The 57,722-nt window shown below is 43.2% G+C and overlaps 1 protein-coding gene across 1 annotated transcript; it reads left to right on the plus strand.

The window, feature by feature from the left end:
- The first annotated feature begins 6,448 nt into the window (after positions 1–6,448).
- LOC134612201 (uncharacterized) lies at positions 6,449–53,042 on the plus strand. Its single transcript, XM_063456552.1, has 5 exons — positions 6,449–6,772; positions 40,393–40,572; positions 42,358–42,457; positions 50,910–51,040; positions 52,803–53,042. Exons 1-5 carry the CDS (start codon positions 6,449–6,451, stop codon positions 53,040–53,042), a joined length of 975 nt encoding a protein of 324 aa, XP_063312622.1.
- The last annotated feature ends 4,680 nt before the right edge of the window (positions 53,043–57,722 follow it).

Here is a 57,722-nt window from a genome sequence, read left to right on the forward strand (position 1 = left end):
GCGAGGGAGCTGTGAGCTCTCTGCTCCCTCTCGCCGCGCGCTGCTTGCTGATGCTGGGAGCCGGAATATGACGTCATATTCCGGCTCCCAGCTACAGCAGACAGCCCACGCGGCGAGAGGGAGCAGAGAGCTCACAGCTCCCTCGCCGCGGCTGATATTGAGAGAGCCGCCCGACCCACTGGACCCCAGGGACAAGTCCACGCCAGCACTCCAGGTAGGGAGGCTGGGTGGACATTTTTTTAATTAAAAAAACAATAATTTGTGTGTGTGTGTCTGTGACTGTGTTTGTGTGTGTGTGTGTGTGTGTGTGTGTGTGTCTGTGTCTGTCTGTGTGTCTTTGACTGTGTATGTGTGTGTGTCTGTGTGTGTGTATGTAAATGTGTGTGTGAATGTGTGTGTGTGTGTCTGTGAATGTGTGTGTGTATGTGAATGTGTGTGTGTGTGTGTGTGAGTGTATGTGTGTATGTGTATCTGTGAATGTGTGTGTGTCAGTGTATGTGAATATGTGTGTCTGTGAATGTGTGTGTCTATGAATGTATGAGTGTGTGTGTGTCTGTGAGTGTATGTGTGTGTGTTTGAGTATGCGTGTCAGTGTGTGTGTATATATATATATATATATATATATATATATATATATACACACACACACACACACATATACATACACACACTGGAGTGTATATTATTTTTTTGGGGGGGTGGGAATCTTGGTTCCCACACTTTATTCCCCAGGACTTTATTCTCCCCTGTCGGCTCACGCAGAACCGGCGCTGAGTGTCGGCTCTGCTCTAAGCCTCCATGGGCCGGCGGGGAGATCAAAGATCTACCTCACCGGCCCACAGCAGCATGAAGGGAGGCAGGAGAGGACCCGGGGAGCTCTAGACAGCAGCTCCGCCAGGTTCCTCTGGCGAGATCTGAGCGTTGCCGCGGCAACGCTCAGATCTCACGAGAGTTAACTCTAGCCCCGCAGGCTAGAGTTCACTCTCCACTGGACCACCAGGGATGGCACATGGCAGCAAGGATCCCCCCTCCCTACATAAGGTAAGAAGGGAGGGGGGATATTTACTAATCTGCCCCCACCTCCACAATCTGTCCAAACATACAGCACACACACACACATACAGCACCCACACACAAAAAGCACCTACAGACATACAGCACTCTCACACAAACAGCACACACACAGCACCCTCACACACACAGCACCCAAACAGCACACATACAGCACCCGCACACACACAGTACACTAACCGCACCCTCACAAACACACACAGCACCTTTACAAACACACAACACCCTCACACACAGCACACTAACAACACCCTCGCAAACACACACACACAAACAGCACCCTCAGAAATACATGACACCCACACACATCACACAAACAGCACCCTCACACACACAGCACCATCACACACACATCACACAAACATCACCCTCACCCACAAACAGCACCCTCACACACACTCACAAACACCCTCACCCACATAGCACACTACCAGCACCCTCACACATACACACACACAGCAGCACCCTTACACACACCACCCTCACACAGCACACTAACAGCACACACACACACACACACACACAGCAGTGTATGTATATATGTGTGTGTGTGTGTATATATATATATATATATATATATATACACATATACATGCGGCGTGTGTTTGTGCTTTAGGGTGCACACCCTAATGCAATAGGCTGCGCACGCCTATGGTAGTGTGTGTGTTAGTGCAGTGAATGCAGAGTGTGTGTCAAAGTGCAGTGAATGCAGAGTGTGTGTCAATGGGTAGTGAATGCAGAGTGTGTGTGTGAGTGTGTAGCGAATGCAGAGTGTGTGTAGCAAATGCAGAGTGTGTGTAGCGAATGCAGAGTGTGTGTAGCGAATGCAGAGTGTGTGTAGCGAATGCAGAGTGTGTGTAGCGAATGCAGAGTGTGTGTAGCGAATGCAGAGTGTGTGTAGCGAATGCAGAGTGTGTGTAGCGAATGCAGAGTGTGTGTAGCGAATGCAGAGTGTGTGTAGCGAATGCAGAGTGTGTGTAGCGAATGCAGAGTGTGTGTAGCGAATGCAGAGTGTGTGTAGCGAATGCAGAGTGTGTGTAGCGAATGCAGAGTGTGTGTAGCGAATGCAGAGTGTGTGTAGCGAATGCAGAGTGTGTGTAGCGAATGCAGAGTGTGTGTAGCGAATGCAGAGTGTGTGTAGCGAATGCAGAGTGTGTGTAGCGAATGCAGAGTGTGTGTAGCGAATGCAGAGTGTGTGTAGCGAATGCAGAGTGTGTGTAGCGAATGCAGAGTGTGTGTAGCGAATGCAGAGTGTGTGTAGCGAATGCAGAGTGTGTGTAGCGAATGCAGAGTGTGTGTAGCGAATGCAGAGTGTGTGTAGCGAATGCAGAGTGTGTGTAGCGAATGCAGAGTGTGTGTAGCGAATGCAGAGTGTGTGTAGCGAATGCAGAGTGTGTGTAGCGAATGCAGAGTGTGTGTAGCGAATGCAGAGTGTGTGTAGCGAATGCAGAGTGTGTGTAGCGAATGCAGAGTGTGTGTAGCGAATGCAGAGTGTGTGTAGCGAATGCAGAGTGTGTGTAGCGAATGCAGAGTGTGTGTAGCACTAGTGTATGCAGAGTGTGTGTAGCACTAGTGTATGCAGAGTGTGTGTAGCACTAGTGTATGCAGAGTGTGTGTAGCACTAGTGTATGCAGAGTGTGTGTAGCACTAGTGTATGCAGAGTGTGTGTAGCACTAGTGTATGCAGAGTGTGTGTAGCACTAGTGTATGCAGAGTGTGTGTAGCACTAGTGTATGCAGAGTGTGTGTAGCACTAGTGTATGCAGAGTGTGTGTAGCACTAGTGTATGCAGAGTGTGTGTAGCACTAGTGTATGCAGAGTGTGTGTAGCACTAGTGTATGCAGAGTGTGTGTAGCACTAGTGTATGCAGAGTGTGTGTAGCACTAGTGTATGCAGAGTGTGTGTAGCACTAGTGTATGCAGAGTGTGTGTAGCACTAGTGTATGCAGAGTGTGTGTAGCACTAGTGTATGCAGAGTGTGTGTAGCACTAGTGTATGCAGAGTGTGTGTAGTACTAGTGTATGCAGAGTGTGTGTAGTACTAGTGTATGCAGAGTGTGTGTAGTACTAGTGTATGCAGAGTGTGTGTAGTACTAGTGTATGCAGAGTGTGTGTAGTACTAGTGTATGCAGAGTGTGTGTAGTACTAGTGTATGCAGAGTGTGTGTTGTACTAGTGTATGCAGAGTGTGTGTTGTACTAGTGTATGCAGAGTGTGTGTTGTACTAGTGTATGCAGAGTGTGTGTTGTACTAGTGTATGCAGAGTGTGTGTTTTACTAGTGTATGCAGAGTGTGTGGGTCAGTGTAGTGTATGCAGTGTGTGTGTGTGTGTGTAAATGTGCAATCTGCGGAGGGGGAGGGGTGGGGAAAGGGGCATTTTCAAATTAATTTTATAATTGTACATTAAATTAATTAAATGTTTTTCCCCCCTCCCTGCTTCTTACCTGTGTCCAGGGAGGGGGGAGATTCCATCCCTGGTGGTCCGGTGGCATGAAGGGGCCCCCGGCTCCCTGTTACCGCAGAGGGGGCGTTGCCATGGCAACCGGGTATTGCGAGAGTTATTAGAAGAGAGGAGAAGCTGTGTGCTGCCTGGGCCCCCTCTGCGGTAACAGGGAGCCGGGGGCCCACGGCTGCACACATAGATCGCGATATTTGCTATCTATGTGTGCAGAGAGGGACCGCCGGGCCCATGACAACCATCATGGTTGTCACCCCCTGATGGTGGCCCTGCCACTGCATATTGGGTACATTCCACAAGGCTTGCTGTTTTCAGGGGTCATCTAGCCATTACTATTTCCCTTATTTATTTATTTTTGTTTTTTTTTAAATTTGTATTTTATTGGAGTTTTCACAATGGAAAATGCAAAATACATCTGGAACAAATTATAAAAAAAATGATAACGTTCACATAATACAAGAAGTGATAAAGTTCACATATTAAATCTGGAACAATAAACTGTGAGTGGGCGATATGTGGGATATTGGCAGTCCAAAGGTGCCCTTGTAGTTTGGTCGTATTGAGCCTTATGTGTGGAGATAGGGGGATCCTTCAGTCGTTGTTTATGTGGCCCCACTAATACCCATTGGTTAACGTGACTGTCGTAGGCTCATAAGAGGGTTAAGCCATTGTTTCCCTGTCTCCACCTGTATGCATAATTGGAAATGTCGTGCAGCTATTATGTGTCATGCTCTCTAGCAGAATTCTGCGTCGGATGCCGCTGATGGGTGCTATCCGCCGTTAACTAGGCACCAGAGGGTTCGTTGAAGGACAATGCTGGGCCACTGTTGTGTGTCTCGTCGTTTGGCTACTGGGAATTACTAAGAGCCGCTATGTGTGTGGTCTCTCTACAGGTGGCGTGGTTTGACTAGGAGTCTAGTCAGTGGGTTTAAAGGGCGAACTCTGGTGGGACCCTGTGTGTCTGTTCCCGGCTTTTGTATTGTCGCTGGGATATTCTTGCTCGGAGTCAACTTCTGGAGGAAAGTCTCTTTATTCTCCGGAGAGGAGAGGGTGAGTACATCGTTGCCGTGTGTTACCAGGAGGGAGCCATCTATCCCCCACCGATATCTGATTCGTGCCTCTCTTAGCTGTTGGGCCACTGGCGTTAGCTGTCTCTTGACTGCGAGGACGGCAAATGGGAGGTCTCCGTATATGGCAATATCACATCCTTCGAAGCGTATGGTGCCCATCTCCCTCGATTTGGCCATGATCCCTGACCGGATTGTGATGTCTTTTGTCGTGGCTATTACGTCTCTTGGGGCGTCAGCTGGGGCAGCCGCTGATTTGCGGACCCGGAACGCTGACGTTAGTGTCTCTGGATTTGAGTGGCCCCCTATACCCAGTGAGGTTATGAAGCGTCTGAGGAAGGGTAGTACTGCGTCCCCATCAATGTGTTCCGGAATTCCTCGGAGGCGGATGTTCTTCCGTCTGTGTCTGGACTCCATCACTAGCTGCGATTTGGTAAGTTTGCTTACTTGTTCAGTTAATGCTTGCAGCTTATTGTGGGCGTCTTGCACACTCTGGTCTCTGGCAGATTCTCTTGTCTCGATCTCCGTGACTCGTTGTTTGAGGGTCCCTATTTCCGTGCGTGTGTCTAGGAGGTCAGCCTTCCACACACGTCGCATATCCAGCAGGAGATTTTTAATATCTCTTTTCGTCGCTGGAGGGGAATCCTCATCTGACTCTGACTCATTAGAGGGGGTCCCTTCCGACTGTGAGGCCGGGGTTTCCTCTTCCTCTTGGTAAGTCTCCAAGGCCTCATCTTCGCTAGGCGGTTCGGGCGCCATTTTGGCTCGGGTCTGTGGTGTAGGCCTCTCAAAGGATAATCTGATTTCCTGCATTTTTGGAGCCTCTGGACGGTAAGATTTTTTGTGCTTTCGCCCCATGGAGCCTTCTGTACGAGGGCGGTTGTCGCTTAGCGTGTTTTGGGATTTGGAATCCGTGTTTATATCGTCTTTTCTGATTTCTGGGACAGAGCTCTGTGTAAACACGTCTTCTCTGCTGCTCGGTCGGCCACGCCCCCACTATTTCCCTTGTTAATGTTTCTCAGATCTTTTCCCTTACCCAAGAACTGACTGTTCACTTGCTGCTTAATTTATCCCACCCTGTGGCAGGTGCCATTGTAACAATATAATCAGTTATTCACTTAACCTGTCAGTGGTTTTAATGCAATCTCTATGTTAGGGTGCGCTCTGCCATCCTATGAAAAGAGGGCTTTAACTCCCTTAGCACAGCATAGCCCAAATACTTAACCTACTCTCGTATTATAATCACATGACTCAGATTGGCTGGACTGGCTGCTGGACTGTCTCGGCTGTCAGGCAGGTTCCCCAATATACAATAATTAAAATAACACAGTTAGGTCCGGAAATATTTGGACACTGGTATAAGTTTTGTTATGTCAGCTGTTTACCAAAATCAGTTACAGTTAACTAATGAATATGGGGTTAAATGGCAGTCTATCAGTTTTATTTTGAAGTTATTCACATCCAAATAGTAGGAAGGGTTTAGGTTCATTTAATATGACCAACAGTAATTAGACAATTGACTCAGAAGCTGTTTCATGGACAAATGTGGGCTATTCCTTTTGTTATTTCATCATCAATTAAGCAGGTAAAATATCTTGAGTTGATTCCAGGTGAGGTATTTGCATTTGGAAGCCGTTGATGTGAACCCACAACAATCCCCCTACATCAATGTAACTCGAAGCAAGTCATTCTTAGGATGCAAAAAAATATCCATCAGAGAGATAGTAGAAACATTAGGAGTGACCAAATCAACAGTGTGGTGCATTCTGAGAAATAAAGAAAACTGATGAGCTCTGCAACTCAAAAAGGACTGGATGTCCATGAGAAACAGTGGTGGATGATAGTAGAATACTTTCAATGGTAAAGGAAAACCCCTTCACAACATCCAGCCAGGAGAAGAACACTCTACAGGTGGAAGTATTTTCATTATCCAAGTCTACCATCAAGAGAAGACTTCACAAGAGGAAATACAGAGGCTTCAGCAAACCATTCATAAACCTCAAGAATAGAAAGGCCAGATTAAACTTTGCCCCAAAACATCTAAAAATGCCAGCTCAGTACTGGAACCGCATTCTTTGGACAGTTAAAACTAAGATCAACCTGTACCAGAATATGGGGGGCAGTGGGGTAGTACGGAGAAGGCTTGGAGCAGTTCATGACCTGAAGCATACCACCTCACCTGTAAAACACAGTGCAGGCAATGTGATGGCATGGGCATGCATGGCTTCCAATGGCACTTGGTCACTAGTGTTTATTGCTGATGTGCCAGAATACAGAAACAGCCAGATAAATTCTGAAGGGTATTGGGACATAATATCTGCTAAGATTCAGACAAATTCAGTGAAGTTGATTAGCCAGCGCTTCACTTTACTGATGGACAATGAACCACAACATACTGGGAAAGCAATCCAGGAGTTTTTAAGGCAAAGAAGTGGAATATTCCTCAATGGCTGAGACAATCACCTGAACTCAACCTGATCGAGCATGCATTTCACTTGCTGAAGACAAAACTTAAGGCAGAAAGACCCACGAACAAACAACTGAAGACAGCTGCAGTAAAGGCCTGGCAAAGCATCATCAGGGCCGGCGCTACCATAAGGTGGCCCAGGCGGCCACCTTAGGGCACACCGGCCCTGGGGGCGCAAAATCAGGCTGACCGGAAGGAGGGAAGCGCACTGTGCTCCCTTCCAGCCGGTTAATAGTTGTAGTGTGGCCGAGCGCAGCCCTTATCGTTCCACCCGCAGATCCCAGCCTCCGCCCGCCCCCTCCTACCCTGCTGTCTGCTGCAGGCTGTGTGGAGGGGGCGGGGATATGACATCATATCCCTGTTCCCTGTGGATCACACAGCACGGCTGGCGCACAGTGATGAGGCTGCGCTGCAGGACAGGACTCCAAGGAGCCGGACAGCACGCACCCCAGGGACACGCTTTAACAGATGTAAGTATGTAATTTTGTATGTATGTTTGTATGTAACTGGATGTATGTTTGTATGTAACTGGATGTATGTTTGTCTCTGAATGTCTGTATATATGTCTCTGTATTCATGTATGTAACTGTATGTCTTTATGTTTCTGTATGTTTGTATGTATGTGTCTGTATGTCTTTGTATGCATGTTTCTGTATGTATGTATGTGTCTGTATGTATGTGCCTGAATGTCTTTGTATGTAAGTTTCTGTATGCCTGTCTGTATGTATGTATGTATCTGTATGACGGTATGCCTCTGTATGTATGTATGTGTCTATATGCCTTTATGTCTTGTACGTATGTTTCTGTATGTCTCTGTATGCATGTATGTAACTGGATGTATGTTTGTCTATGAATGTCTGTATATATGTCTCTGTATGCATGTATGTAACTGTATGCCTTTATGTCTCTGTATGTACGTGTGTGTGTGTGTGTCTGTGTGTCTCTGTACGCCTGTATGTCTTTGTATGAATGTTTCTGTATGTATGTATGTGTCTGTATGACGGTATGCCTCTGTATGCATGTATGTCTTTGTATGCCTCTGTATGCATGTATGTCTTTGTATGCCTGTATGTATGTGTCTGCATGCCTGTATGTCTCTGTATGTATGTTTCTTTATGCCTGTATGTATGTGCCTGAATGTCTTTGTATGTATGCTTCTGTATGCCTGTCTGTATGTATGTGTTTGTATGACGGTATGCCTCTGTATGCATGTATGTCTTTATATGCCTGCATGTCTCTGTATGCATGTATGTCTCTGCTTGTATGTGTCTGTATGTCTCTGTATGATTATTTCTGTCTCTGTATGACAGTGTACCTGTATGACTTTGACTGTGTGACTGAAAAATGATGCCTGTGTGCCTGTGGCTTGGGAGGAAAGATACACAGGTGAAGATGCTTTTTTTTTTTTTTTTAATGAGGGTTGGGGGCGCCAAAATGCATCTTCGCCTGTGTAACTAAAAATCCTAGCACCGGCCCTGAGCATCATAAAGGAGGAAACCCAGCGTTTGGTAAAGTCCATGCATTCCAGACTTCAAGCAGTCATTGCCTGCAAAGGATTCTTGACAAAGCATTCAAAATTAACATTTTATTTATGATTGTGCCAATTTGTCCAATTAAATTTGAGCCCCTGAAATAAGGGGACGGTGTATGAAAATGGTTGCAATTCCTAAACGTTTCGTAAAATATTTTTGTTCAACCCCATGAACTAGAGCTAAAAGTCTTCACTTCAACTGTATCTTGGTTATTTAATTTTAAATCCATTGTGTTGGTGTACGGAGCCACAATTATCCATTTTCATATATTTATGGACCTAACTGTAGGGGCGTGTGTGTGTGTGTATGTATGTGTGTATATATATATATTTCAGTAATGCAACGTAAAAGGGAAAACTAATATATGAGATAGACGTATTACATGCAAAGCAAGATAGTTCAAGCCGTGATTTGTCATAAGTGCGATGATTATGGCTTACAGCTCATGAAAACAATCTCAGTAAATTAGAATATTACATGCAATCAATAAAACAAGGCATGTACATAGAACAATATCGGACCTCTGAAAAGTATAAGCATCCATATGGACTCAGTACTTGGTTTGGGTCCCGTTTGCATCAATTACTGCCAATTACTGCCTCAATGCGGCGTGGCATGGAAGCTATCAACTTGTGGCACTGCTGAGGTGTTATGGAAGACCAAGATGCTTCAATAGCGGCCTTCAGCTCTTCTGCATTGGTCGGGTTTCATGTCTCATCTTTCTCTTGGCAATGCCCCATAGATTCTCTCTGGAGTTCAGGTCAGGCGAGTTTGCTGGTCAATAAAGCACAGTAATCCCACGGTCATTGAAGCAGGCAGGCTTTGGTGCTTTTGGCAGTGTGGGCAGGTGCCAAGTCCTGCTGGAAAATGAAGTCAGCATCCCCATATAGCTTGTCTGCGGAAGGAAGCATGAAGTGTTCCAAAATCTCCTGGTAGACGGCTGCGTTGAAGCTGGACTTAATGAAGCACAGTGGACCAACACCAGCAGATGACATGGCTCCCCAAATCAACACAGACTGTGGAAACTTCACACTGGACTTCAAGCATCTTGCAGTGTGTGCCTCTCTATTCTTCCTCCAGACTCTGGGTCCTTGGTTTCCAAATGAGATGCAAAAGTTGCTCTCATCAGAAAAGAGGACTTTGGACCACTGAGCAACAGACCAGGTCTGTTATTCTTTAGCCCAGGTAAGACGCTTCTTACGTTGTTTGTTGTTCAGGAGCGGCTTGACAAGAGGATCCAGGATCAGTCTGTGTGTGGTGGCTCTTGATGCACTGACTCCAGCCTCAGTCCACTCCTTGTGAAAGTCCCCAACACATTTGAATGGCCTTTTCCTGACAATCCTCTCCAGACTGCGGTCATCCCTGCTGCTTGTGCACCTTTTTCTTCCACACTTTTCCCTTCCACATAACTTTCTATTAATGTGCTTTGATACAGCACTTTGGGAACATCCAACTTCCTTCGCAATTACATTTTGAGGCTCTCCCTCCTTATGGAGTGTGTTAATGATGGTTTTCTGCACAACTGTCAGGTCAGCAGTCTTCCCCATGATTGTGATTCCTACTGAACCAGACTGAGAGACCCATTAAAGGCTCAGAAACCCTTTGCAGGTGTTATGGCTCACTTAGCTGATTAGAGTGGTACACTGTGAGCCTAGAATATTGCACCTTTTCACAATATTCTAATTTACTGAGATTGTGGATTTGGGGTTTTCATGAGCTGTAAACCATAATCATTGCACTTATGACAAATCACGACTTGAACTATCTTGCTTTGCATGTAATGCGTCTATCTCATATATTAGTTTCCCCTTTTATGTTGCATTACTGAAATAAATTAACTTTTGCACAATATTCTAATTTTTCAAGTATCACCTGTGTATATATATGTGCATGTATATATACACTACACATTTGGAATTAACGTGGCCGGTTGCAAGATGTTAGCAGGAACAGCATACACTGAGAGGCACAACCAAGTTGCTGGGATTGTGTACCGAGACATCTGCACAGAATATGGGCTGGACCTGCCTAAGTCCAGATGGGATATACCACAAAGGGTAGTTGAGAGAGAATGGCAGGGCTAAGATCCTGTGGGACTTTCAGATCCAGACGGACAAGCAAGTACTGGCCAACCAACCTGACATTGTGGTGGTAGACAAGGAATGGAAGACTGCAGTAGTGGTGGATGTGGCAGTACCCAGTAACCATAACATCAAAAAGAAAGAACATGAGAAGATTGGCAAATAGCAAGGACTGAAAGAAGAGCTAGAAAGGATGTGGAAAATGAGGCAGTAGTAGTCCAAGTTGTGATAGGAGCACTAGGGGCTGTGACTCCCAAGTTGGGATTCCAGGTGGGACATCAGAGATCGCTGTCCAGAAGAGAGCGAGATAGAGAGAGAGACACACACACGCACACACTCTCTCTCAGTATCTCTAAAATATCAGTGTGATAGTTGGAAAGAATAGTGGAATGTTGCAATGTTCATGGAAATATTTGAATTATAATTCTTATTTATATGATTTATTAGAAATAGAAAAACAGAGATCAAGAGAACAAAATTAATTAGTGAGAAAATAATCAATATTTTTTTTTGTCAATCTTTCTTTTATTGAGGCATAGTCACTATGCACCAATAAAAGAAAGTTTGAAAAAATAATTATTGATTTTGTTCTCACTTCTTAATGTTGTTCTCTTGATTTCTCTTTTTTTGTATAACAGTGGAAAACAATACCGAAAAAATAAGTCAGGGCGGGGAGGGGCCGGACCGCCATGCTAACCGGTCGCATGCAGGAGAGGCTCCCGAGAAATCGTGCCTCTTAAGCTACAGAAAGCAGAGCTATACCGATAAAAAGCGACCACAAGATATGCCTACGGCTGTGGGAGAGGTGACGGACCCTGAGACCGGGAGTTTTGGGCCCCCTGGGAGGTACACGAGGCTTCAGGGACCGCGGCCTACTCGGAGGGAGAGCGAAGTGGACGGCCGCTGCCGGGGCTCTCCTCCCGGCTGCCACAAGCTGATTGCCTGAGTAGCTGGCTGGTCCCGTTACCCCCCCCCCTCTGGACCAGGGGGGTCATCCCGGTCCCCGCCGGCACACTACTCTACTGGGCCAAACACGACCGCCAACCACATCTAAGATGGCGGCAACTTCAACTCCGACAGAACAGGGCAGCAGAGACGCACCCAAAGTCAGAGGGGGTTTTACAGTGAGATTCTGGGGGCCTGCACACTGGAGAGGGCTGGAGGAAAGAGCCATACAGCTCCACTTACCAACCACTGATCCGGCGATCTCCGATCCAGAGGGGCTCCCTCGCATCTCCCATAACAAAGAGGTGAGGGGAGAGAGCACCGGGAGACTCCAAACAGAAAACTCTCCTTACACAAACAGCGAGGAGGGAACTGCTAAACATGGCGAGCTGCTTCCTGACCACTCCTGGTGAATGGGACTGGAGGATCCCCTCTGGTTGCGCTGACCATCTCCTTGGACCTGTCTCCGACTGACCCTGCAAACCACTGAGTTATCCTGTCTAGGCATTTTGTTAACCCCTTAAGGACACATGACATGTGTGACATGTCATGATTCCCTTTTATTCCAGAAGTTTGGTCCTTAAGGGGTTAAATCCCGTATTTAAACATACATTAAGCTCCTTAGCTCTTAAGAGTTGCTATACAGCTTAATATTGATGCGATTTGTGTTTATGATTTACTAATCTCAGTTTTCTGCCGATAATACTTGTTTGACACTGTCTAGCATGAATATTGCCTAGTATAGATATATGGATGAGCTGGCGGTCACTCTAGCCAGGTCGTTGATAACCTTGTAGCATTGCTTGGACTCTCCTGTAATTATCTCACAATGGCCTCAGCGTAAGCGACGATACACTCTTGTTTACTATACTACCAAACTGAGAATTCTTCCTGACATGAATAACACGCTTGCTATTATTTTTGCTCAATGTTTTCCTCATGTCTATATTTCTTACCTCTTGAATGATTTACACAAAAAAGTGCAAGCCTCCTAACATGACCTGTTATGTATATGCAACTTACCTGATTGTATTATCTATTAATGTCATGTTGTAAACTGTTTGTATCCCTTCTATGCACTACTAAAATAAAGAATTAAAAAAAAAAAATAGTTGGCAAAAAAGTCATGGCAAAAGTACTTATGTCACTAATGCAGTAATTTGATCACTGAGGTATACTTCTGTATAAGCAGCCTCATTTTTTATAATTAACAGATTAGGCAAACATGTCTCAGCATAATACAAAACAATATTTAATTGTGCCTCATCCCCCAGCACCTCTATTCATGTGTCTAATTCCCCCAGTGTCCCCTATGTGTCTCATTCCCCCCAGCACCTCCATACATGTGTCGAATTCCCCCAGTATCCCCATGTGTTTTATTCCCCCAGCCCCTCCCATGTGCCAGCTTTCCTCCTCCATGTAGCGTAGCCAAGCCGCAGACCAGGGTAGAGGAGCTTGTTTCCATCCACCCGGTCTGACAAGAAACAACAACTCCACCTCAGTCCGCAGCTCAACCACACTACAGTCTGAGACCGGTTGGAGAGGAGCGCTGTGCAGTGCAGTTTCCTCCTGGCGGTCTGCTGGATACTGTGCTCCCTGGGCTGGTGCACCTTAAGATTGCCGTCTGAGCCGTCTTATGGTAGCAAAGGCCAAGAAAAGTGTTGCGAGACGCAATGGACAGTCTGAAGAGCTGCAATTTGGCCATGTGTGCTGTATACTATACCCTTTGTTTATATATAAAAGAAAAGAAAAATGGCCCTGTAGTTGTGGGAGGGGTTATTCTGGCCTATTAATACACAGACTGTCTGGTTCAGTACAGAATCATCTAGTTCCGGTTTATCAACACTAACTGCCTAAACTCCAAACAAGCTGGTCTTGGCTCACGCAAGTCAGCGGCGTACATACCGTGGTCGCAGGAATCGCAGCCTCGACCGGGCTCGTCACTCCTATGCTCACAAAAATAAAGAATTATAAATAAGAAAAATGTTTACACACAACCTGTGTACATTTCTATGACTAGTTCTATCATTAATCACATGGATTGTGATTTATGGAAACTCATTGCTAAGGAAATAATTCTGTATTTCACACTGTACAACTTTATACCTTACTTTGTACATGGAAAATATGAACTATTTTATGATATATTGGATGGAAAATGAATGCCATTCAGAAGAGTCTACAGGAAAAGGTTAAACTGGAAAATCAATATATTTTTTTAGCATTATGCATGTACGTGTACATTTCTTGCAGTGACACAGTAATGTATTGTATGTTTTCTCTTTTGTTATTTGTTGAAATAAATATATCCGCTTTTTGCCTTAGGTAATTGATTCACTGAACAATAATTTGTGAAGGCTAAAACATCTTTAAAAATGTTCTGCGTGACATGAGTCACTTTATTTGTTTCTAAAGGGCTGATCAAGTAGCAAATGTTTAGATTATCAAATTAAACAATCAATAATAATTTTGTGGTTGTCATTAGGAGAGGCTGGGCATTGGTTGGAGGAGGGAGGATCTTTTTTTGACTGAACTGTGTGATTAGTGAAAGGAGACAGCCTGCAAATCCATCACCATGAGGATTCTTAGCAGTGTGATAAAGCTTGGTGTGATCAACCCTACAGTATGTATATAGTATTTCATTGCAATGAGTTTTGAAGACTGAGATCCTTCGCTGAGATAGTGACAAAAAAAACTTTTTTACCTGCTGTAGTGACTTTTATGTGTGTATGTTTATGTATGTTTTATGTTGTGACCTTTACTGTAATGTAAAGGTTTACATTATATGGTTTATGGTGCATCTGTCTCTTTTACTTCTATAGAATATAGTTCGTATATTCATGGAGTGCTGAGGCTTATTAATGCACATTCATGTTGTAGTAACTGCACCTTGTGATATTTTAGTATGATTTGCTTGACTCCATTATTAAGGCAATTCATGTAAGAGGGAATCTGTTAGGGTGGGAGCAGTAGGTTATTATTAAAGGGATACTCTTAGCAACACAAACACCTTAGTTTATTATAGTAGATATTATAGAGTCTTTGTCAACCTTTTAAAAAAAACAAAAAAAACATGGCTGACTCAACACACAAAGTTCTACCTCTGTTGCTGCTTAGATACTATTAAAGTTTTACTTCCAAACAATTCATACAAATCTGGATTTCTAATAATAGAGTGCTTTTGATTTGCGTGGCTTAGCCCAATGCTTGCAGCCTATTGTTGCTTTTGAAACTGGACAGCTATGAATGAATAAGGCAAAAATGAAATTCTCCAGAATGTTTATAATCATATAATGTTTTCATTCTGAGGGTAGTCTTTCAATTGTGAATATTGTGTGTAAATAATTTGGGCAGTGTGGCAATTCTTAGGGGAAACTGTGAATCCTACGGACAATCTGTGAATGCTCAGGCCAGTGTTGGTAATGTTTGATTGAGTAGACTGTGAACATGTGGGTTGTGAAATGTTTGCTATGTACTATTACTGTTTGCTTTGTACTATTATAGCCTACACCTAAAAAGTCACATTTCTTCCAACCACTCTATTATAATCATATACAATAAAATGTTGAATTGTTGACCTATATTAGCAAAAACAATTTTCCCCCCACTTATTAATGAGATAAAGGAGGAAGAAGAAGAGAGACCCTTTGTAACTCTTGCTAAAAATATCCTTGCAGTTAGTATGTTGCACATGACTACCCTGTTTTACTGATAAAAGACATTAACAATCAAGTAACCCCTACAAATGGTAGGGGACTCTATAATTAAAAGAGTAGATAGGATAATCTGCCACTCTGACCGTCTCAACCGGAAAATTTGCTGTTTCCCAGTAGTTTGGGTCTGGCATGTTGCCTACAGAGTGGATGGATTACTAGGAGGGGCTGGGGTTGACCTGGCTGTCATGGTCCACGTTAGTACCAATGACAAACTCAAAGAAAAATGAAGGATCCTAAAGCATGAGTTCAAGGAATTGGGAAGTGAACTGAAGAAAAGGACCTCCAAGGTGGTATTTTCTGAGATATTCCCTGTGCGGTGCGCTTCATTAGAAAGGTAGCAGGAGATTAAGGAGGTCATGGTGTAGGAAGGAAGATTTTGACTTTTTAAAGCACTGGGCTGATTTTGCACTTTGGTAAAATCTTTAAGTGTGATGGAATGCACCTAAATGGGAGATGGTATGCTGTGCTGTGGGACAGGATGGCTAGAAGGTTAGGGGAAATTTTAAACTAGCTGTAGGGGAAGGGACATAGAAATCTACAAAATGGAAAAAGGACAGAAAGGAGATTGGCTTTAGCTCAGTACAAAAGGGTGGGGAGATGCGGGAGGGGCAAGATCAGAACAGAGGAGGTATGTAATAGTAATACAAAAAGTCACATAAAGTACAAGTGACTCATGATAATATTAAATGTATGCTTCATAATGCAAGCAACCTAAATAACAAAATGGGGGAACTAGAGGCAATAGTGTAAACTAAGCAATATGACATTACAGGCATAAAAGAAACATGGTGGAACGAGACACATCACTGGGCAGGTAAATTTAATTTAATTAAGGATAGAAAAACAGGAAAGGTGGTGGGTTATGTGTGTATGTCAACCATGAATTAAATCCAAATCTTAAGCAAGTGGAATGTGATGAGGAAATTGTGGAAGCTTTATGGGTAGATACCTGCTTGGGGCAAAAGAAGGGAAATCAGTTATTGGCTGGAATATGTTATAAACCATGTTGTTATTGGTGAGCAAGAACAGTCATTAGAGGAAATTGGGAAAGCTGCATATCTGGGTAACATGTTTACCCGGACATAACTTGTGATAGAGGGACTAGTAAACCAGCAAGGGGAATCAGGTTTTTGAACCTGTTAAATTAAACCTTCATGTTACGTTAAAACAAAAAAGGTTGATCTTTTGACAAACATTCTAGTGGGGAGCAAATGTACATGGTGTATACTTATATAATATAATTTTAAAAATGTAAATTTCAATACGATAAGGGCAGCTTTACAGCATATTGGCTGGCATAAACTTTTTAGTGAAAAAAACACACTTAGAATAAATGAAATATCTTCAAACAAACATTAGAAAGGTACACTTCTCAGTATGTACCATTGGGTAATACATATAAAATAAACAAATGGAAACCAATGTGTTCTAGGGGTAAGGTAAACGTAGAAATTAAAAACAAGAAAGGGGCATTTAAATGAAACAAATCAGAGGCATCCTACATGTGATAAAAGAAAGTCAATAACTAGAAAGAGAAAATTATAGACAAAGAGAGCAAAACCAACAAAAACAATGAAAGTGTAAATAAACTGAAAACAGAGAACAGAGTGTGTTAGTTAATGAAGATAACTATTTTTCCACAGTATTTATTAAGGAAGAAACTATAGCAAGAGATATGCAAATGATTGATTGCAAAAAACCTGCAGGAAACATTGTGAGTGGATGACTCAAGACAAGGTGCTGCAACAACTAAAGAAAGTTAATGTATACAAAGGGCCTGAAGGTGTTCACCTACAAGTACTTAAGGAGCTAAGTGTGGAAATAAGTGAACCTCTGTTTTTAATCTTTCAGTATTATTTAGTTTCAGGAATTGTACCAGAGGATTTAAAGAAGGCAGGTGTGGTTCCTATAATCAAAAAGGCACACTTTTTTTGCCTGGAAATTATAGATCTGTGAGCTTAATGTCTGTGGCTGGGAAATATTTGAAGGGTTATTAAGGGATAATATTGAGGAATTAATTGGGAAGAACATTATTATTAGCAAAAATCTGCATGATTTCATGAAACATAGGTCATGTCAAACTAACTGAATTGCATTCTACGAAGAAGTAAGTAGAAGTATAGATCAGGGTTTTGTAGTGGATTGAGCTACTTGGATTTTGCCAAGGCATTCAATATGGTCTCACACCGTAGGTTAGTGTTCAAACTAAAAGAAATCGGTGTAGATGAAAAATCATGCTCTTGGGTAGAACATTGACTTAAAAATAGAGTACAGAGAGTTGTCATTCGTTAATTTGCAAGTGGACAAAAGTGGTAAGTGGTGTCCATCATGGTTCTGTTCTGGGACCACTTCTATTTAACATGTTTATAAATTATCTTGAAACAGGCAAACAAAAGTCATGTTTCAGTGTTTCCAGATGACACAAAACTCTATAAAGCAGGGGTGCCCAAAAGGTAGATCAACAGATGTTGTAGAACTACAACTTCCATAATGCATTGCATGCCTTTAAAATTACAAAGCATGCTGGAAGCTGTAGTATTGAAATATTTGGGGATCTACCTTTTGGGCAGTCCTGCTGTAAAGTAACAATATGGGCAGGGTATTACTTTGCTGCAGATGGATTTAGATTTATTTGGCAACTGGGTTGTCAAATGGAAGAGTAAATTATGCACTTTGGTGTAAAGAATGGAGAAGGAACTTACACCCTAAACGGTAGTGAATTACAACACATGAGAAGGATCTTGGAATTGTTATAGACAACAAACAAGGCAACAATGTGTAATGTCATTTAGCATTTGCTGAGGCCAGTAATTTGCATGTATAAAAAGGAGCATTAATCCTCAAATGAAAATATAATGTTGCCTCTTTATAAATCTCTTGAAAGAACACACATGGAATATGCTGTGCATTTTTGGGCACCTGTTTTAAAGAAGAATATTGTGAAGAAACCACCCATTTCGTTTGTTAACTTTGATTTTTCTCGTTCGGTAGATAAAACTACTGAACACCGACCACCCCCCTGGTTCATTAACTACAAAGGAAAAACGCAGATTAAGTGCTCTCTCTGTGTGGCCGCCATTCATATGGCCGAACGCCATATGCTGGAGAAAATGGCGGCCATCTTGTCGCATAAAAGGGGCAGCGGGACTTGGTCGTCGAGTGTCTGGAACTAAAATCGGACACTCGACTTCTCAAACAATGGTCAACTTCGCAAATGACTGCTTCTTTTCACCAACCAGCCAGGAGATCACTATTCGGCAGGTTTGTTACCACAAACTAGGGGAGCAAACACTACCCATGAGCCAGGGGAACAGTTTGTGAATTTGTTCAGTTTTTAGACTTCCCGAAATGGACCGAACGCTACCTCTGAAACTGTGGATCTGTTTTAGGCATAAGATCTTGTGTGCGGTCGGTCAAATTATGACCTCCATGGAAATCCCGAACCCCCGAACCGATCTGGGTTATTTATGGATATGTTGGTTCCCCAGATCGGGGTTATAAGGAGATATGTGTGGGTTTTGAGGTACTTTTGGGGTTTTGTGGAAATGTGTGTTTTTTTTTGTGCCTGGAGATAATTGAGTTTAGTACAATCCTTGACAGAATTATCCCCAAACACAGGGGAAGGATTATCCTATTTTATGTGGGAGTGTCCTGGACCTGAGAGCCAGTGTATTTACAGTATTTACTTTGCCATAGTCCCCTCTCAGGTCCAGTGGGGAATGCCCATGGAATATGTCACTGTAAACCCCGTGCACAAGGACTTGTACAAAAACCAGCCAGTTGGCATGAATAAATTAATTCCTGTTGTACCCTTCATCTAGTCTAGGCTGATGTTTGAGTATCCATCTGATTTGCTTGGTGAATTTACTTGTATGCTGTATTTCCTCTGGAGAACGTTGAAATCAACACCTGAACTGCGAGCTATAAATCACTCAGCCTCTAGCAGTTCAGGAGAAAACGAACGAACGGGTATCTGAAATACCAGCGTTCGTTACAAATATCATGGGGCATTAGAAAAAGTGCAGAAGCGAGCTACAAAATGAATAAGGAATGGAACATTTTAGTTATGAAGAAAGGTTAACAAATATAAATCTCTTTAGTTTAGAAAAACAGCATATGATAGCATTATACAAATATATTTGGGACCAATACAAACCATTGTCTGGAAATCTATTCATAGACAGGACTATACACATGTCACACATTTAGACTTGAAGAAAGGAGATTTAGGAAAGGGTTTTATTTACAGTAAGAGCAATAAGGATGTATAACTCTCAGTCTAAAGAGGTGGTTTTATCAGAGTCTGTGTAGATGTTTAAACAACAACTGCATGAATAAGTACAAAAACATAATATTCATGGATATCATTTCTAATTTGTGGGGTAACCGCTTCTTGTTCCAAGGAGAGATCCGGCTCTCAATCTGGGGTCAAGAAGCAATTGGTTCCTAGTTTGTTGCACAAAGAGCTTCAAACTTTTTTTTTTTTTTTTGACCTTCCATTGGATCAAAAGCAAAACAGATGTGAGAAAGTCCAACCCGTAAAAAAAATATCAGCCCCCTCCATTTAATAAGAAAGTGCCAGGGTAAACACTAGACTTTTTGTAAAAATTTGTTTCTGATGGTTTGTTCGAATCAAATTAATTTTATTCCATGTCTGAACAAATTGATTTAATGAATAAGACTCCGCAGGCAAATCCCAGAGAATCAATTATTTCGGGTATGGATTAAAAGGAATTTGAGGGGGGCGGGGCCTGACCGCTGAGCCGAGAGGTCGCAGAAAAGAGGTGCTCCAGCTTCTAGGGGCGAATCTCCGGTGCCACGAACCCACACAATACCAAAATCCCCTCAAACTGTTGCGGTCACCGGCCCGCCGAGCCTCACGGTCGTGCCCGACCGCTCCGACTACACGAGCTTACCTGCTCGTCGGCGAGCCGGGAACCGCGCACATAGTTCTTCCGGGCATCGCGCCCAGATCCAAGATGGCGCCGACCGCGTGGTCGCGTCTATTGATAGCCCCGCCCCCGAGAATTATACCAACGTGTGCGTGACGTCACGACGTCAACGCACACGCACGTTTTGGGGTCAGAGGTCGCCCTCTGACCAATCATAGCCTAGAGAGGGGTATTTAAACCCCTAGCTTTCCCCATTACTTTGCCATGTCGTGGTTTCAGTTTCCTGGTGTCCTGAAAGTGCTATTCTCGTGTTTCTGATTTCCTGGTATCCTGATCCTTGGCGTTTCCCTGGTTATTCTGATCTCTGGTTTCCCTGACTTGGCTTGTTTAATCGGTATTGAGTATTTTCTGGCTTCCTTGACCTCGGCTTTCCCTTTGACCATTCTCTGTCTCTAGCGTATTAGTCCGGCCATTCTAAGGACCGGTTTACGCTCTTTCCTATTATTTTCCTTTTCTTACTTATGTATATGTTTACATAGTTTCTGCGTGCTGGACCACATTACTAGTCGTGACATTACGACATGGACATGGATCCTGCAGAACTATGCAAGCATATGATCGCATGTGAGAGTAGGGTGGAGGATATGGACCACAGGTTAGACCAATTTGCCCAGGCATTTCAGACCTTGCTCCAGAGGACTGCCTATTTAGAGGTCCCTCCGGTACCACCTGTGGTTCCGCCACCTGTAGTGGTTCCCGTACCACATAAACCACCGTCCATAACCTTGTCACCGCCCCCCCGCTATGGAGGTGATTCTAAGGAATTCAGAGGTTTTTTAAACCAAATTGAATACCACTTTGAGGCCTCCCCAGGTTCATTTCCAACAGATAGATCAAAAATAGGCTATCTGATGAACCAATTAACTGGAAAAGCTTTGACCTGGGCTAATCCCTTATGGGAAAGTGGTGACGCAGTAGCCCGTGATTACAATACTTTTCTTACGGCCTTTAAAGCTACATTTGAACCTAAAGGCAGGGAGAAGAACGCTGCCAAAGCCCTTATGCGAATCAAGCAAGGCAGTCGTTCTGTAGCCGATTATGCTATAGAGTTCAGGACATTAGCGTCTGAGGTTGATTGGACCAATAGCGGTCTGGTGGCTGCTTTCTCTGAAGGTTTAGCTGAGAATATACACGATGAGACTGCAGCTAGAGACCTTCCGGTTAGTCTTAACGAGTTTATTGCCTACATGATAGACATTGACAACCGGCTCAGAGAGAGAGAGAAAAACAAACAACGTAACAGACGCTCTAATTTGTCCATAGCCCCTCGTTTCTCTAACCCAGTGGTGAGTAGCCAAACGCCTCTTCCAGAACCTGAACCCATGCAATTGGGTAGTGCTAAACTCACTGAGGCAGAGAGACAACACAGACGTAACGAGGGGTTATGTATGTATTGTGGCAAGAAGGGGCATCTAAGGTCGTCATGCCCGGTTCGGCCGGAAAACTTGCACACCTAAGGCACGTACGGGGACCGACCTTAGGTGTGATGTATATGTCCCCTAAATTGACTAAGAACCGTTTCCTTATCAAAGTAACCTTATCTTTCGAGAACACTACGGTTCAATGTGAGGCTATGATTGACTCTGGGGCAGCGGAGAATTTCCTAGACAAAGAATTCTCTGCAAAACATCTCCTGCCCTTAAGATATAAAGAGAAACCTATAGCAGTCGAGGCCATTGATGGGAGGCCTCTTACCCAGCCTTTCATCACACACGAAACTCTGCCAATCACTGTTTCAGTGGGTGTTCTCCATTCTGAAGAAATGACCTTTCAAATTATCTCTTCACCTACAGTTCCGATAATACTCGGTTTCCCTTGGCTCCTTAAACACAATCCACGTTTGGATTGGATTGAAGGAGAGATTGTGAGTTGGGGTGAGAGATGCAAAGGTGTCTGCTTTAAACAAATCCCACAACCTATTGGCACCATTAATGTTCCTGTTACACCTCCCTTGACCACACAAATTCCACAACAGTATATGGATTTGAAAGAGGTATTTAACAAGGTCCAGTCAGAAGGGTTACCTCCTCATAGACCTTATGACTGTACTATAAATTTATTACCAGGGACTATGCCTCCCAAGGGAGGAATCTATGCCTTGTCCCCCCAGGAAAATCTTTGTTTAGAGGAATACATTAAGGAGGCTCTCAGAAAGGGTCATATCCGTAGGTCCTCCTCACCAGCCGGGGCTGGATTCTTCTTTGTTTCTAAAAAAGAAGGAGACCTACGCCCTTGTATTTATTATAGGGGTTTGAATAGGATTACCATTAAAAACGCCTACCCTATTCCCCTTATATCAGAGCTATTTGACAGATTGAAGGGAGCTCGAGTCTTTACCAAGCTCGATCTCCGAAGTGCATACAATCTAGTCAGGATTAAGGACGGTCACGAATGGAAGACCGCATTTAACACCAGAATGGGACATTACGAATACCTGGTTATGCCGTTTGGATTATGTAACGCTCCAGCGGTATTCCAGGATTTTATTAACGATGTCCTAAGAGAGTACCTTCACATGTTCGTTCTAGTGTATTTGGACGACATTCTCATCTATTCCCCAGACCTAGAGACACATCACGAACATGTGAGAATTGTACTGAAAACCCTGTTACAAAACGGCCTTTACTGTAAACTGGAGAAATGCCAGTTTGACCAAACGGAGATACAATTCCTTGGATACGTTATATCTCCGTCTGGTTTCCAGATGGATCCTCGTAAACTGGAGGCAGTCTTACAGTGGCCATTACCCAAGGGCCTTAAAGCTACTCAACGCTTTATAGGTTTTGCAAATTACTACCGCAAATTCATAAGGGGATTTTCCTCCGTGATTTCCCCTATAACCAATTTAACAAAAAAAAGGAACAAATTGTATATCTTGGCCCAAAGAAGCAAGAGAGGCATTTGAACAATTAAAATTTTTATTTTCCTCAGCACCTGTCCTGACCCATCCTGATCCATCCAAACCATTTATCCTAGAGGTGGATGCATCAGAAACAGGAGTTGGAGCCATTCTGTCTCAAAGAGAAAGTCCTGATACGCCTTTACATCCCTGTGGATTTTACTCTCGCAAACTCACACCTGCAGAGAGGAATTACGACATAGGGAATAGGGAACTTTTGGCCATTGTACTTGCCCTTAAGGAATGGAGGCATCTCTTAGAAGGTTCCAAAGAGCCACTTTTGATCTTTACTGATCATAAGAATTTGGCTTATATTGGGGACGCTAAGAGACTGTCCTCTCGTCAGGCTAGGTGGTCATTGTTCCTCTCCCGATTCAATTTCGTAATTACGTACCGGCCTGGTACTAAAAACACCAAGGCAGATGCACTTTCTCGGCAGTTTGAGACAGATGAAGTACCAGAACAGGAGATATATCCTATTGTACCTCCTGAATGCCTCATTGCCACTACTGTTTCCGAAGTGTCTTCTCCACTCTTCTGTGCCATAATAGCAGATCAAAATCAGGCACCTGTGGGAAAACCTCCGGACAAACTGTATGTGTCACCTCAGTTTCGAAAGAAGGTACTAGATTTGTTCCATGACAACCTCACAGCGGGCCATCCTGGAGTCCATAAAACTCTCTCAGCCGTCTCCAGGAGATTTTGGTGGCCTGCTCTTAGAAACGATATCAAAGATTATGTTGGGGCATGTCAAATATGTGCAGTTTCTAAAGTTCCTCCTAGGTCACCTCCTGGACTGTTACAACCACTGCCCATACCTAGTGCTCCATGGACCCACTTGGCCATGGATTTCATTGTGGATCTACCCAGTTCAAACGGGTTTAATACAGTCCTTATGGTTATTGATAGATTCACGAAGATGGCACATTTCGTCCCACTTAAGAAATTACCATCTGCTCAAGATCTTGTTCAAATATTCTTGAGAGAGATCTTTCGGTTGCACGGTGTACCCAAAAACATAGTATCTGACAGAGGTACCCAGTTTGTTTCTAGGTTTTGGCGTTCCTTTTGCAAACAATTGGGCGTCGAACTCTCCTTTTCATCAGCATATCACCCTCAAACAAATGGAGCAGCAGAGAGGGCGAATCAGTCTTTAGAAGCCTATTTACGTTGCTTTATAAATGCCAATCAATCTAACTGGTATGAGCTCTTACCCATGGCTGAGTTCGCCAGAAACAACGCCACTCATGAATCTTCTAATCACAGTCCATTCTTTGTTAATCAGGGTTATCACCCCGCTGTTTTACCTTCTGCATTCTCAGACACAGAAATCCCCGCTTTGGACACCCGTTTAGAATCGATTCATGATACCTGGGATTCCGTCCATTCAGCTCTGCAAAAAGCCTCATTCCGAGCAAAGGTCCAAGCTGACAAGAAACGGGGCGCTAATCCTGTCTATCTTCCAGGTGACAAGGTGTGGCTCTCCACGAGACATATCAAGCTTAAGGTCCCATCCATGAAATTTGCCCCTCGGTACATTGGTCCCTTTCGAGTTACCCAACGTATTAATCCAGTGACCTATTCTTTGGCACTACCGGCTCATATGAGAATAGCGAATACTTTCCATGTGTCTCTGCTCAAGCCCCTTACTTGCAATCGCTACACCAGGGTATCCACTCCTCCTCCGCCCTTGGTAGTGGGTGATCAAGAAGAATACGAAGTCCATTCTATCATGGACTCCAAATTATCCAGAGGTGTCTTGTCCTATCTCGTTGACTGGAAGGGTTATGGTCCCGAGGAACGTTGTTGGGTTCCTGCTGACCGGGTCCATGCGCCCCGTCTTATCCGGTCGTTTCACAACCGCTTTCCTCTTAAGCCGGGTCCTTCCCGCCCGGTGCGCGGTCTTCGAGTGGGGGTACTGTTGCGGTCACCGGCCCGCCGAGCCTCACGGTCGTGCCCGACCGGCACGACCGCTCCGACTACACGAGCTTACCTGCTCGTCGGCGAGCCGGGAACCGCGCACATAGTTCTTCCGGGTATCGCGCCCAGATCCAAGATGGCGCCGACCGCGTGGTCGCGTCTATTGATAGCCCCGCCCCCGAGAATTATACCAACGTGTGCGTGACGTCACGACGTCAACGCACACGCACGTTTTGGGGTCAGAGGTCGCCCTCTGACCAATCATAGCCTAGAGAGGGGTATTTAAACCCCTAGCTTTCCCCATTACTTTGCCATGTCGTGGTTTCAGTTTCCTGGTGTCCTGAAAGTGCTATTCTCGTGTTTCTGATTTCCTGGTATCCTGATCCTTGGCGTTTCCCTGGTTATTCTGATCTCTGGTTTCCCTGACTTGGCTTGTTTAATCGGTATTGAGTATTTTCTGGCTTCCTTGACCTCGGCTTTCCCTTTGACCATTCTCTGTCTCTAGCGTATTAGTCCGGCCATTCTAAGGACCGGTTTACGCTCTTTCCTATTATTTTCCTTTTCTTACTTATGTATATGTTTACATAGTTTCTGCGTGCTGGACCACATTACTAGTCGTGACACAAACACACATTTAACGGAACGGTGACGCCGGGAGCTACCTGGGGATACCAGTCATGTGGCAGAAAAAACGGGATCCACCGAAATGCTCCTCAAGGCCTACCAGCATGACCGGCGCGGGGGAGACGGCCGCTCCCCTGTCGCCTTCAACGGCCTTAAACCTGATAGAGGGTCCTCGTTCCCCCCCCTATGGACCGGCGGGGGTCATCCCGGTCCCGGGTGGGCTCCCCTGGAGGCTGGGGCAGCAGCCCAGACAGGGGCAGGCCTGCTCCAATATGGCGGAGAACATAAGCGGGTTACTCGAGACCACACACGAGACGGACATCCTGGTGCGGCTAGAGGCCACATTTGCAGCGTTCTGGGCGAAATTATATGACCGACTGTGCACTACACAAGTCCCGGTCGAAAACTCACCCATGACACCATCGTACCGCTCCTGTCCGACTGGTTCGCCCACCCGGATTAAGCGCGCCAAAACGTGGCGTCGAAAACGACGTCCTCTCCTGCCGACAGGGACACACAAGCGGAGACGACCTCCAACGGTTAATACCCCGCACAAGACAAAGCCAGCCCCACCAAAGCCAGCAACCAAAGAACAACAACCTAGGAGAACCGGCACGAACCTACTCACCTACCCGAGCAGGGGCCACACAGCAAGTATTCCAGAGAGCCCTGAAAGCTGCCAAAAACTAAGCTGGTGGAGGAGCACGTCTATGCAACAATCGGACTGCACAGTTGAGAAGGGTGAGCCCTGTTACGAGACACATAGCTGGACAGACACCCCTGAAGGCATAGGTTAAAGGGGACTTTCTGGGACATGAGGCCTGGGATACGCAGCCTCCCATATTAGCGCTCCCTCTCACCCAGGACTTACATAATCCCACAATGGCTGCAAGCAGGACTCCTCTGGAACCCATCTCCCTCTGTTAACCTAACGACACAGCAAGCTGCAGGGAAAACAGTCGAGAACTGACGCTAGCTATGTGTACCTAAGCACAGTTTTGGTGAATCGTCTCATTGAGGGGTCACAGGATCCTATTTAGCTTTAAGTGGTATATTTTGTTTAATGACTTTTCTCACTTCCACTGTTGCGCCCTAATTTTGCAATTTAGCTGTTGTAAAGCAACCCACTATTCAGTAGATAAACCTTTTGTAGTTTTGTAGAACCAGTAAATGTGCAGGCGGTATTGCCCAATCCTCTCATTGCAAGGCACCTAACTAAAAGCTATAAACCCAAATCTTGCCTAGCATAGACACTAATGCATGTTTTAACCCTGTACTGGTTTCTGTGCACAATAATTTGCACGCGTTCACGTCTTATAGCCGATTAATGTTTGGTTAAGGGCTAGAAGTGGTCTACTGGAGGGATACTCTTAACTTTCTTTGCTTGGGATGCTCTCGGTCCCAATGGTTTTAGACCACATGACACTAACAAGCAACATATACAGTACCAGTTAGTTCTCCAAGGTGCAGAAGTTTAGGTGCAGGAATTAGACCACAAACCAGTTCAAACGCTGCAATGGAACAATTGTACTGCTGACACCAACAATGAATCTGATTGTTTTGTTTACCCTTTTCAACACTATGGCTCTGTATATCCCTATGCATAATGTCTTAGCGCATTCATCAAAAGCAAAAACTATTTTCTTATTATACTTTATGCTTACTAAGCGATAATTATAGTTAAAAACGCGCAGTTAAACAATTATATGCATCTCATAACTAGATCTGTTTTATGCACATCTAGCTTAGCATGTTTTACCACAAATACGTTGTTTAAGAGCTTGCTATCTTTATATAATATAAAAACTGTGCCGTCTAAAATGCCACACTGTACAATGCTACGGAATTGCTTGTAGATGCTGTTGTGGCTCTACACGCTTGTTGTCAATCTATGCACAAGAAAAATAAAGAATAAAAAAAAAAAAAAAAAAAAAAAGGAATTTGAGTCAGACAATCCATCCATAATTCATTTTAGTACAAAGATAGATGCTATTAGGTAGCTGCCTATTCTCCTTACTGGTACATCCAGTCAAGTTAGAAACCTTTACCCTTGTACACGACACATAGGACCTTTGAGTAATTCACACTTTCTTTGACACAAATGCATATATGTACACACATATATACACCTATACTGTATCTCAAGTCAGAACTCCTAGTAGGGCACCAGAATAGGACCTGTAGTTGATATACACAAGAGAGTTTTGAACCTGCCTGAGAACTATAACAAGTATGACAATGACTACAGGCAGTGGCGTACACATGACCCATGGGGCCCCGGTGCGAAAATTGATCCGTGGGCCCCCCCTCTCCCCCCCCCTCGCGCTTACTCTGCGCGGGTGGGGGCAGCAACACATGGCGGCGGCCACCTGGTCGCAGGGCTGCGAACGCGGTATGTATGCCAGTGCATGCAGATGCACACACACTTAAAGGACCACTACAGACACCCAGATCACATCAGCTCAATGAAGTGGTCTGGGTGTCAGGTCCCTCTAGTTTTAACCCTGCAGCTGAAAGCATAGCAGTTTCAGAGAAACTGTTATGTTTCACTGAGGGTTAATCCAGCCTCTATCTAGTGGCTGTCTCACTGACAGCCGCTAGAGGCGCTTCCACCATTTTAAGACACTGAACGTCCATAGGAAAGCATTGAGTAATGTTTTCCTATGGGCGGTTTGAAAGTGTGCGCGGCTCTTGCCGTGCATGCGCATTCGGAGCTGAGAGGCGGAGGGATCCCCAGCGCCATGGGAGTCCGGCGCTGGAGAAAGGTAAGTGCTGAAGACACACACACACACACTCTCACGAACAAATGCATACACACTAACTAACGGACACACATTTACTGACAGAGACACACTCAGCGGCAGACATACACACTCACTTACAAAACATACACTCTCACTGACAAACACACACTCACTAACAGACATCAAACAGACTCACTAACACACACACACAAACACACTCAGTAACAGACACACACAGTAACACACTCACTGACACTCACTAGCAGACACACACACTCTAACACAAACACCAACACTCACACTAACACACACACACACACTCTAACACACACACTAACACACACACACACACTAACACTTTCACACACACACTAACACTCACACTAACATACACACACACACACACACACACTCACACACTTACACTCACACTAACACTCACACACACACACACACACACACTAACACTCTCACACACACTAACACTCACACACACACTCACACTCACACTCACTCACACACACTAACACTCACACACACTTACACATGTTTTTTTTTTAAATTTAATCCCCCCAGCCTCCCTACCTTTTGGAGTGCTGAGGGGATTCCCTGGGGTCCAGTGGTGCTGCTGGGCTCCTAGGCGGCCGGTGAGGCCGGTGCGCGAGGGAGCACTCTCCCCTGAGTGCTTCCTCTTCAGCTCCCTTGCGCGCCGCGTAGGGATGCCGGCGCCGGAAGATGACGTCATCTTCCGGCTCCGGTATCAGTGCGGTGCGCGAGGGAGCTGAAGAGGAAGCACTCAGGGGAGAGTGCTCCCTCGCGCACCGGCCAGCCTGACTGCCCGCCGGGTGTAAGCAGGGCCAGCCTCGGGGGCCCCGGAGGTGGCCGGCTCCTGGGCCCCCCAGGAGAAGAGGCTGGCCCAGTGAGTACATACCGGGTCGCAGGGGCGGCCGGGCCCCCTGGTGGGCCGGGCCCGGTCGCAGCCGCGACCCCTGCGACCCTGGTATGTACGCCACTGACTACAGGGTACGAGTTGGAGATAGCACATAAGAATCCCTGCTGGAAAACTCTGATGATAGGGGTAGATATAAGAAGCAAATGGGCTCATCCTATGATCTCCACAACCTCTGATGGCTTTACAAAAAAATAAAGAAGAAGAAAATGGAAAATGGCAAATATAGATGATGATTGCCATTATCTTAGATAATGTGTCTTACACTTTATGGATATAACTGGTGAGTGACACCTACTATATTTTTTGACAAGACAGATTTTAATTTCTGAGATTGACATTAAAGAGATACGTTTCTTGTTCTGTGCTCTGCCACTTGTGGCTTAAAACATTGCTTGCTCTTTTATATTCTTTATTTTTCACTCGGTTGGGAGGAAAGTGCATGTCAACAACATTCTGGCTTACGCAGAAGCCACTTTCATATTGCGCAAATTGGTGCAGTCGATTCAATACATAAGTATGCATGAAAACACATGGAATGATACGCCAGAGTATGCATATGTGTAAGTTAGTGCCCTTACCTCCCTCCGAGGGTTTTTGTGTAGGTATAGAATTCCCTTGATTTGGAAGGAGAAAGAATAGGGGAAAAAGAGAGAAGGGGGAAGGGTGAGGGGGAATACTGACTCAACCGTCCTCCACTTCTATGCTATTACCCGGCCCCCTGGTATCTAGTTCTCTACTCTGCGAGGTTGAGCATTGTTTCATGGATTTGCATGTTATCGATTGGCTCAGAGAGAATTATTACCTAATCTACCTAATCTACCCAGTGTAAGTGTTGTTGGTGGCACTTTTTAGAAGTGTATGTGTACTTGTAGATTATATGCCTCCCATTGACAGGAAAGAGCTACCATATTGGGCCAGTATGAGATGATAAGGGTTGCTTTGTACATAGAAGCCCTGGGTTTAGGGTTGTTCAAGGGGCTAGTGTGGAGAAAGAGAGAAGAGTCAAGAGATATCGGTCGCCAAATGTGGAGGAGGACAGAGGGGATAGGGGAGGGGTGTATGTGGTGCTGAGGTCCAGCCATTTTATCTGCATTTGGAGAGCCCAAAGAAGGGTGGAGGGGGGGGGGGCGGCTCAGCCTAGTTCGCTGTCATCCCATAGGTCCCAGATCTTATGGAAGGTTTTAGTGGACCCTCTAAGTCTAGCTGTCAGGTCGTCCATCAGCCTTATCTCTTAATCCTATGCACTATTTCTGGTGCATCTGGGGTTGTCGGTTTTAACCATGAGGCCGCTACTGCCTTCCTGGACGCTAACGTGATTTTATGTATAAGTTTTTGTTCAGCTCTGGTCCAGCCCTCGATAGGTCTGTTGAGCAGATACACCCATGGATCTAAGTCTATGGTTCTGGAGAAAACCTGTCTCAAGAGGGCCTGAACACCCTTCCAGAATCTGACCATACTGGGGCATTCCCACCACATGTGGAGATATGACCCCTTTAGACCGCAACCCCTCCTTCATTGTTCGTAGTTTTGCGCATCTGAAGCAGTTTTACCAGGGTGGTGTACCACCTAAACATTGTTTTAAATGATTGCTCCTGGAGGGTCACACATATAGAGGTGGTGGCGTTGGCCTCCCAAATCTCTTGCCACTCCGTCCCCTCCAGGACCTCACCGAGTTCCTGTTCCCATTGTTCAGTGTAAGTTAATCTGGTCCACTCCCTTGTCTCGGAACAGAGATGGGCGTACAGCAATGTGATCGTTCCCCGGGGCAAGTTTTCCGTCAGACACCAGCGTTCAAAGAACGTCAGTGGTCGTGTCGCTGCGCGATATGTGGTTGTTTAATGAAATCTTTCAATTGGACATATCTGAAGAGTTGCCTCTCCTTCGAGAGGTCGTCGAGCCCCACAATGTCGGTGCCGTTATATAAGTGGCATATCCTCTGTAACCCGGTTTGTTCCAGGTTCCTAAAGTCTCTGGCAGCCATGCCTGGGGTAAAGGCTCTATTGCGGAGGTAGGGCATAAGGGGGGAGGGTGAGGATGCCAGGTTTAATTTTGTGTGTGTTTGGTCCCATAGTCGAAGTGAGTTTAGGATCGCCGGGCATGTAACTCTGAGTATAGGTCTACTCTCTCTCGGTACCCACATGGCGAATTGTGGTAGGTCTGCCCCCATCATGAGCGATTCGAGATCTACCCATTTCCTTTTGCCTGATGGGGTGTGCCACATCGCTACCTGCGCCAATTGGGCAGCCAGATAATAGTAATACAAGCATGGCAACCCCAGTCCTCCCCTCGTTTTGGGTCTGTAAAGGATCTGCCTGGAGATTTGGGGGCGTTTGTTTTGCCAGATAAAAGCGCTTATGGTTCGTTGCAGTGGCAGTAATTGGGTTTTCAATAATTGTAAGGGTAATGCCTGGAATAAAAACAGGATACGTGGAAGGACGTTCATTTTGACGGTATGAATCCGTCCTACCCACGATATCAGCTTATCGAGCCACTTGTCTAGGTCTTTAGTTAGGGTTTTAAATATGGGTGTGTAGTTGTATTGGAACAGTTTTCCGGGGTCTGCGGTTAAGTGGACTCCCAAATATTTAATGGATTTGTGTTCGATGCGTATAGTGTGTTCGTTCCCGATCTTTGCTGCATCCGCCTCAGACATTCCCACAGGGAGTGCGCTGGACTTAGCCATGTTTATTACGTAGCCCGAGATTTCCCCATAGCTCTGGAGAACTTCTTGCAACGCCGCCATGGATTGGGGCGGATTGGTGAGGGTTAATAGTACGTTATCGGCGTAAGCCGAGACCAAGAATTCGCTGGTAGCCTGAAGTACTCTAGTATCGTGAACAGGTAAGTCCAGGTCACCCTGTCAAAAGCCTTTTCGGCATCTAGCGATACTATCAGCGATGGTGTGTGCAGGGTGGCCTGTCTCCAGATTAGATCTATGTTGCGCCTAGTATTTTCAAAGAGTTGCCGTTCGGGGACGAAGCCCACCTGGTCTGAGTCTACGAGAGATGTTAGTAAGGGGTTTAGGCGAGATGCCTGGACTTTGGCTAATATCTTCATGTCATGGTTTATTAAGGAGATTGGCCTGTAGCTAGATGGTAATATGGGGTCTTTCTCTGGCTTGGGGAGCAACACCATAGTGGCCAAAGACATGTCCTGGTCTGGCGTATCACCGTCTCTAAACTCTTTAAACAGCCGGAGGAGATGGGATGTCAGTTCTTCTCTGAACGCCTTGTAATAGCCGCCGTCGAAACAGTCGGGCCCCGGTGACTTATTCCCCTTTAAGGCCGTTATGGCTTGATCTATTTCTTCTTCCGTGATGTCGGAGGCTAGGGCTGCTCGGGCCTCGGGGGATAGTGTGGGCAGTTTTAAGTCTGCCAGGAAATTGCTAATATTTGCGAGTTCTGTCGCCTTACTGCCCTCCCTACTAGGGGTATGGTTATATAGCTGCTTGTAGTATTCTGTAAAGACTACTGATATATCTATCGGGGAGGTTTTGATCGTTCCATCGGGGTGTCTAATCGTGGTGATGTTTTCGTCTTTGTCGGGGGTTCAGGGTGCTGGCTAATAACGTGTCCATTTTGTTCGTGTCCGTCTCGAGTGGGTCATTATATGTGCCCTTTCTTATATATACCTTTTATTCATTCTTTCAATATATTTTCAGTGTAGTTTTACATATAGCACCTAAAGCAAGTAGTGTTTTTCTAGTGACTGCTTTCACTGCTTGGAGATGTGACATAATGTTACTAATGTTATGTTATCTACGAAGATCTGGTCCATTCCATATTGACTCTATCCTCCTGCGATCCAGCCCATTAATTTGCGTCCTCTGTACTGGACATTCCGTTCACATGCATCTCCTTTTATTCTTTTGAGCTACTCGATCAATCCCTGCACATCTTGGGATTTCCAGTCATATGTCATGTCATAGGTTAGGATGCTGGGAACTTCCTCTTCCTTTACATCAAAAAATGGATAGCATGTTGGAAGACTATTTTATCCTCGGTTCCATGGAGGACAGCACAGTTACTGTTGTGAAATGTATTTTATAAAGAGGACAAAATGTTACTCTGTGATAATGATTTATGATTATTTTTTTAAATAACATTTCTACTTTTTTTTCTGGAATGCAACCCATAAATCTTTAGCTTTCTCTCATGGTGTAATACATTAGATTTTTCAATTGAAACATTTGCCCATAAAATGCTTTCAGAGATATTCACATATTGCTGTCACCAGCTAAACATAAGGTTTATTTGTGTTTGTTGCTTACTGGATTTAAAATAAAAAAATTTGCTTATTTTTTATTGGCTGAGTAAAGCATGTGAATTTGTTTTGTAAAATGTGATCATCAGTGTAGCAATTATACGCTGTCATGAGTTTAAATTACAGTTGTAATCTAATTCTGCACATACCAGCTGTATCCAAACAATTACACTTAAACAAATGTGATAGGCTACATTTTACAGCCTTATTCTTGACTTTGGATAAATAAACAGCAAAGTGGTGTTCATGATATTTATTGAAGATGATAATTAAGGAAACATATTATGCTCATATGAAAACGGGTTAGAAACAGAAACTTCAAAAAATGAGTGAGTAGCCTAGCTCTCTGCCAGAGTCATAATACGGACTTTATTAACCCCTTAACCCCTTAAGGACAGACGACGGATATATTCCGTCATGATTCCCTTTTATTCCAGGAGTTGTGTCATTAAGGGGTTAAGACCGCAGCCAAATGTACAAGTTGTGAACCAAAAAAAATGTAAACAAACCACAGATTTTGACTATATGTCTGTTCAACAATAATTTACCTCTTTCATATTAAATGCACCCACACTTATTATATATCATTTTGTTCAGGGGAAACAGGGCTTTCATTTAACATCAAATATTTAGGTATGGAACATAACGTAATATGAATAAAATATAAAAAAATGAGAGAAAATATGATTTTTTTTAAATTTTCTTAGTTCTATGTGACATTCTAACTGTGAATGTCATAATACTGTTTGCTTTTACTGCAATAAAATACACATATTTGTATTCAGCGATGTCTCACGTGTAAAACAGTACCCCCTATGTACAGGTTTTATGGTGTTTTGGGAAGTTACAGGGTCAAATATAGCATGTTACACTTTTCAGTTTTTTCACATTGAAATTTGCCAGTTTGGTTATGTTGCCTTTGAGACTGTATGGTAGCCCAGGAATGAAAATTACCCCCATGATGGCATACCATTTGCAAAAGTAGACAACCCAAGGTATTGCAAATGGGGTATGTCCAGTCTTTTTTAGTAGCCACTTGGTCACAAACACTAGCCAAAGTTAACGTTAATATTTGTTTGTGTGTGAAAAATGCAAAAAACTAATTTGAAAGCCAATTTTGGCCAGTGTTTGTGACTAAGTGGCTACTAAAAAAGACTGAACATACCCCATTTGCAATACCTTGGGTTGTCTACTTTTGCAAATGGTATGCCATTATGGAGGTAATTCTTATTTCTGGGCTACTATACGGTCTCAAAGCCAACGTAACCAATCTGGCGAATTTCATTGTGAAAAAACTGAAACGCAAGCCTTATATTTGACTCTGTAACTTTTGAAAACACCATAAAACCTGTACATGAGGGGTACTGTTATACTCAGGAGACTTTGCTGAACACAAATATTTGTGTTTCAAAACAGTAAAAAGTATGACAGCAAAAATATCGTCAGTGTAAGTGCCGTTTGTGTGCGAAAAAGGCAATAAATTTCACTTTCCCTGACGATATCATTGTTGTAATAAATTTTACGGTTTTGAAACACAAATATTTGTATTCAGCGATGTCTCCCGAGTAAAACAGTACCCCCCATGTACAGGTTTTATAGTGTCTTGGAAAGTTATAGGGTTAAATATAGTGCTAGCAAATTAAATTCCCTATACTTTCGGCCTGGGTTGTTAGGCAGGTCCCGCTAATTGTAATTAATTAGGATACCTAATTATGTAAAATTATTACATAAATATATATGTAAAATTATTATATATACACGTGTGTGTATATATATATATGTATATATATGTATATAATTTTTTTACTATTATTTTTATTTATATATAGGTATACATATAGTGATGTATACGTATATACTTGGGTATATACATATATATATTATTTCGTTCTACGTGTATTTTGATATCTATATCTATATATATATCTATATATATATATATATATATATATATATATATTATCAAAATACAGTTAGAATGAAATTACACACATATATATTTTTAATTATTTATTTTTTTATTTTAATTTTTTTACGTATTTACATATTTTTTTATTATAATATATATATATATATAATTATAATTATGTATATATTTAATCAATATCCTTCTACGTGTATTTTGATATTAATATATATATATATAATTATATATATAAATATTAAAATACACTTAGTGTATGTGTAAATGTGTGCGTATATATATATATTATATATAGATCATATATATAATATATATATAAATTATGTAAGTGTATTTTATTTTTAACTTTAATTTTTTTTTTTTTTTTACATTAAGGGGTTAATAGGGGAGGAGAGGGGCAGAGACAGTGTCAGCCAGTGATTTTACATCACTGGCTGACACACAGGATCAGTGATCACAGTGACAGGCTGTCACTGTGATCACCTCCTGCAGATCGCGGTAATTGGCCACAGGGGGAGTGCCTGGGTGGCCAGGCATGCCCCCCACCGCGATCTGCAGGGGGATCCTGCCTGAAGTTACTATGGGTCAGCCAATCGGCTGACACATAGTAACTCTGATCGCAGTGACAGGCTGTCACTGCGATCAGATCGCAGGGAGAGGCTGTCTCTGCATTCAGATCGCAGAGACAGCCTCTCCCTGCGATCATACTCTGCAGATCGCGGTCACTGACCGCAGGGGGACTGCCTGGGGGGCCAGGCATGTCCCCCGACCGCGATCTGCTGCAGAGAATTCCGCCGGCTCCATGTGTCAGCCGATTTTAAAATCGGCTGACACTGGTAAATACCGATCGCAGTGACAGCCTGTCACTGCGATCGGAAGCTGCAGACCGCGGTCCCCAGGCACAGGGGGGCTGCCTGGGGGGCCAGGCATGCCCCCCGACCGCGATCTGCAGCGGCCATGTTCCGCCGGCCACGTGGGGGGTAAGACCGTCCAGGACGTACCATGCCGTCCTGCGGCGTTTAGAGCCGCCCAAATAAGGACGGCATGGTACGTCCTGCGGTCTTAAGGGGTTAATCACTGCAACCAACAACAAAATATTACCGTATATACTCGAGTATAAGCCGACCCGAATATAAGCCGAGGCCCCTAATTTTATCCCAAAAAACTGGGAAAACTTATTGACTCAAGTATAAGACTAGGGTGGGAAATGCAGCAGCTACTGGTAAATTTCTAAATAAAATTAGATCCTAAAAAAAATATATTAATTGAATATTTATTTACAGTGTGTGTATAATGAATGCAGTGTGTGCGTATGTGTGTGTGTATGAGTGCAGCGTGTGTGTATGAGTGCAGTGTGTGTATGAGTGCAGTGTGTGTGTGCATGAATGCAGTGTGTGTGTGCATGAATGCAGTGTGTGAATGCAGTGTGTGCAGGGCCGGTGCAAGGATATTTGCCGCCGTAGGCAAAAAAAATTTTGCCGCCCCCTCCCCCCCCCATATGTCCTGACTTCCCCTCCTCCTCCCTCAGTGGTCCTTACCTCCCCACCCCCGTGTTCCTTCACTCCCCCCCCCAGTGGTCCTGACTCACCCCTCCCCTAGTGGTCCTTACCCTCCCCTCCCCTAGTGGTCCTTACTTCCCCCTCCCCTCCCATAGTGGTCCTTATCCCACCCCCTCCCTCTCATAGTGGTCCTTATCCCCCTTCTCCCTCCCATAGTGTTCCTTAACCCCCCCATCCCTCCCATAGTGGTCCATATACCCCCCCCTCCCTCCCATAATGGTCCTTATACCCCCCTCCCTCCCATAGTGGTCCTTATCCCACCCCCTCCCATAGTGGTCCTTATACCCCCCTCCCTCCCATAGTGGTCCTTATACCCCCCTCCCTCCAATAGTGGTCCTTATACCCCCCCTCCCTCCCATAGTGGTCCTTATCCCCCCTCCCTCCCATAGTGGTCCTTATACCCTCCTCCCTCCCATAGTGGTCCTTATACCCCCCCTCCCTCCCATAGTGGTCCTTATACCCCCCTCCCTCCCATAGTGGTCCTTATACCCCCCCTCCCTCCCATAGTGGTCCTTATCCCCCCCCTCCCTCCTATAGTGGTCCTTACCCCCCCCCCCTCCCTCCCATAGTGGTCTTTATACCCCCCCTCCCTCCCATAGCGGTCCTTATACCCCCTCCCTCCCATAGTGGTCCTTAACCCACCCCCTCCCTCCCATAGTGGTCCTTATACCCCCCCCCCCTCCCATAGTGGTCCTTATACCCCTTTTTTTATTATTATTATTATTATTTTTTTTTATTATTATTTTATTTCTTTTTTTTTCTTTTTTTCGTCCCCCCTCCCTGCTTAATATATGGCAGGGAGGGGGGCTCTCCTTCCCTGGTGGTCCAGTGGTAGTTCAGTGGGGGGAGAGGGGGGCTGGCAGAGCTGTAACTTACCTTTCCTGCAGCTCCTGTCAGCTCTCTCCTCCTCTGCGCCGTCCGTTCTGCTCTTCTGTCAGCTCCCAGTGTAAATGGCTCTCGCGAGACTTACACTGGGAGCTGACCGAGGTGCTGAACGGACGGCGCGGAGGAGGAGAGAGCTGACAGGAGCTGCAGGAAAGGTAAGTTACAGCTCTGCCAGCCCCCCTCTCCCCCAGTCTGTATTATGGCAATGCAAATTGCCATAATACAGACTCTGACTCGAGTATAAGCCGAGTTGGGGTTTTTCAGCCCAAAAAATGGGCTGAAAAACTCGGCTTATACTCGAGTATATACGGTATCTTTACTGAGAAGAACCTAAAATGTATTCACACTTTATTGGTCAATTCCTTAAAGTTAAAGTTAGCACAAGTAGGTTCACAAATCACAATATTTGTTATGGCATTTGCTTAGCAAGAAATTATTTGTGAACCTACTTGTGCTAAATTTAACTTTTTTGCAAATCTTTATATTAATGAAAAGAGCATTTTTCACGGTACATGACAGACAAGAACAGATATACGGAACAAGAAGACATATCATGAGTTTAGAGTGTCCTGGTCAGTGCTGACCAAACCAATTCACAAAAGAAAAATACAGAGCCCAATGAATCTAAACCATGTCCTCATGCACTTGTTGCAAAAATCTCAATGGCGGTTATCATTTCAGTTAGGTCAAGAAAATCCAGACCTGCATAGAGTCAGTATCACCAGACCGGGATTGATCGAGTAGAAACTAAGGAGAAAACAAGAAGGAAGAAGAAATTGGATGGAAAACGAGACCAGAAGAGAAAAGAAAAAATAATGGGAGGTATTCTGTGGCGATTGGTAGGGAACCCTAACTCACAGACAGGACACAACAGACAGAATTGCAATACCGGTCCTTAGAATGGCCGAGTTATGCAAAAGGATATTGGACTAAGTAAAGACCACAACAGGGCACTGTGGCAAGTGGGAGGTTAGCTTATAAACACACAGGGTGTGTCTGATTGGCTAACCTCCAATTAGTGTTAATCACAACACGTGGGAGTTGTTTCTTCCCTCTCTTATGATCACTGAGGTCATCACTGACTCACATGACCGGGTCTGGCACATATATAAGGAAGATGCCTTGGAGCGTACAGTGTCAGAAACACTGTCAGTCTGAGGATCAGCGGTGGGGACAGCCGCAGGCCGCTAACAGGGACCGGAAGATGCCGTTTGCGGTGATGGGGTAAGCAAGGACGCCGCGGGTGGCGCGGGGGCGTGGGACCTGACATGTTCTTTTCTTAGATAGTTAGAAGGTTAAGCATCAGAGCAGAGACTGGAAAAGTGGAAGATGGGATGTTTTGTAGTTTTGTAATATATAACAGGGAGTTTCTGATATTACCCTGTTTAATTATTTTGTTTCTTTTTTTTATTTTATTTTTTTATGAAAATGAATTTCCAGTGAACATTGTCTAAAAACTTTTAAACAGTCCAAGCCAGGCGAGAAAGGGAATAAAAGAAAAAAAAAAAAGATCAATAGAGTAAGTTAGCATTTGACACGGTTCTATGGGATCAGGGTACCATTGCCACATTTAAAAAACAAAACATACAGTAAACATAATCTTGGATAGCGTATACCATGTGCTGCAGCCATTGTCTATCAAAAATAAATCTATATTTAAAAAAATAACTAGGATAATGTAAGATTTTGTATAACATGACGTGTTAATAAAGTTTTGATTTAAATAAAACAACGTATTGTCACCAATAACCTGAACACTCCCAACACCTGTTCTGATATAAAAGCTGTCACCACCAGACAATATAAAAATGTGGAGTTCAAGTTTACCTCACTAAACTACATTAAATACCTAATACCTAATACCAGAAGTCTGGGGATTGTAGAAATCTCTATTTTATTAGAAGCAATAACTGTACTCTAAACATGGCTGAAACATATATGAAATATGCATAGCTGACATGGCAAGTATCCAATAATTTATAACCTAGAAATACAATTGCTTCCAGAAACGTTTCCCACAATTTACATTAGTAAACCTTAATGGAATTCAAACTATACATTATAAGGGTTGTGGTCTGTCACACTATTTTTGACAACTCTGGTAATAGTTGATATAGTCTCTGTAATAAATATAGTCAAACTTAGGAGCAAATCCCATGTTCCAGGTTTTGTAAAATCATTACATTGCAAGCACACAGAAAAATAGGATGTATTTTGCTGTTATATATTTCAGGAGATTTATCGCAGGTCACCTACAAGAATTAACCTATGACATCCCAAAAATAATTGGGCTTGTATGTTTATCATGCCACCTGTCTTTTTCTCTGCCTTATTTCAGTTACTTTCAGCGAATGTATCCAATGGCATATTGCAAACAACCAGATTCATAACAGGAGGAAGACTTGTTTACAGTCAACAATCTGATGACTCTTCCAGGCCAGTCAGCCGTTACCCCATACCTAATAAGAAGGATTTGCCACATGATATAGTGAAAAAGATGGAAGAGGTAGAAAAGGAGGTAACATAATATTTTCTTGTTATATTCTTTCTTGAACATACAACAATTGCCAAACAATAATCATTCCACAAGGTTTTTAAGATAAAAATGTGTCCTTAATGAATACTTTAAACAACCTTTGTCACTCTAGATATTAGGGACTACATCCCCCTTGTTGCTTTTCCAGCATTATGCCACAACAGCATTAGTCCACAACATCTGGAGTACCAAAGGTTGCTTTAAAAGATTACTCCATCACCATGACCACTTCACTGATTTGAAGTGGTCATGGTGCCAAGAGTATTTATGTGCAGCATTTTACTATAAACGCAGCCCATACAAAGTTGAACTGCTGGAGGATGAACTCCACCTTTAAACCATGTCATTGGGATATTATTAGCCATCCTGGAACAAGAGAACCTGGCCTGGGCGCTGGAACAACAGTAAGTGTTAGCTATATTTTTTCTTTCTTTCTTTTTTTTTTGGGGGGGGTGGAGGGGGGGGTATGGGGGTGAAACCTCTAACCAACTAATTTTTGGTTGGAGTAATTCATTAAGTCTACTAGTGTCATTCAATAAACGTTAAATGCCCCCTGTCCTGGATAGCAAAACTTATCTGGGAAAGTGCTCAAGAATAAGAAGTTTAATGAAAAACTAGTCACAAAGATAATTTCACTTGTACTTGTTTTCTTGTCTGAATACCACTAAAGTAATTCAGAATTAAAAAAAAAAAAAAAAAGTACATTTAAATATTTAACTTAAAGGTTTACTCCAAGCATCATAACGTTTGGTTAAACTAGTGATTTAAAAAAAAAAAAAAAAAAAGCATTATTACAGTGATGCAGTATTGGTGCTGCCAAGTGTCATTAGAGGGACATTCCGAAGATTCTAGGAAATTTCCATAAGGGTTAGGTGATATATACAATTAAAACAAACAAACAAAAAAGTTTCTAGTGAAATATCCTAAATTTCTATGCACACTTAAATACCTGAAGGTTTTTTTTAGCATCACTACAATGGCTATTAAAGTGTAAACTTACCTGCCACATCAAGGCAAAACCTCTTAGGTGAGTCCTACACTAACAATTCACATTGCAGCTTTCAGCTAAAGGTAAAATCTCTAATGAGACAGAGAGGGGCGTTTTATAAACCCCTACGCACGTATTAACCCTTAATAGGAAACACATGGGGTGGGCAGCAGCACTATAGCATGGCTGCGTAATACAAAAGCAAAAACATGTGCCAGATGAGCTTACACTTTAATGTCCATTGGGGTGATACTAAAAAACCTCCAGCTATTTAAATGTGCATAAGTAACTTTTTTCTTTGATTTGTATTGTATATATTGGGGCTGATGTATACTATAGTCATTGCTGCTGCCTAGGAGTAGTGGGAGTTTGAGCACAGGGCTTAATTTTGTATGTTAGGTGATGCATAGCCTCGAGAATCTAATTCCAGTGTCCATATTTAGTATTATCTATGTTGGGGATACATGTGCACTCAAAATACTATAGACTGTAATATGTCTCATATTCAGTACATAAGCCTGGCTGAGAGTGATGGAATTTACATTCCACAGAATTTCTAGTATATATTAGGCTAGGTGAATTTCTACAGGTCTTAACTTTCACTGTGATGCCGATGCCGCTGTGTTATGAGTTGTGAGTACTGGACAATTACAAATTTGTTAAAATGACATTTCCCTTACAATGAATATTCAGAATATGTATTATTAAGCAAGAGATGAATGTGTTCAACATAATGTTGTATCCCACTTTTTGAGATTATACTTTCTTGTTTCTTGCAGGATGGAATTTTGCCAAACATTTATAAAGCAATGGCACATCGACCGAATGAGTTCAGACACTTTTTTGCACATTATGACTGTCTAATGAATAAGGAAACCGGTATACACATATTACTTATTTTTGCTAAAAGTAAAAACAAAGCACAGAGTAGTCTTGCATAACATCAATTACAACATAAGACATTACAAAAGAATAACACTTAGCAGTATGTATTCAATGTCAAACTATCTCTATGAGTATTTTCTCTTCTAAACTGTGATACATTTAGGATGAGAAAGATTCTTTTTTTCTTGTTAGTTTATAACCTCTTAGCACTTATATACTTACAAATACATAAAAATATTTATTAACCACTTCACTACCAAAATAATGTGTACAGGTTTGTTTGTTTCAAGCCTTTAGGGAGGAGGCTTTTGACATGACTTGCTCTCTCACTGGAATGGGTATCATGTCAGACACTTTCATGGCAGTAACAAATTACAATCCCAAAAATACTTTACTGTAATAGGCTCACAGAATCTGCACAGCAGTGAGAATAAGCATTGTGAAGTTCTGAAAAGGGCCTTCCCTCCTCCCAGCAGACCTCCCCCAGTATACCTTAACAGATACATCTATGATATGGAATAGGAAAAACTACACGTGTATGTCTCAAATTAAAAATATGAGACCCCGTGTCACAGATATTACCCCAACTCGTAGAGTAAAACTCAATCAGAGCGGAATATGTAACATATTAGCGGACTTTGAAGTGGCCAGGCTTAATGTGAACAGAGATAGAATAGTCAGGACAAGCCAAAATGTCAAAGGGAACAGAAGACAGGAGAGCGATATCCAATAGCTGGGTCATGGGTTCCGGAAAAACAGGATGGTCAGTATACAAGCCTAGTCAATAACCAGAGAGGACACCATATAAATCACAACATGCTATTGTGACTGATGATCTTTTGGCACATCAGCATTTTATAACTAGCCAATTTTTGTAGTGTAATTTAATCAACAAAAGCCTTGGAATCTGTTTTTAACTGACAAATTCCCCTTCTTTTGGTATTGGATTTTTTCCCCTCTAGCTTAAAGGAACACTATAGTCACCTAAACAACTTTAGCTTAATGAAGCAGTTTTAGTGTATAGTTCATGCCTCTCAGGTTTCACTGCTCAACTCTCTGCCATTTAGGAGTTAAATCACTTTGTTTCTGTTAATGCAGCCCTTGCCGCACCTCCCCTGGCTCTGATTGACACAGCCTGCACAAAATAAAACTGGTTTCACTTTCAATAAGATGTAATTTATCTTAAACAATTGTATCTCTTGCTCTGTAAATGGAACTTTAATCACATACATGCAGCTTTTGCAGGGTCTAGCAAGCTATTAACATAGCAGGGGGAAAAAAAATCTTAATTAAACAGAACTTGCAATAAAGGAAGGATAAACATTAGATGACTCTTTACAGGAAGTGTTTAGGAAGGCTGTGCAAGTCACATGCAGGGAGGTGTGACTAGGGTTCATAAACTAAGTGATTTAACTCCTAAATGGCCGAGAATTGAGCAGTGAGATTGCAGGGGCATGTTCTATACATCAAAAATGCTTCATTAAGCAAAAGTTATTTTGGTGACTATAGTGTCCCTTTAACACTTCCCCTGTCCCCCCTGCCATCTTGCCCAGCCTCATAGGTAATCTCTCCAATGAAGAAAAAGTAAGTTGGAAACCCAAACTGGGAAGCAACTTGTTGTGTGTCCTGGGGCGACCAAATTAGGGGTTTACCCTTACAAAATTGTATAAACAGAAAAGCAGACCTGGTGGGTCAGAGAGAGTAGGGCGCCCCCTAGTGAATATTCATACATATATACAGGGAATAAAACGTAACTTTTAATAGTTGCTGCAAAAAAATGCTTGAAAAAAGGGGTGGCTTTTTTAGGCCAAAACCCCCGAGAGGGGGAACCCCAAGCACAGTACAGGCAAACGCGATACAGGGGGAGGTCACGCAAACGTTATTAAAGTCCAGTAATAAAGTCATCAATTTCTCAGATGAGGCACTCACTGAAACCCAAGTCCAGGTTCTCACAAAAGGGTTATCCTTTGTCCCGGTCCCTCTATTCAACAAGTTTGAATGGATAAAGGATATCCACCTTTTTGGGCGGAGACTGGCCCTCCATAAATTCTTCCTCATTGAGAAAGAGAAAAAAGCCAGGGACTTGGGTTTCAATATGAGGGAATATCAGTGCCTCAAGGAACTAGTATCTTTACTAGATGAGAATGATGGCCCTGAGTTGCTACCCTACACCGACCTACGAACTAAGAGTAAATTCACCCCTAATATCAGGGAATACAAGAACATCGATATGTTCGTAGAGTCGACCTGTAAAATGATACAAGACTTAAGGTTGGATTCTCTCCAACTTCGACCACATAGCAACCTTTCCAGGAGGGAATGGCAGGCCCTCTGTGAGCTACAGGCAAATGACGACATCGTCATCAAGCCGGCAGACAAGGGGGGGAATATAGTGGTACAAAACAAAACACAGTATGTACAAATGGCCCTAAATATACTTAAGGACAGTACTACCTATAAACACCTACCCTCAGACCCTTCAGCCAAATTTCTACTGACACTGAAAAACCTCCTGGATAAGGCCTTCGATGATGGAGTCCTGGGAAAAGATGAATATTCGTATATATACGTCAAGTGCCCCACTGTATCCACCTTTTACTGCCTACCAAAGGTGCATAAACAGTATAATGTCTTGTCCGCTAGACCCATTGTGTCTGGATCTAACAACTTAACATGCAAAGCCAGCATCTACATAGATAAGATCCTTCGTCCCTTTGTAGAAAAATTACCCTCCCATCTCAGGGACACCAAGGACACCTTAAAATGTCTAGCCTCCACCAGCCTCCCAGAGAATGCCATCCTTTGTAGCCTGGACGTAGAGGCGCTCTATTCATCTATTCCCCACTCCCTAGGGTTAAGACACACCAAGCACTACTTGGAAACACGTGGTCCTAGACATCAGGGCCACACCTCCTTTGTACTAGACCTGCTACAGTTTGTCTTGACCCATAACTTTTTCTTGTTCAATGGACAGTACTACCACCAGGTGCAGGGAACAGCTATGGGGACATCTTGTGCCCCATCATATGCCAACCTGCACCTGGGTTGGTGGGAGGAATACGTGGTCTTTAGCAACTCAAATACTGAATACACTAAGTTCATCTTTATGTGGAAACGTTACATAGATGACGTATTAGTGGTCTGGACTGGCACAAGGGATCACTTTACGACCTTCGTAGAAACCTTGAATTCCAATGACCTCAACCTGAAGTTTACGATGGAGATAGGTGGGTCCTCCTTGAACTTCCTTGACTGCACATTCACGACCACATCAAAACAAACCATTGAGACGACTCTATTCAGGAAACCCACCTCAACTAATACTATGTTGAGGTGGGAAAGCCATCATCCAACCACATTGAAGAGGGGCATCCCTATGGGACAGTACCTCCGGCTCAGGAGAAACTGTTCAAATCTGGAGGAATTTACCATCCAAGCCAAACTCCTCAAACACAGATTTAAAGAGAGAGGCTATCCCAACCGCTGTCTAAAGCAAGCCTATCAGAGGGCTTTACACAGTGATAGATCGGAACTCCTCAGTGACAAATTGACACCCGTTGAACAAACGCCAATTCGTTGTATTGCGAATTTTGATTCAGGATGGAACCAGGCAAAAAAGATACTAGGCAGGTTCTGGCCACTTATATCACAGGACCCCCACTTCAAAGGGATAGTCACCCCCTACGTTTCCCTAACAGCACGAAGGGGAAGAAATCTAAAAGAGACACTGGTGCCTAGCCATCTATCCTCCAAAAATCTGGACATAACTGGCTTTCTATACAGGGTACTTACAAGTGTGGCAAATGTGTGGCATGCAGCTACATTTGCAAAGACTCCAAACACCTTATGGACTCAAGCGATCAGGTGATCTGCAATGTTAAACAATTTTTCAATTGCAGTACCAAAGGCATAGTTTACCTCCTGATCTGTGAATGTGGCCTCAAATATGTGGGCAAAACGATCCGCCCATTTAAAAGGCGAATCATGGAGCATATACACTCCGTGAGAAACCTGAGGGATACACCCGTGGCGAGACACATCAGGAACCAACACTCCGGAGACCCCAAAGGTGTTAGGTTCGCTGGGATTGAGCGAGTGACTTTAGGTCATAGAGGTGGTGACTTGGATAACACTCTACTTAAAAGAGAGTGCTATTGGATCTACAGGTTCAAAACCTTGGCCCCCAACGGTCTAAATGAGGGATTCACATTCACTCCCTTTATTGATAAATAATCACACCAAGATTTTAACCATATGATTATATTACATATGTACACAATTTCCTTAGGGACTGTATATACTTTTGTTACACTTTACTTTATTTTATTTTATTTAATTTAATTTATTTAATTTAATTTTTATTTAATTTATTTTATTTACTTTACCTTATAATATATTATATTATTTATTTTATTTTATTTTATCTTATTTTTATATAGATATTTGTTTTTGTTCCATTTAGCTTTTTACAACGGGGGCTCCTCCTAACCCTGTATATATGTTAACACTCCACTTTGAACTAGTACCCCCTTATTTGTGTCGGACTAACCCTCCTGTGTCTCAGCTGGGATTGGAACCCACTACTGGCAACTTTAGGCATCTAAAGCAGTCCCCTCATAACAGAGGACCTGTTTAACTGGAGGCTCATCTTAGTCTTTCAATACCCGCATCCTTGCGGGTCCTTGCTTTCACACTGACAGAATTTGGTTGCCTGTTAATACAGGCACTGTTCCCTGGGAGTAGCCTCTCTTGTGTACATTCAAGCGGATTCTTCACATTCAAGGATCACACTCACACAAGTGCAGCTAAGCTATCACATTGGCACTGAAGGGGTTAACCGGGTGTTGCGCATCTCATTAGCATAACCCGATCAGTTTTCGACACGTCATCAAGGGGCGTTACTGGTTCGATCCCGGGCAGTCTGGGCACGAAAATGTGATACACGCCCACAGTTGGGACTTAGTCTCTAGGGATACTTAAGGGGCTCCCGTTGCTCATTTTTCGTTTAGCCTCAGAAGAAACACGTGTCAGGCAGGCAGTTAGGGATGATATGTTACGAGTCTGTTCGTATGGATGATTAGCTAGTAAGCTTAGCAAGTTTGAGCAGGTCCTCATTATAGATACAAGGGTTTCTTTATCAAGAGGGGTGGCGACAAGGGGACAGAGGTTGTGTACTGAGCAATTGGTGTTCACAATTCCAAAGACCTAGCAGGACGGCTGGTCTATATTTGGTCCTTTGTAGCACTGCATGCCAGTTATTGAGTGCTCTATTCACACCGAGTTTTGTTCCCGTACTCCTTTGAAGCCATATTCCTACAGTTGTATCGTTTCTATATAAGAGGGGTGGTGATGAGGGGACGTTTGATGTGTACTGAGAAGTTTTAAAAGACACCACTGCACGGCTGTTAGGTAGTGTCTTCTAGCGCTGTTTGACAATTAGTGGTTGCTCTCTTCACGCTGTACTCGTTCCCTTACCCCCTGAGGCAGTGCTCTTACAGCTGTATCGTCTATAGATACATTATTACCATCCAGAATAGGTCTCTACTGTATGATACACTCACTTCTCATGTTACTCTTTTGTTGCTAAGTCCCCTTTTTCATGGGCAAATTACAGTTTGCCACTGTCTTTACCCCATCAGATTCCGTGTTGGATACTGTCAGTGGGTATTATACGGAGGGTTAATAGCACGATTTAACAGAGAGGTTACAGTGTACATGTGAGACATATAGATGTTGGGGGGATTTATTCGAATAGTAACCCTTAGGTTATTACCTTAGGTCACTTTATCCCCATCCAGCACGTTCTCACATTTATTGATATCCTCCCGACTTTTCATTTTTTATTCTTTGTTCTCTTTTTGTTATTTGGCGTTTTTTGTTCCCTTTTTTTGTTTATTTATTATTATTTTGTTTTGTTTTGGGTTCTTTTTGGGTCCTCACTTCAAGCATTTTTTTGCAGCAACTATTAAAAGTTACGTTTTATTCCCTGTATATATGTATGAATATTCACTAGGGGGCGCCCTACTCTCTCTGACCCACCAATCTCTCCAATGACACCAAACTTTCCTTTTTAGTATCTTTTAATCTGTTATCGGTTTCCTCTATTTCTTCTGTTAGTTAATGTTTCTGCCACAGTACTACCAGGCCCAACATGCAGTACTTAGGTCATGCCTAGCTAATGTAGGAATAGAGGATAGATAGAATGACCAGTAATTATAATTGGCCAGGCTTTACAAAGATACAGACTATCAGAATCCTGATTTAACAGGCAAATGAATAGTTAGAGAACAATCTGAAGTATAGGAATACAGAAAGGTACACAAATGATAAACAAGACAATGTCAAGGAGTACAGCGTGGAGAATATACTAGCCAGGGTCAAATCTGCCAGAACGCACTCTTTGAGCTCCTCAAGGAAAAACCATGACAGGGCACAATGCATAATGCAGACAGGTTTAAACTGCTCTTGAGAGCACCTGATAGGCTAGCATAATTCCTGGGAAAATGAAAAAGTACATGGTTTATGTTGCACAGATGAAGCCAGGGCCAGGTTAAGAGCCCAGTGGGCTCACTGGGGACACTGAGACATAGGGCCACTGGCTGGGAAACATGGGGACACTGGGAGACATTGAGACACTGTGTCCCTAGTGTCTCCATGCCCCAATGTGTCCCCTAATGTCCCTATGTCTCACAGCATGCCCATGTGTCTCTGCGTCCCTATGTCTCACAGTGTCCCCTAGTGTCTCAGTGTCCCCAGGTCTCCCACTGTCCCCTAGTGTCTCAGTGTCCCCATGTCTCTCTGCTGCCATTCCCCCCATCCTTCACATACCTGAACTGTAGTCTGTCTCTGCAGGCTGGGAGCTGCTGTCTGGACTCTCTGTGCTGTGTAGCTGCTCTCCCGCGGATCAGTGGGTAGAGAAAGGCAGGGGATATGCTGTAACTTCCTATCTCTTCCTATCCCCTACTGGCCGATGCTGGTATTGCAGAGTAATCTTTGTTTATACTTTGAAAAATATCTGCATTTGTATTGCCGGTATTACTGCAATACCGGCACAGCCAGGCAGCCTCAAAAAATACAGGTGGCAAACCTAAGAGAAGTGTGTAAAAAAAAACACTTTTTTTAAATGGGCCTGTTCCATGGGTATTGGCCTGGAGCTGCAGCTCCATCAGCCCCTATGTTAATCAAGGTCCTGGATGAAGCAGGTACGTACATGTCAAAATTGTATTCAACTTTTCCACCCCAAAACAAAATGTTATCCTGCTATTTTTAATTTTTTTCTGTCTTATATCACATGCATTTCCCAGAAATAGATTCTTTGTTAAATTAAGTATATGTAAAAATAAACGATGTTACTCCTTGCACAAAGAAAAATAAAGAATTAAAAAAAATAAAAAAATAAAAAATAAACGAGAAAAAACCCATCCCTTCCTTTAGTGTATAACAGGATCCTTCAGCCATATACATGCACCTTGGGTTAGACAGTGTTTGAAGACCTCTATACAGTCTCTATGGTCTTCCCGGCGTCACTCCACACAGTGCAGTGGCATCATCGGGTCGACAACCTGCCCATTTCAAACTCTGTCTGAACCATGTGTATGTATATGGTTGAAGGATCCTGTCATATACTAATAGTAGGGATGTGTATTCCCATTGTTTTACATATACTTAATTTATCACAGAATCTATTTCCTTTCACAACTTGAAGAAAGCATCATTATATAAAAAAAATTGCGTCGAGGAGACAATTGTCCTTCAAGTAATAATTAAAAGCTTGTGTCCCTTAAAGGACCACTCTAGGCACCCAGACCACTTCAGCTTAATGAAGTGGTCTGGGTGCCAGGTCCAGCTAGCTTTTACCCTTTTTTTTATAAACATAGCAGTTTCAGAGAAACTGCTATGTTTATACTGAGGGTTAAGCCAGCCTCCAGAGCCTCTAGTGGCTGACTCATTGACAGCCGCTAGAGGCGCTTGCGTGCTTCTCACTGTGAAAATCACAGTGAGAGCACGCAAGCGTCCATAGGAAAGCATTATGAATGCTTGCCTATGCGACCGGCTGAATGCAAGCGCGGCTCCTGCCGCGCATGCGCATTCAGCCGATGACGTCGCGAGGAAGAAGAGGAGGAGGAGGAAAGCTCCCCGCCCGGCGCTGGAGAAAGAGGTAAGTTTAACCCCTTCCTCCCCCCAGAGCCCGGCGGGAGTGGGTCCCTGAGGGTGGGGGCACCCTCAGGGCACTCTAGTGCCAGGAAAACGAGTATGTTTTCCTGGCACTAGAGTGGTCCTTTAAACATTTTTTTGGTCAGAACTAGAGTGCATTACTATCCTTGGTGTATTTAAAACAATATTTCAATGATCTGTCTCTAAAACACATTTTGTTACACATTTCAGTCTAGGGAGATGAATATTGAACTTGTTATATGTTATATATTTTTTATATTTTTTATTGCAGGCAATCTATCCAGGGCTGATAAAGAGCTTCTTATTGTAGCTACCAGCGCTTATAACAAGTGCCCTTACTGTGTGACAGCTCATGGAGCTCAGCATATAATACATTCTAAAAACCCAATATTGGCTTACCAGGTAGGTATTAATAAGCAGTGTCTCGAGCAGTATCAGCATTAAAACTTTAATAATTGATTTAAAAAAATAGCAGATACTAAACAGATAACACTAACACACTAGTGAAAACCTAGGTAAAAGGTTAAAGGTATAGCCTGAGTAACGGGGGGAGAAGGAGCACAGGAACACTGGACTACCAAACATGCCGGAAGTGGTCTGCCTCTATACTGAAAACATAATATAATGTTTTAGACCCCTTATCTCAAGGTAGCTTGGTTTAACTGCTGTTATGTAGAAACTTTGGGAGGATATAATCCAGTGAATAGCATATATTACATAGTGATAAAAGCTGAGGAAGGGCAAGAAATAGTAAATGATGAACAATCAATTATAGGCAGGTGTTATATAGAATGCTTCCTAAATATTACTGGGGATGGAAAAAAACCTGCTGGATGAGAGTGATCAGAGTTGATATTAACAGACAGGTAAAGCATGGGCAGGATAGCAAAGCCATCACTAGGAAATGCTGCAATAAGATAAAATTAACAAAAAGATGGCTAACAGGACTACCATGGGTTATGTATATATATAAGTCGGCATACGTAGGCAATCTGAGTACCTGCCTGGTACTAGATTCCTAGGACAGTGCAGGGATGCTGCCTATACCTTGGCACTGCTAACCAATATGAGTGCCAAACAAAAAACTATAATAAATTATTACTGGGAAACCTATACTTTATTACTGCAGAGCAAATCTATACGTACGTAACAATACCTGCCCAACACTGTAACCTGTAACAAAAGCCTAACTAAACAAACTAAACAGTGCAAAGTGCTACCTATTGTGCAAAACCACATACGCATAGCCCAAAATGCATTTAGGTGTAACAACACCTTTGTCAGAGACAATAATTATTTTGGTGTCATAGATGAGTTTCTTTACCTTACATCCCACTGGGCACCAGTTAGTGCTGAAGTTCAGCAACCTTGCCTGAGATCTTCATTCTTGATAATCTCAGCCAATCCAATACTTTCCTATAGAAAAGCATTTTGAGGCTAGTGCGCATGCATGGCAAAATGTAGAACTGTGGCAATTAAAATCAGAGGTCGGGATCCCAAATGGTTCTGTATGGAACACCTTACCATATTGCATGGGATTTGGAAACATGATCTGCAGTTTGAAATACCATATAGATGAGTGAGAGATTATTATTATTATTATTATTATTGCCATTTATATAGCGCCAACAGATTCCGTAGCGCTTTACAATATTTTGAGAGGGGGGGATGTAACAATAAATAAGACAATTACAAGAAAACTTACAGGAATAATAGGTTGATGTATTCAAGTCTGGTGTATTCAAGTCTGGTGTATATGTATACGTGTTACTCTCTACATAAATATATCAAACCACACAAATAAGTATTCTTACCGTACATTTAAATTCACAGCCCCCAGTATCTACATACATACATACATACATATACTGTATATAGCTGAGGCTTGCCAACATGGGAAAAGGAAGTAGGTGTTTCTACAGCTTAGTCATTACTAAATTATTGCATTTCCAAAGCGCCATCAATTTGCTACTTTTGAACCAGATGCTTTTTTTTTTTTTTTTTTTTTTAAATTGTGATCAAGGAGTTATATAGTTAGTATATTCATAAGCTTGCTGGACAAAACAAAAACACAATGGCAGCCAGAATCCAGATACTATACACACCTAATTCTTCACACAGTTTCTAGCTTTGTATTTCAGTCCATTTATTATTTTAATAATAGGTTATTATCAACTGGGGTCTAGCAGAACTTAACCAGCGAGAACGTGCGATGGTGGAGTTTGCTTTAGCAATTGCCAAACCAGAAAATATCACTGAAATCCACTTCAAACAGCTGGAAAAGCACGGTTTGGACCGTGAAGATGCTTGGGATATTGCTGCGATTACCGCCTTTTTTGCCATGGCTAATCGTCTTGCATACTTAATGGATTTGCGACCTAATGACGAATTCTGTATGTCTTGATTAAAATTTAACAAAATGCCCATATTAACAGAAGGCAATATTGGATGTCAAATTCATGAATTCACAATAAAGCAAGAATGTTGTGTAATTAAATATGTGTGTACTGAAAACTCCCACCTCACAACAACTTAAACTCTGGGGCCCTCCCCATAGCACCCTACATTGTAGGTAGTGAAATTATTTTAGAGCAATTTGATGTCTTGCTTAAGATGTGATTGGCTCTGCTCCCTGTCTCGACTCTACTACTAACAAAAGAGAACCAGAAACTCAATGCCTGGCATGGCTAGCTCTCCATCGTAAGTAGAAGAGGTGAGGATTGGTGTCTGTCACATTCCAGGTTTTAGTTTTCCACACAGATGGTTTGGCCATGCACATTGGGAGGAATGTTCCTTTAAATTCCCAGCATTTTACACTTCGGAGAATAATCCTGTGCTTTGCCACATAAAATCCATCACATTGATATTGTCTAGGAGCTCCTATTTGATGGTTGTATTTTACTATAAAGTGTACAGTAAGATTAGTACTTCTTCAAATTTGTGTAACAATAATAATAGTAATTATAATAATACAATAATTACAATGGTTTTGGCAGAATGACAATACTCAAAGACCAAAAATTTACGTGCAAGAGGAATATACTTTGGATTTCCTTTATAAAAAGAAATGTCATACATTTTTATTTTTATACTTGGCATTCCAGCAACCTTTTATGCATTGGCCTTCTTTTTCTCTGTTTGGAAAGGGCAAACCACATGAGTCGTTTCAGTCTCTTGGACTTGTAAACGAAAGATATGGGTGGTGACCAGTGACCACACCTCATCTGACATTTTGCATCTAGGGATAGAGATTTATTTATATTTTAGTCCTTTATTCCTTAACAAAACCATAATAGACATTTTAGCCACAGGTTATTTAACCTGTTTGTTACATTGTGTTTCAATTAAATCCATGTCTGCTATCCAATATGTTTGTGAAAAACACTAGAAATAAAATATTGGCAAAACCTTTTTCTAATTTTGCTAAAATGCCTACCATAGTGAAATACCACAGTGCCTTCTTAAAAAAACAAAAGCAAGATGAATTTAAAGGGATCCTATTGTCCCAGGAAAACATACTTATTTTCCTGGCACTATAGGCTCTTGGAGTGCCCCCCTCCCTCGGGGCCCCCCTCCCTCGGCGCTGAAGGGGTTAAAACCCCTTTAGCTAGTTACCTTAATCTAGCACCGAGCTCCCTCGGCGCTGGTGACCTCTCCTCCCCCGCCGGCATCAGCTCCCGAGTGGAGCCCAATGCGCATGTGCGGCCAAAGGCGCGCGCATTCAAACCCGCCCACAGGAAAGCATTACTCAATGCTTTCCTATGTGGATCTTATTTGAATAAGTCAAATAAGTGTGGTTTACTCAGTGTAAATCGCGGAAGCGCTTCTAGTGGCTGTCAGGGACACATCCACTAGAGGCTTGATTAACCTTGCAGTGTAAACATAGCAGTTTCTGCAATGTTTTCAGCTGCAGGGTTAAAACAAGGGGGATCTGGCGCCCAGACCACTTCATTGAACTGAAGTTGTCTGGGTGCCTATACTGGTTCTTTAAATGTGCTGTGTAGCAAACCCATATAAGAGAATAACAATTGGATTTTAAACAATGCATGTGAGAAATTGCTAGTGTCAGGATGTAGCAGAATACAAATCATGGTATTTTTGTACAATGTAATAGACCCTGTACATGATATAAATACATACTGACAGGGCCGGCCTTAGGTGTTTAGGCGCCCTGTGCGAGCCAATCTTGTGGCGCCCCCCCCCCCCCCGCCATCTTTGTTTGACCCACTCTAGACAATTTCAGGCACATTCACAATCTGTTGCCTGCACCCCCTTCAACATAACCCTACCCCCTTTCATCAGTACCCCTTCCCCTTTATCACTAGCCCCCTGCCTCCCTTTATCACTAGCCCCCCTTCACCAGCCCTCTGCCCCCTTTATCACTAGCCCCCTACCCCACTTTATCACCAGCCCCCTACCCCCCTATCACTAGCCCCCTGCCCGCTTCAATAAAATGCAATCGTTATATTAAAAAAAAAGCAATAAGGACAAACACTTACATTAAAGGCTGCTGCTCCCTGTATCCAGCTGTCAGTTTTTCCCACTCCGCTGACTCGCCGACTGAAGAGCACCTGCCAACCTGACACCCACTGAGCGGATTATTCCGATGTCACACACAGGCAGACACTGTTACAGACTGTCACACACAGGCAGACAGTCACACACACAGTACAGTCTCACATACACACACAGGCAGACAGTCACACACAGTGTACAGTCTCTCACACACACACACGTGCACACACGCAGACAGTCAGACACTGTTACAGTCACACACAGAGTAGTCTCACACATGCAAGCAGACAGTCACACACAGAATACAGTCTCACACACACACACACACACACACACACACACACACACAGGCCGTCAGTCAGACACTGTTACGGTCACACAAAGAGTACAGTCTCTCTCTCAGACACACACACACACAGTACAGTCACAATTACCTATTTCCCTTATGGCTGTCTTTTCTGTGCAGTACAGCTTCAGTGCGTTTTAGCCCTGCCTACTCCATGCGGTAAGCTCCGCCCCTGCCGTTCGGTAAGCCCCGCCCACTTTTCATAGTCCCGGGTGGGAAATAATGAATCTTGCACCCGGGGACTACCTTTAGATCCCCCTGCACTCACCCGGCCATGTGCGAACTGTGTCGCCCCCTGCTGCATGGCGCCCTGTGCAGCCGCACAGCTCGCACACCCCTAAGGCCGGCCCTGCATACTGTCATACCAATTCTCACACTTGCACTTGCTTTCCTGTAAAGACCCATGACTAGCAGGGTTGTTCACTAAAATGAGAATCTGGAGAAAATTATGAGTGAATTTCAAAAAAGCCTAACTGGAAAAATTCAGCTATGTTTTCAGTTCTGCTTCTCTGGCCTTTAATTTTTAAATTATCTTTAATTTCTCGATTTAGTAAATAACCCTATAAATTTCTATCACATTTGCTAGTCATCCTGTAAAAAAAACAGAAAAACTAAATAATTATTTCAACTGTGCTCTTAGTTCCTTCTGAAAATTCCATCTGATGCTCTATAAGGTTTGATTCAAATTGTAGATTATGCTAGCTTTAGTGTACCTATAATCTTAATTTTATTAATGACAGGAGGCGAGTATTTGCTTAAGTCTCTCTTTACTAGAACTCCACAGCAGCACAGAAAAAACAACCAATCAGAAAAAGTTAGGTACTATAAAACTCCCCTCCCCATGCATCATTTCCTCTTTCAAGCTGCGACAAAACAGAATAAAAGGCAGAGAACATCATGGGGAAGAAACGAAGTCCTAGATACGATGAATATAACGATGTCCACCATCCGAGAGTAACCGTCAAACTAGATAGTGTTGATGGACTGTAAACTGAAACGAGAGAAAAACAGAATCGAACAGGTTGATTATCCAATTAAATGTACTCAGAATAAACATGTAGGTACCCAATGTAGCAACCAAAATTAACCTTAATATGTAGATATCCCAACCCTACTTATGAAAAGAAACACAGACATAATGAACAAGCGACAGGTATCAGAGACAACAAACAGAGTTGCATACGTACCTGATAATCTAAACTATAACATTAAACAAGGGAGGGACAAGAATGGGTGGGAAATACTCGCCTCCTGTCATTAATAAAATTAAGATTATAGGTACACTAAAGCTAGCATAATCTACAATTTTATAACATGACAGGAGGCTTCGTATTTGCTGTTTCAACGCTCAATTCACCAATCCAACGCTGTTTGTGTCGCTGGTATCTATTGCAGGAAATATCAGAGTAATCCTAATTGGACATTCCAAGTTCGATAATTGACAGTAGACGGATAAAAGAAAATGCCAGCCGACGAAGCATCTCAATTACGAAAAAAAGTACCATCCACTGGTAAATCCATTGTATGTGGTTGCGACTTGTTTCCTAGCAGCCGGTCCATGAGCTGGCAAGCTGACCTATCAGCCACCTTCCTGTAGTTTTAATATCAAAGGTCAAGTTCGGACTTGGGGACGCGAGAAGAAACTGTCACCGTCTCAACTCATGATCCGTAAGGCGGTTCCTCCGATCGTGCCAGGGATATTCGGCGATGCGGTCTTGCAGGTAGATCTCCAATTTCAAGGAATGCGCCCAAGTCCACTACCAAAATCGTATTAGAAACCGAGGAGGAACTTTCGTTCCTTCCTGTCCTACCCGGTGATATGTCTCATCCGAGAATAATTTCATAATGCAGGCAAGAGCGTGGCCAAACTATTCGTATTCTAAGTGATTCTAAGATTCCAAATGGACTGAGTAAACCTTGGACGCAGTAGAGAAAGACTCCAAAGGACGTCCATTCAGGGTTCCGAACTGAACTTGTGTGGAAGGACGGTGGTCGACTATACTGGGAATAGCGAATCCTGGAAACCTTCAAAGGAAGGGAAAAGCCAACCGGAACGCAGATTTCCATCCAGCAATGCCCTCGTCAAAGAGTGAAAGATGTCTGTAGGAGTCGGGGTACACCAGGTACCTCCGTAAAGTCTCATAGATCCCCTCGACGGTAGTTGAAAAAAAGGGGGTAGCGCGAATCCAAAACAGACGGCTCCCGTGAGGGATGAATAGAATA

Source organism: Pelobates fuscus, chromosome 5 (genome assembly GCF_036172605.1).
Source record: "Pelobates fuscus isolate aPelFus1 chromosome 5, aPelFus1.pri, whole genome shotgun sequence".
Taxonomy (NCBI): Eukaryota; Metazoa; Chordata; class Amphibia; order Anura; family Pelobatidae; genus Pelobates; species Pelobates fuscus.

Excerpts from the sequence above, each read along its gene's own strand:
- LOC134612201 (XM_063456552.1), top strand. The coding sequence starts at position 6,449 with ATGGTAAAGGAAAACCCCTTCACAACATCCAGCCAGGAGAAGAACACT. Across the intron at positions 40,573-42,357 it reads TGGAAGAGGTAGAAAAGGAG|GATGGAATTTTGCCAAACAT; the intron begins GTAACATAATAT and ends TGTTTCTTGCAG. Across the intron at positions 42,458-50,909 it reads TCTAATGAATAAGGAAACCG|GCAATCTATCCAGGGCTGAT; the intron begins GTATACACATAT and ends TTTTTATTGCAG.